This window comes from Gavialis gangeticus, unplaced genomic scaffold (genome assembly GCF_001723915.1).
Source record: "Gavialis gangeticus isolate Ggan-Ray unplaced genomic scaffold, GavGan_comp1, whole genome shotgun sequence".
Lineage (NCBI taxonomy): Eukaryota > Metazoa > Chordata > Crocodylia > Gavialidae > Gavialis > Gavialis gangeticus.
Window position 1 is genome coordinate 52,473,538 of NW_017729022.1, and position 57,316 is coordinate 52,530,853.

At 44.0% G+C, this 57,316-nt stretch overlaps 1 protein-coding gene, 1 long non-coding RNA gene and 1 pseudogene across 2 annotated transcripts; all 3 read left to right on the forward strand.

The window, feature by feature from the left end:
- Window positions 1-18,137: 18,137 nt before the first annotated feature.
- On the forward strand, window positions 18,138-26,542 carry HEBP1 (heme binding protein 1). Its single transcript, XM_019514926.1, has 4 exons — window positions 18,138-18,295; window positions 19,700-19,838; window positions 21,122-21,302; window positions 24,111-26,542. The coding sequence occupies exons 1-4, from the start codon at window positions 18,218-18,220 to the stop codon at window positions 24,280-24,282; spliced, it is 570 nt and encodes a 189-aa protein (XP_019370471.1). The 5' UTR covers window positions 18,138-18,217; the 3' UTR covers window positions 24,283-26,542.
- Window positions 25,776-33,726, forward strand: LOC109296387 (annotated as a pseudogene).
- Window positions 33,727-43,875: 10,149 nt separating this feature from the next.
- Window positions 43,876-47,207, forward strand: LOC109297027. The gene is made up of 2 exons (XR_002097160.1): window positions 43,876-43,996; window positions 46,152-47,207. It is a non-coding gene; the product is annotated as an uncharacterized LOC109297027 (long non-coding RNA).
- The last annotated feature ends 10,109 nt before the right edge of the window (window positions 47,208-57,316 follow it).

Here is a 57,316-nt window from a genome sequence, read left to right on the forward strand (position 1 = left end):
AAGGATAGATTCAACATTCTGCAATTTACAGAGCAGCAGTCCCAGCTCACTACAGAAAGGCAATTAAATCAGTTTAGAATAGGAAGTAAAAAGAATACTGTAGCTAATTGGAGTAACATTAGGAACAGTGCAAATTTGACTAAGGTATTAGCACATATGGCCATAGAATAGCTAATGAGCACAGGTGGCCAGGAGTCAGTTAGTGAAGTTATATCTAGAAGACTGCACCTGCAGCAACACAGTGATGGGCTGTTAGTTTAATACTGACTCAGATCCAGAGGCAAGATCGCTGCCTACTGAGTCACCACAATCATTTATGTAGCACCTGGCATTTCTTTAGCAGTCTCTTGGTCAAATACTGACAGCGCCTGGCCCCATTTAGCTTAGCAGCCAAAGCATTTGAGAACCAAGAAAAACACTGCAGATGATCCTTTCCTCTTGTTTACTCCTACAGAAATAGATCTGGCACAATGTTTCGGGAATGAACTAATCGGCAGGGAATTAACTGGCATGTTTGTTAAAAAAAAGCAGAAACAAGTTCAGAAACAAATCCCAGGCTAAATGGCTCCAGAGCTTAAGAAGTGAGAAAGGAACTCTATGGATAGGAAGAGAGATCATGCAGATGGGCTGGAGATCAGTCAGCTGGGGTACAGATAAGAGGGTGTCCCTGAACAGGAGGTTCTACTTTAGAGGGGACTTGGTTTGCCACTGATTGATGCTTTAACTTCCATAAGGCTTCCACGTGTGCTGAGATGTTCAGCTTGAATGAGTGGGAGGGTAAGAAAGGAGTATCTGGAAGAGACTCCAAAGAAAAACTGGGGAAATGCGTGGAGCAGGGAAATGAAGGCGGACACGTCACATGTTACAAGCTGAAATCCAAAGGGGACAGTGAGAGGAGAAGGAAAAAAAAAGGAGACAAACTTGAAAGCCTTTTCACAAGAGGATTACCTCTGCAGTCCAGGTAAAGTTCATAGGCAATTCTGTGCCTTCCTTACCAGGAATATTGGGTGACTTTTTCATGAGGACAAACATCCCATTTTCTGAAAAGCCTGCTGGGTAGAGGACCTGCAAAAAAAAAAGTCAGGAAGGGGGAAAAAATTGGCCCCAAATACCTGTAGCCTTTCTTGGAATGAGTTCAGAGCTGAAGGCTGTACTCAGTCACTCAGACCTTGAGTGTTTGAATGGAAGGAAGGACAGAAAATGTGTACAAGTTCTGAAAGAGAGGTAAGGAGTGCTCATTCTGTGTGAATATTCTGAGACAGGTCATTCCAACAAGTCAGTAAATACGTTTTGAAGTGGGGAGAGCATGCATATATTCTGAAAGTGTGCAAATTCTGAAAGAGAGGCAGAAAGTGTGTGCAACTTTAGGACAGGAAAGCCCCACAATATTTTCACAGATGTTCTGTTTTGCAGCAATATCTTTATTTCTGGATGGATCAAACCTTTATGCTAATGCGCCTTGCTACCTGCAGCATCAGTTGCTTTAGCTGTCAGGGTAGAAGTTGGCCAGTAAAGTCAGTCAGAGCCATCTGATTATCAGGATGGTTCAGCTTTTGCTCTTGAGTAATGTTCTATGCAAAAAACCCTAAAAAACAGAGAAATTTAAATGATAATTACATGAAAAATCCTTACTGTCAACACAACATTTGGACAGAAATTTCAAGTTCAAATTAAAAGTTAGGACATTCCAAAAGTTAAGATTACTCTCACATACAATTTCATGTGCTCTTTTACAGATACATGAGACACATACAAAACAAATGCACAAAAAAAGATATTTAACAAAGAACTATGAAACTAAAAAAAATATTTCACAATGTGCTTTATTTTAATAGCAAGAAATCAAACTTGTGTTTCTTGGCAGCTCTTATTTGGACCATACCATAATAGCACCATTAGGTGCTTGTATTTATTTTCACCTGGGAAGCTCCTAAGCTCTTTGATTGTGTGATATGTTAAGAACTTCCTACCGGAGAAACTTTTTCTCCTGTGAAGCTTACAGTGTTTTTTAGGATCTTGGTGCTGGCAGTTTTAATGGCACTATCTTAAGCAGAGATGTTTTGTGTTCACCTTGTAAATGTTTTTGGTAGGGAGCTAATTTATCCGTAAGTTTAAAAGGTCCCTTGGCTTTGCCAGTGGAATACAGGGTCTCTAGCTTGGTGTTCATTAAAAAACAATAAAGCAAACAAACAAACAAAAAAAGATAGTAAGAATATTTACAGTGATTTTAAAAATCAAGCTTGTCTGGATATTTAAAGGCCCACTACATTTCCAGAGTCCTTTTTCTCATGTGAGCTGGTTTTGGTTCTACTGAAAATAGCATTTCTGATCCTCCTAGAAAGTGATTTTTCTTTCTCTGGAAATAACTCACGATGGTTTGCACAATATTGTTTTTTAATTATTTTTAAAATGAACTTCACATTTGGGCTGAGCTTAGCCAGAGAACATTTCATCCCAGAGGAATTTAAGACAATGATGAGCCTTTGCTGAAAAAAAATGGAAAATACATTTCAACGGGAAATGGGGATAATCCACTTTTGCCCTGTACCTTGTACAGTCAAATCATGGTGGCTTTTTTACAGTCACTCTGCTTTTACTTTATAAATTACTGGTCAGTACATTGTCTCTATGCTTCATCTACAATACTTGTAATTGCTTTAATTGCTACATCTATTCATTGAGATCCTGATCTCCGAGCAATCAGTGGGCCAGTGTCAGCCATACCTGTATGCTGCTAAGTGGAATCAGTAGCGAGTATATGCATTTTGAGGAGGTGAAAATAGGGAAAGGTCTGAATTTATCTTGTTATTAAAGTAGCAAGCAACCTCTAAAGCTTGACCCAGCATCTGATACAGTGGCAATAAGAACAGCATGTACTCAGCAGGCTTAGAAAGCACTAATTTCTCAGAAATGGAGGCTGTGTTTGGCACTGGGAAAGAATAGCCTACAAGACTGCCACATGTACTGACAGAAAACACTACTAGTTGTACATACTACTGCACTGAGTGATTGTATTTTTCTTTCACTGTGTAGAACTTGTGGCAGACACCAATAAAATCTCTCCACCTATACCTTTCTCTTCTAACATACATAGGGGTGAGAAGAACTTGGAAACAGTATCTTGGGGAATAATGTTTAAAGGAACCAGGAAAGGGTGAATTGGAGACGAACATGAAGTTGGAGACTGAAAACCTGGCAGCAGCATTTTGGGGCATGGTTTCAAGGAGCCTTGGAAAGCATAACTGTCAATCCTGGAAGTGCTGCTCTTAGCTGATTGAAATCACACAACATTTTTATTGTGAAGAAGTGGGGAAATTAGCAGGCCAAAGGAAGGGGAGAAGCTATTAATGTAATATTTAGTCTAGCATGTCAATTCTCCAGATACTGATCATGTTATTTACAGATGGAAAAGTTATCAATGGTTCACTGAACCCACCCTATTACAAGAACAGCATATGCTGTAGTTTTCTGATTGAGAACATAATAAAGAACGCACTGAATAAAAATGTCGTGTATAGACATTAAGTTTCTAGTGGGAGCATTTCCAGTCTCCTGGTAGAAACTGCAAGCATGCAGTCATTCATTAAATTTGTCTCTGAGGAAACTTGCGCTGTCTTGGAGAAGGATCTTGTAGGCTGACACCTGAAAGAACTCCCCAGCAAGAGTTTCACTTGCTAGAATGAATGCCTATATGCTTCTATAGGGGTGTACTTGGTATATGCTAGACATATATGTGACTCCACTGACTGGGAGAAGTTAAACGCAGTTTCCAGCTTCCCTTGTGCCTTCCTCAGACTGAGGGGGAGGAGGTGGAGGACCTGGAGGAGTAGAGCAACTGCTACTTCTCATGCCTTTCCCAGACTGGGATCACCCTGGTTTGTGGGAGGAGAAGGGAGCTGCAGATAGGGGGCAGCTGTAGGTGGGAATACCGGTACTGCTTCCTCTCCCAGAAAGATTTCTAGAGACTTACCAGAAATTTCCACCACTAGAAATGAACACGTTTTTAAGTTTGTCCCAACTATGTGTTGGTCCAATAAAAGAGAACACCCACAAAAATCCTTGCCTCATTTCTTAGACTATCACTGCTACATCATTCTAATCCTGCTGTAAATCCAGTGTATATTACTATAATATCTATTTATTCCACATATGTGCAGTGAGAGGCACAACCCCGCACCGCTTCCCCCACTGCCCCCACATGTGGAGGACACATTGCCAAGACAGTCATGAGCTCACAGTGGCAAGGACATCCCTGCATGGCTCTGCTGTTCCTTGCAGCACTGGACCACACATGCTGAACTGCAGGAGCCCTGGGGGAGGGCAGCAGGCTGGGAGCCTCAGCCCATAGTGGACAGCCTGCCCCCACCCCCATGGACAGATCTTGGGGGCATGGGTCCCTCCTGCCCCTTGGGAGGGCATGCAGCAGCAGGAGCCAGGCCCACCCCTGCCCCCTGAACAAGCCACCCATGGCCCCATCCCGCTCCCTGATGGGGCCCTGCAGCTGCGCATTGTGGCCCAGGGCCCCATGCACCATCCAGCAGTGCAGCAGCCCCAGCTCCAGCCCTACCCAACTTCCCCCTTCCCTCCCTATGGGGGCCTCAATTTCCCCCTACCCCCAGCAGCTTACCTGCAGGAGCTGCTCCCCAGGCTGCCTGAGGACATGTATATGCATATATACATGGTGCCCCCCGCCTGACTGCCCTCCTCCCACTCCCTCCCAGCCCCTTGCAGGCTGGAACTCTGCCAGCCTGCAGAGAGCTTATTGCAAAACTGCAACATCCATGGGTTTCCCTGCTAAAATGAGAAATCCACATTTTACTCCAGTAAGGGAGAAAATCCATGTTTTACTCCATTTTTCTGTGGGAAACAGAAAACTCAGATTCCTGCTGATCACACAAGCTCTTATATGAATAATCCTAATTAATGAATATGTCTATCAAGTTCTATAAGGCTAGTGAAGGCTTGCATTAGAGGTTTAAGTTGTGGGGCATCCAATTAGTGATAACATGCTTATAATTCTGATAAATAAGAATTGTCTCTCAAGAATTCAAGGAACCAAGGAAGAGAGGAACCAGTCGATGGGGTGCCATAAATATAACATCTGGCTCTAGTGGTTTCATTTGACTGTTTGATGTTAAAGAGCCTGAGATCAAGTAGGTTGGATTTTCAATACCAGATGTGAAGAGAATTTATTGCCACTTTCTAGTTCTTAAATGGAGAGAGATCAAAGAAGCCCAGGGCCATGGAAATGAACCAGGTGAGAAAGGGTAATGTTGGATAATTAATTTAAACACATCTCAGCAAGAGTTGAAAGTCAGCTAAGTTGCTTGATCTTGGCTACATTTTAGGACAGTTTACAGTTGAAGCACTGGGGTTTCATGGGGTAAGACATTTACATGATATAGAGAACAAACATTATGCAGACAACAAGCAAAGCAAAAAAGCTGAAACTATTTGTTTGGAAAAATATAGAACATGAGCCATAGTATTGAATAGTACAGACGGAAGGTCGGTAAAAGTATTTTACCTAAGGTTCTTAGTGACATCTACTAGCATAATCACGTTTTTAAAAAAGACCTGGTTTTGGTAGGCTTTTAGTCAGATTAGTTGTGTGTGTATGCTAAGGGAAGACAATCTACTCCCCTCCCCCAATTAAAAAAATATTGTTAATTAAAGGGATAAATAGTGAGTACAAAATATATCCCAGTACAGCGTATTTTTGCAATCATGTGACTCTTCTAGGAGGACTGTGCTTGTATTGCTAATTTGGATATATGCAAAAAATTAGTAAATTTAATTTAAAAATGAATATTTTATTAAATATAATAAAATACATGGGATAAAATGGTGCCCTTATGCCCCTCTCCCTTTATGTGGGACAATATCTAATATGCATTGAGAATACTAAGTGATTGGGCTGGAACTCCTCCCAGGCTATTAGGAGATGAAGGTCATATGCCTTCGGAAAGGTAATTTAATTTCCTCACAGTTTCAGTAATGCCTTGGATTTGACGTATGGCCTGAATACCACAATAGTTTGGGCATTCTTAATGAGCCTATTTCTCAAATGAACCCCTCCATCACTATGACTAATAACTACACTATTTATCACATAAATCATTGCTAATACCAATGAATAGTAAGCTAAAGTTGCCAATGGATTATTCTACCAATGAAGCAAAATTCGAATGTGTAAAATTTGTGTTTCCAGCCAATTTCTAGTAGAACGGTTTTTCATGCCGCACAATCCACCAGCTTCTTCCAGCTGAGACAACTTTTACTGGAGGTCTCAACAATGGGGTAAAATGAATAAATCCTGGAAATTGATTTGTCCTCTTATATTTAAAAGCAATTCTTATGCTATAAGGGCTATAGAACAGGAATGAGTTTTATATTACTCAGGGAATGTTCGTGGACTGCAAAGTGAGTCTCTCTTACTGTTGCTCTCGGTGCACTATATTTTGGTGATAAACTGAGATCTTAGTTTCTTGAGGGTTGCCATCCCAATACCTTTCACTATGACCAAATTACTTTTTCCATGAGTAGAGAGAGAGGTAGTTAGTCATGTCTGTCAGAAAATGATTTAGATATGCACCTTTGTACACTAACTAAACAGGATGATGTATATACATTCACAAAAACTTGTGCTATAAATTAGATATAATAATGTAGTTATGTAATTTATAGCACAAGCTTTCATGAACCCAAGTTCACTTCATCAGATGCTGTGAAATGACAGCATAAAGCACAGTATAGAGTGAGTGGTTAGAACAGGGGTGGGTAATATACGTCCTGTGGGCCAGATCTGTCCCACCACATGATTCAGTCTGGCTTGTGACTGCTCTTCTGAAAGAAATTTGTATCCATCCTGCGGCTGCTCTGGCTTTTGGTGCCTCTCACCCCTCTCCCTTCCCATAGCTGGCTGCAGCAACAGCAGCAGCTCCAACTCAGGTGGCCAGGGAGCCACTCCTCTCCAGCCCAGATTACTCTGCCCTAACCCCGAGACAGGGGCCACTAAGCTCCTGGCCAGGCGTCTGCCCAGTGAGGCTGTCTGCACGCAGCTCTGATCCTACAGCTGTTGGTAGATCAGATAGCCCGGCCTCCAGTGGGCTGAAGCTCAGATATGGCTTTCCCTGCTGGCAGGGGAGGTAGTGTAGGAGGAAGAGTGCCAGGAGCTGTGGGTTGTCCAGGCTCTGCCAGGCCAGTCTGGTGCCTGGTAGGGGCACAGTCGCCACTAACTCAGTGCTGTGCTAAGTTTCCACACATTGCTTCAGGCTGTGACATGCAGGAGCAGCTGGTGCAGATGGCATAGCTCCTACTCAACCCTAGCATGGCACTGGCCCGTCTGGGCCCAGATAACCCACAGCTCCCGGCCCCTTTCTTTTTGCACCTCTCCCCTGCCCAAGTCCTTGGTATGTGGCCAAGCCCAGCTGGTGCTACGCTGTGTTCCTGTGTACCACTTTGGCCCATATGGACACAGCTGATAGGCTCCTGCCTGACCCAGCCATGTGCAGGGGACTCAAGGAAGGGGTTCAGGGAGAAATGCAGGAAGCTTGTGTGTGCCTGCATGTGCATGTGTATGCGCAGCCCTCAACAGTGTGTGGCCCTCAACAGCTCACTAAAACTCATTAAGGCATCATTAAGCAGACTTCTGGCCCAAATAATTGCCTACTCTGCATTAGAATACAATAGGTGGGGCAGGAGGAAGGGGAAGTGGGGAAGGGGAGTGGTGTGAGAGGCAAACAAGCAAAGAAGCCATAGCAAAAAAAGGGTCACAAAAGCTAATCAAGGTAATTATAAGAATCTGTAGTCTCTGGTTAAACCAGACTTAACACAACACAGTCCCATTTGTGGATGGTTTCTTGTTCCACAATTTCCTGTTCAAACTGGTGGACTCAACTGCTGACTTCAGACTAACACAGTTAACCACCTCTGTGCTAATGCATGGAGCCACGATCAGCTGAATGAAATGAACTGTAATCAGTTTACACAAGAAATTGTTCAGGCATGCCTAGACATCGTCTTTCTGACTAAATGCAATCAAAAAAATATCATACCCAAGGGACTCCAAGGGACTAATCCATTCTGTTCTACATGCCATACTGCCTATTTTGACAAGCTATCCTTCACTTTCTTCCAGAAATTGAGGAACCACTTCTTCAGTTCTGTACAGCAAACAGGAACAGATCAACACCAGACTTGCAGAACTAGCAAACAGAAGAGAGAATCACACAGACATAATAGCCATTTACCAAAAAGGAGATCTCTGTATCCAGCCATGAAGCCTATCATATATAGCTTCCCTCCTTAAAGAAAGAAGTAAAACTTTCTAAACTTACATGCTCCTGGAGAAGGCAGGGTAGCTGTGCATGCTATGATATCTAAATCATAGCTTCTGTGAGCTGGAGCTTGTGTCATCAGATACTGTAAAAGTATGTGCACAAGCAGTGTATAAAAGAGAGTGCTTTGAACACACGAGGTAGAAAGGGAGCTGACTCTTTTTCCCCGCTTCCCTTCCCTCACCAGTGCCTGTGCCCCTGTGGTGCCTGCACCCTCTGGCACCTGGGCCCACCACAATGCCTACATACCCTGGATCTACACCCCATTGGCCCTTTCTGCTGTTCTCACCCCCACTGCCATGCTTACCCTCAGTTGAGGCTCTGGCTCTGGCCTAAGGCATAGAGGACAGCCTGGTTCTAGTCCCCACCTGGCCAGGAATAAGAGGTTGCAGTGGTGGTAGCTCTGGGCAGCAGCAGTAACTCTGGGTTGTCCCAGCCCTGGCCCTGGCCCTGGTTCAGAGCTGAAGCTGGGGCTCAGGCCAGATCTGCTGTCACCACCACAGCTACTGCTGTGCCGGGCAGGGGTTTGTGGCACCATCACGTGCTCTGGGCTAGAGCTGCAACTGAGGGTAAGTGGTGGGGGGCAGGGGGGGCTGAGGCCACAGCTCTGACTCCAACTCTTACCCAGAGCCTGGGTCAGGATTGGAGCTGGAGCTGCAGCAACTGCCAGCCTCCCTGCCTTGTATCTGAATCCAAGAAATGAGGCTTCCCCCCACCCCCCTGGGTTAAATGGGAGGAAAAGCCTCATCTTGGATTTGAAGAGCTATGGTAACATTTCCTTACCCTGTGGAGGTCAGGTAAGACTTCCCTATCATTGTTAAATCATTCTGAGGTGCTTGGCTGGACGATGTTATCAAAGTGGAAAGTATTATGAAAAAATGCTGTGTACTCCGCTCCATATTTATCTGGGTTGCCTTTGTATGTCTTGACAGTTTGGAAAAGAAACCAGGGGAAGCTTGTACTGATAGAAAGAGGTCCTATTGCTTATCTGGAAATTGAATTGAGGTCCACCATCTATCAAATGGATACACCATCAGAAAGAGAGAGAAAGATGAATTGAAGAAATTGAATTATACTATTTGTCTCTCTGTGGGAGTAAGAAGATGAAGGCCCTGCTACCTGCTGTCACTGGTGCTGTCACGCTTCTCTTCTTCTTTCTTCTCCTGCCCAGCAGTAGCTGTCAGAAGGACTTTCAGAACCAACGTCAGAGGTGGAACTACAGGGAAGGAGGTAAGAGAAACTGACCGTGTGAATCCAATAGAAGGTATGAAGATGCTTGTCAGGTGTGGTGACATTTTGAGGGTAGCTCTTATTTTATCCTTAGTAAGACCGGCAATCTTCCATTACGAATGCTTTTGTCATAACAGCAGAAGGTGAGAAGCTGAGAAGGGGTTACCTCTCCTTGGTTTAGCAAAAGGGGAGATAGGGTCAGGATAAAAATCTAAACTGATGTGATCCTTTACTTAAAACTCAATCTGACACACCATGTCCCTATGTCCAGCACAACCATCATGTGGTCATCTCTTCCTGTTTCTCAATGCTTTGACAGTTGGCTATATAACCAGAATAATAGGAATTTCTCGGTCACACCCCTGTTCCCTCAGGAACTTCAGTTACATGTACTCTAGGATACATAAATTCCAAGTCTGACTGGCATCTCCTTTATATAACGGGAGCTTGCCAGCGATGGCTGTTTTGTCAGATTCTTTAAACTGTCAAAGCTGCCATAAAGGAGCTATGAGGCAATCGTAACCTTTATACACTTTAGTTAGAATAATAGGCCAGCTTGCTACAGGGGTTTTGAGAGAGACAATCAGAACATTACCCAGTCTTCAAGTGGATAATGCTTAGGACTTATGGCTGGGAAAAGAGTCCATTGCTTACTGCTTTTGAGGTCACCAGGAAGGTTCCTATGTCAAGGTGATGAGTTAGGGTCACAATACAGGTCTGGGAGGCAGGATCCCATTCACTTTGGTCAATGACTGTACAACAAGCACCAAGAGAGTTCTGGCCATTGGGAGTCAGGGTGAGGTGCTTTATTGGGAAGGGGTTGCTAGTTGGGATGTTTATGGAGGAATGATTGTAAGGTATGTTAACTAGTGTGGAGTGACAGTAGGAGGGTCTGGGAGCTGGAAGTAGAAGAGGGTATCTGGCATAACTAGTATCTTAAGAGGTGCAATTAGTATGCCAGAACAGTTTACCATTAATGATTGTATGGTACTTGTTCATGGTACCCTCATGGTTAAGGCAAAAAAATAAGAAGGAGCCTATTATCGAATCAGAAAAATGACTCACGATTTTTTGTTTCCTCAAATTTCCTCTCTTCTCTTCCATGGAAATACTGCTGATTATAGTGGACAAAGTCAACATCCAAGGCATTAAAAGTCTCACTCGTACCCTAGAAAAATGGGGGAACAGCATCTTCTGGCAAATGAAACACTCCTTGCTGAATAATCCTAATGCTCTGCTGCCTGAGTTCTCCAGGTAACTGGCTTCCGATGAGGATTAAATGGTTTACTGCAGTTTCCTCCCTTTATGTTGCATCATTCCCATGTCACCAGCTCTGTCCTCAACCTCCCTATCCCTCGAAACCAGGAGAATGCCCACTTACTACAGCACTCTCTCTTTTGGCTAGCTGAATATTCTCAGGTTAAATCTTTAAGTATTCCCTAATAGATGTTATTAGTCTGTGGAAAATATATATTAAAGGAAATAGAGCATTTATGTAAATGCAGACTAGAAAAGGTACATGTGTTGCAAATACACTGTAGGGCTTAATCCAGAATTAGTATGGGCAGAGAGTTGGGAGGAAGGGAAGTGGTGAGGAGACACGCTTACCTGGAATATGTTTGAGTTTAGTTTTTTCAAGCTACAGAAAGCTGCTCTGTATCCATCAGTTCACATTTCACAAGGTTATGGTTCAGAAATTATAAGCTATTCTGAGGCTACACATCCCCAGAAGTTGTCACAGCCCTGTGCTATTAGAAAGATAGTTAAGTACAAGGCTAGCCAGCGGAAAAGAGAAAGTGAATAGAGTGATGTCTCATATGGCTAGTATCACTCAGACTGATTTACTATTAAAATCTTTCTATGAAGAGTAAGTGATTCCCATAAATCAGGTTTTTCTCTAAAGAAAAACAGCTGTCCTGAAATGCTTGGAGCACTGGTTGAAATAAGGTATTTTTGGGGGAGAGGGGAAGGGAGCTTTAGCACAAAAAAAGATTTTTCCCTCCCCAAAAGTCATAAAAATCTTTCTAAATAGTTTAGTTTCAAATCAGTTCTAGCTGTGTGGGCAAAATTAACTTATGAAGAAGGGTTGTACAAAATCTGTTCAAATAACGGTATAAGTGGGTTTTGTTACTGGATAAGTAATTTATGTGGCCTTTTTACAGAGATGAATTTCTCCCCAAACACACAATGGATACCAGGGTCCCCACTGGATAACCAGTATAAACAGAAATTCCTTAGTGTAAGAACTGAATCTTATATTTGGGAAAAATCTAGTACATTGTTACTGTTACTGGATTGATGATGATCTTAGAAACTAACCATCCAGACTTTAAGGCTGTCAGACCTAGCCAATTAAGCAAGGCTGACACTGGTAGGGAGGCTTAGTTGGAAAAACTACCAGAGGAAGTGTTGGTGACTGTCGTAGGGCACTTCAGTGCTCTGCTCCTATAAAGAGGTACAGGTGCCAGTTGCTGGTGCAACCGCAGTTGGTCAGCTGACCGGAAGAGGGCCAGGCCTGACCTATATATATATTATCCAGGCTGAGGCCAGGGGAGCATTTCTCCGCTAGCAGCCAAGGAAGAGGGAGCTCTGCTGGAGTAAGCAGAGTAGAGAAGCCTGATGGCCTGAGCAACTTCTGTTGGAGGATATCGGGTGGAGAAAGCCCTGGTAGGGATTTGAATGATGGTTAGCCAGATGGCTTAGATTTTACGTTATAGCCCAGGAGCTTGAGTTTTCTGTTTGTAGTTTTATAAAACCAGAGAACCGGGTGAGGCTGTTAGGGGTTGGAGGAGGCCCCAGTGCCAGAGAGGGCACAACATTCAGGGGTGCGCTGACTCCAGCCCTGAGAAGGGGCGCAGTGGATTGGGGGGCCAGGTAAGGCCGAGGTCGCCTGAGCCCCACAGGAAATCTAAGATCTGGGGAGGGGATTTGGGGGCCAGGCACGGCTACAGCCACCTGAGTCCCAGTTGCGAGAAGCCCCAGAGCGGGCACGGGCGAGAAGCCCTAGAGCAGGCACTTGCTTTAAGACTCGAGGAGGGCATTTGGGGGCCAGGCACGGTTACGGCCTCCTGAGCCCCAATTTGCAAGAAGCGCCAGTGAGGGGCGCAGGCTGCGTGACAAGCCAGGGAGCGCCAGTGCGGGCGTGGTAAGGAAATCGACCAAACAACATCCGGGACATCTGCAAGGCTTGAGGCGTGGTACAGGGGTGGTTGGAGCCACACATAGCCCATAAGGCTGGGGTGCACCAAGTCAATCAATACAGAACAGAGGCCAGGATAAACCAGAGCACCGTGTCCAAGGGGACAAAAGGCAGCCTCCCTTATAACATACCTAACATCAAAGACGTGGTGGGCGGGAACAAGGGTGCTTTATCTCGAACTTGGCACGGTAGGGGGCATTAGGAGAGATCACAGCCACTCCTAGGACCCCGCGCCGTGACAGTGACTCATTGTAGGTCTTCTCCCTCTAAATCCTTAACGCATCCAGGGGTCCTGCATATTCCACTAAGGAGTTTGCTGTCATAAAACTATGGTCCTGGATGCTTGTCCAGATCTTTTGTGGGTGCACTCTTAGTAGAACAGAGATAATTGGGGTATCTGGGCCAGATTAAGTTTACATGGACAGAACTAAACTGACCAGTTTCAGCATATAGTTCCAACTTCCTGTTTGAAATGTTGCAAGTGTTCTGTGTGCTGTTAATGCAGCTGACACATTCCATATCCAGCTGGCTACACTTCAGTGCATATGCCTCTATGCTTGGTCAAACACACAGTGTTTTTCTGGAGCCTAAAACTTGAGAAACCTTAAAAGGAGCCTGATGTTCAGAATATGCTAAATAAATGCATTTTTGAAAACCAGGCCCATTTCAGGTATCTGAAGTTGGGTTTCTAAAAACTGATGGACTTGAAATCACTGGTCACTACTGAAACGTCTATGCTTCTTGGGAAATGTCCATCATGAAAGACACTGCAGAAATATAGAATTGGTAGTTCAGTGTGTGCTAAGTAATCATTCCAGACAGGGCTGGATTAACAAATAGGCAAACTAAGCACATGCCTAGGGCCCTAAGTGAAGAAGGATTCCAGTTGTGCTTATTTTATCTGTTATAATTATTGAATGGAAAAAAGTAATACAAATATACGGCATTAAGTAGGGCCCACGAGTTCATTTGCCTAGGGCCCACTAAAGGGTTAAGTTGGCCCTGGTTCCAGACATGTCTATTCTAACTCTGGTGCTCTTGTCTGCAGCCTCCGTCCTGTCTCCGCAGCGGTAGATGACCTCCTGAGGGAAGTCCGTTCAATTACAAAGAGGCTGGCTGAACTGAATGAACGACTCAGGATAATAAGCAAGACCATCTCTCCAACCCGATACAATGCCCTGAGGAGTCAGAGGCTGAGCAGTGTTCAGCTACAGAGACTCCCGTTTCATCAGAGGAGGAGGATATATATCCGCCGGAGGCCTCAGAGGAATTAGCTGTCTTCCAGAAAAAAATAAACAAACATTTCTATCTTTTCTTGTCCTCAACGCTTTATCAGTGAGAGACTGTTATCCTGATCAAGTAAAACATATATGACTGAGTATCTGGATTATTGACAAGACTTGCTTAGGAGTTCTGGTTTATAGAATGCCTTTTGAATCTAAGTTGTTGGGCCAAATCCAGCAGAATTTGTTGGTGATGACTGTTTTTATGATCCATGCTAAATGATTAGGTAATCTAAATTCAGTTAGGTCTATTTGTCCTACACCCTCCCATGTTTTCCAGATGGTTGAGAGTGATATTTGTAATCATTGGATTCACTTGTTTCTCTTCCCTACTTCACAGAACACTATGAGTTAAAGGACAAAGGGATAATGCACACATATGGTCTCAGGCCAGTATTTTCAGATGTAAGTTACTTCACACGTAGGGACCCATACAGAAATGATTTGTTTTTTCAGATGTGCTGAGCCTCCCACAGCTACCAGTGGCATCAGTAGGAACAGGAATGTATTAGCTCCTTTGAAAAATCAGAGCTGGGATCTACAGGGGAGCAGTTATGTTTTAAAATGCTAGCCTTGCCTAATAACCATTCCTATAAAGCATGTTCTGTTGAGGAGAAGTTAAAATGAAAAGCGTGTTAGGGATAAGAAACACCACAAGGCCTTGTGGGCCTAAGTCTTCACACATTACTAGTGGTTTGGAGTGCGTTGGTACTATATTTAATGTTGAAATTGAGATACGCTTTAAGGACGAGATTTTTAGAAAGTGCTGAACTGGCTGGGGACTCCAAAGTTCATGAAAAGGTCTGGTGGAATCAAATTAAAGAACTAATTAGATCTAGATTGCTACTAGGAATAACGGCCACAAATATTAGAGAGAAGGTTAGGGAGACATTATTTTACAGTCAAAGCTGCCAGGCTCTGGAATGGGCTCCCAAGTGTGGTGGTGCTCTCTCCTACCTTGGGGGTCTTCAAGAGGAAGCTGAACAGATATTTGGTTGGGGTGATATGACCATGGCACCTGTTCCTGCCCGGAGCATGGGGTTGGACCTGATGATCTATTTAGGTCCCTTCCGACCCTAAGCACTATGAAACTATGAAACTTGTAGCCATTCCACCAACCTACCAACTATTTACAAACATTCTATAGATGTAAATGCTAAGGAGGAAGACTAGCTATTTAAAAGGCTTTCCAAAGGTTGACTGTAAGGGGTAAAGGATTTGTTACATTAAAATAATCTCAAAAGGGAACTGGGAGAAACACTTTTCATGTGGATTATTTTAAACTGAGCTATATAAAATAACATAGGAGGACTGTCAAAGTTGCTATTAGGTCTAATAAACAGAATGTCATCGATAGGGATCAAGTTTGAGACTGGTAGTGAGGTAGTGGCAGTGTTGGGAGTGAACAAAATTAACTAATAGATATTTTCCATGCACAAATTCTCTGAGGCTATGCTTTTAGAAAACAACAAATCCTGTACTTGGGGTCTCTTGCTAGCTTTACTTGGGGATTGCTAAAACTTAGTTTAATGAATAATAGTTTTAGAAACAAATAATCTTGCAACTCTGCAAGGGTTGGACTAAATGACCCTGAAGTCTTTCCAACCCTATAATTCTATGAAAAGGCTAATAGGAACATGCCATTGCTTCTCCGAACAAATGAGTTCTATTCTACCTTTCCTGTTAAATGATGAAGACAATTTTATAGTCCAAATCATTTATGTAAATATATTTCATCATATCTCTGTTGCTTTATATAATGTTATTACATTGTATCATCAACTGTGTGTCTGCCTAGAACTCCCATTCTTTGTAATGGGAATACTTTGCACATAATAGCTTCAAGATTAGCATTATGGTTGTAAAGGCTTTTGACCACTTGGTAATATCTAGATATAAGACACCATGTAAATGTCAAGTTTTTATATTTAGTTGTAATATGGGCATGGAGATCCTATTGTTAGACATCCTAAACTAGTACAGATTGAATGCTTTGGTCAGGTGGGTAACAACTTCCCAGCCCTATAAAGTTAATTCAGAAGATACAATAGTGAATAAATGCAAAGTGACTTAAATCTGTCTCTGTTATTATTGATTTATGGTTCCTTTTGCTTCTGTTAAAGTCCATGTCTGAGTCCATTATCATTTCCAGATGTAAACACAGCATGATATGAAATTCTCCATCTATTTCAGGCAGTAAACTCCCAATGATATAATAGAAATTGTGTTTCAATAATTACCTTATCCGGTTACTTATCTTTGCATTGATGTGTCTGCTTTATTATCAGACTAGTTTAGCATTTTTTTCTCCTGAAGAGCTGAGGAATGTTATGTACCAAAAGCAATTTCCACACCACAAAAATTCTATTTTAGGGGCTTCATAGATAGTCAGCTATGTGCTCATGCAGAACTATGCCAACACAACCATGGACAGGTTGGCCAGGTAGCTAATGCTCTCAGCTGGCCTTAGCAGACCTAGGTTCAGGCCCTGTCTCAGTCATAGACTTCAGACATGACCTTGGGTAAATTACTTAACCTACTCCTGTGCCTCAAATCTCTAGCTGTAAAACAGGTCACAACTTCATTACGTAACAGGAATGTTGTGAAGTTAATATTCATTGATGATTGTGAAGCTCTAAGGAAATACAAGGAGAAAGCTAAGCAGATAATCTGTATTGATAATGGTTATAACCCTTTCCTCCTCTCCCCAAGTATTTAATTCCATGCACTTTTGTAGAGGATATTGGGTGAGAGTTTTAAATGAAATTAAGGGACTTATGCACACAACTTGTATAGAAATCATTGGGAGATGGACACTGAAGTTCCAGCTGAATCTTTTAAAAAACTACCCTACTATCCAAATATTTGAAAAAAAAAATTTGTATAATTGTCTTGAGCTAACATTTATTAATTTGAAAGAAAGAAGCTGTATTTCTCAGCATTTCCTTTTGGCTCATTTTATTAAAAAAAATAAGTGTAGTATTGATGATGTTGCAACCTTCAGGAGTTTTTTCAGCCCATATACTACCAATTTATTACCATAGTACCCATATATTACCATAACTTTTTCCTCTATTTCATATTTTATTTTTTCAGATGAATACCATCTGGTCCTGTGTTTTATTATACTTAAGTTTCTCAGTTTTTTCCATTACTTCATCCTGAGAGACTTCAACGTTTTCCAGTTCCACACTCTGCACTAATTATATAGCAGGATCACTCCCCAGAACGCCACCGGATCCATCTCAACTGTTACAGCCTTGTGCAATCCACTACTCCACATAGGTACAGCCCTTTCTACCATGGCTTCTCAAAATATAAACCGTATGCTCACAGAGGAAGCAGGTAAGTATCAATCCAGTGCTGCAGGAGGAAGCAAAATGGGCAGAGAGAGTTTAAACAACTAGCCCAAGGTCATACAGGCACCCCTGTGCCCGAACTAGAAATAGGTCTCCTTACATCCAGCAGGCCAATGTGGAGTGGCAAACCTGGGATCTGAAAAAAAGGATTTCCAGGATGATGGGCACAGCTAACTGAAAGGGGCTAAACTAGAGAGGGATTGAGGCTCGGCAGTAGCATCTCCAAGCACTTGCTGAGCTTAGGAGCACATACTTTTCAGGGCCAGATGTTGCGTGCAAACATCAGTGGTAAACACCAGCTGTGAATCAAAGGCTTGGAAGGGAGGGTCATCTAGTAAGTCCAACCTCCAGGCCCAGATGTGGGATCCTGTCCCAAAAATCATTCAAGCCAGAAGGCCACCCAGACTCCTCTTTAAAGCCTCCCTGGGTGGTGCACTCCATGGCCTGGCCCGGCCCGGCCCGGCCCGGCCCTACCTGCAGTTCTCTCTGCCATCCGATTTTACACTGCTGGAAGTGTGTAATTTCTAAACCTCTCTCCTGTGGCCGGCGGGTGAGGTGGGGAATAGGGCTTCTCCATCTCCCTGCCCGCAGGCACTAGGGGCAGTGGATCAGGACGTTCCCCTGAGGCGACCTCCGGGGTGGAAGTGGGGGTGGGGGAGGTCCCTTTGGGCAACCTGGCCCCCTCCTACATCGCAGCATGAGACGCCGCTGGGTGTCTCCCCGCCAACTGGGCAGGGAGTGCCTCCGGCGCTGCTGGGCGGGCCGCGCCGCGCCGATCTCCTCCCCCGCCAGCGGCCGGGCGGCACCATGCTGGGCCTCATCCGCAACTCCCTGTTCGGGACGGTGGAAACGTGGCCCTGGCGCGTCCTGGGCACGGGGCAGACGGTAGGCCGGCGGGGTCCGGGGCCTGGCGGCGGGGAGCGCGCCCCCCCTCTCCCCGGGGAGCCCGGAGCCCTGCCCTTGCTTGCCCGCAGCCGTTCACTCCCCAGCGCGTCCCTGCCCCTGCCCGCGCTGCGGCCTCGTCCCTGCCGCGCTGCTGCCCCGGCCCGCCGCGCGCAGACCTGGCGCCCCAGGCTTCCCGCCCCCGCCCCCCCGGAGAAACGCGCTCTTGAGAGGAAGCAAGTGAAGCCTTTTAGTGGGTGGGGAAGTGAACTTCCCCGCGGGTCACACTCCAGGAATAGTTTGGGCTGAAGGGAGGAAGAACAGGTCGAGCCTTTGGTTGCGGAGTGAAGGGTTTGGGTCTGAAGGGAGAGTCACTTCGCTGGTCTGAAGGCAGGCGGACACCTCAGGGCAGTGCATAGGCGACGCGTAGGAGGGGCATGTGCCGCCCCCTGAAATTGGCCCTCCCCGGCTGGGGAGTGGAAATTGCCCAGCTGGCGGGGAGACACCCGACGGAGTCTCATGCTGCGATGTAGGAGGGGGCCAGGTTGCCCAAATTATTTCCAGGTTTCCAGTTTCAAGATTTGGGGGGCAATAATGTGGTAGTAACTATGGCCTGCTCAGACTTCTCCCGAGTCAGAAGCTAAGTTTACTCTTTGCACCAAAATAAAAGTGTTGTCATATTAGGGTGGCCATCATAGAAGACAGTCTGGTTGTCCCCTACTGATACAAAACCAGACGTGTTTATGTCCTAAATGCATTGGGTTTCATATCAATAGAGGACAGAGTAGCAGAAAACCAGAATGCCCTCTATGATGGCCACCCTTTGTTATATTATGGGATTTTCTTCTCTGTAATTGATTATTTGGTCTACTCTAATCTCATTTAGATCATGTAGCTGTTCTCTAGAGACACAAAGTTGATAGAAGAACATTTACATATCTCAGCAGGGCTTGTCCAAATGAAGCAGAATGACCTAAGTGGCCTAATTTATCCATGATTTCAGTATAGGTCATAATTATTCTGTATTCTGTCTCTCTTGTCTCTGTCTCCCTCTGTTTCCCCTTGTTGCCAGTATCTGTGGTTCTGCAAACGTGACTGACTCTAAACTGGAAGTTCTCCTGCAGAACTTCCTCTTCTGCCTGGGGACATCATAACTGTCCATAGCAGGCTGCTAACATGGAAGATAGGAGGGTGGATAGTGTCTCTCTTATGGGGAGCAGCACTGAAAGTCCCAGCTGAGTCAGCATTGTTGGCTGTCTCCCTCTAACAACCAAACTGATGGTCTTCATACAACAGCTGCAGTGGTTCTTGCTAGATTCTGACTTTCCCAGGGAAATACTTCCCTTGTTGTGAGGCATGTTGCATCTCTCAGGACAGTTGTATTTCCTGACTCTGCTCTCTCTTCAGGAAGAGGTAACATATGAAGAAAGGGCGTGTGAAGGTGGAAAGTTTGCTGTGGTGGAGGTAACTGGGAAACAATTTGACGAGGCCTCCAAGGAAGCTGTGCTCAAGCTCCTGAAGTATGTTGGAGGAACCAATGACAAGGGTGAGAAAACCTGACAGCTCTTCTTGGCTCAGAGACTGGTACCACCTTGTGTCAAGAGGGACCTGCAGTTGCATTAATTATTTTCTGAAGATCATGGATTCATGGATACTATATAGTAGTTTCTTAGGGGAATTCCTGTCATCTGTGTTCATGGCATGTGATTTCTGCACCTTAACTTGCTGTGTATGTAGACAGGAAATCAATCCCTGTATTCAGTAATGGGAGAGATTACTTCTGTCACTTTTATCTTAGCACAACTGTTCAGACTCTTCTAATTCATGAAACAAATATATTGTTTGTTATACTTTGTCTAAGTATGCAAATATTATTTTTCAGTTCTTACTGAGCAAAGCTAGACACATAGTTTAAAACAGCAGGGTAGCATTTCAGAGTATGTATACATCACCTAAACACTGCCCTTGTACCTCTCCCAAGTATGTGATGTGTTGAAGGGAGATTGATAGACTTCCTCACACGACTTGCCAAGTGGGAATAAGTGGAAATAAATGGAAGAGGGAAGAGACTACAGTTTGAGAGAGAACAGAAATGTCTGCTGCACAGGGTCTGTAAAAGTGGTGATCTGTGTGACTGGACAAAAGGAGGCACCTCTATCCTTAATCCATGGCACTGGGAAGAGAAGTGCTGTACCTAACTACAAATTAGTGAGAGAGCATTTTGGGGATTTCATCTCTATCTCCCTCTACTGTTGCATTGACAGTGAGATTTTACTGTGCCTGGAGAGAAGGAAAAAAATCTATTCCTTCCAGTCGCATCTTGGCACATCTAAGAAAGTTATTTGCTGTACATACCTTCAGAGAGGAGCTGGCCACTTTAGGGTGGGTAAGACTGCAGGCAATGTAAGCAGAAGTGAAAAGAGCTCAGAGTTAAGTTACTGGAACCTGCAAAGAGGGTATTTAAACCTCAGTGAGGCAACGCAAATATACTTTCATATGCTTTGGACCTAAAACAATTATTGGAGAGGATCAGGAAGAAACTTCTGATAGTAAAGCACCTTGTGAGATTTTAAATTGGTCTTGAATCTGGCATTGGCTTCTGTAGGAAGTGGGATGCTGGCCTACATGGAAAATTGGTTTGTCCCAGTATCTTAATTCCTGCACTATTAAAGCTTGAATTTTTTCTTCAGCAGTGATGAGCACTTGCAATGCCTGTTGACTTCAGTCAGAGCTGTGGCTATTCAATCACACCAAAAATCAGAACTTTAGTATGTAGTTTCTCAAGGACTTGGACCATGTGTGTAATATGTCTGTTTGTGTCCCTCTTAGGGGTAGGAATGGGCATGACTGCACCAGTTTCCATCACTGCCTTTCCTGCTGAGGATGGCTCTTTACAGCAGAAAGTGAAAGTCTTGCTCCGGATTCCAAGCCAATATCAGGCCAACCCTCCTCATCCTAGTGATGAAAGCATTACGATTGAAGAGAGGGAAGAAATGACCATCTACTCCACGTAAGAATCAGATCTCAGCATTGCCAGAAGGTGTGGAGGCCTGGGTTCTAGTTTTGCCAGCTTACTTACTGGTCACAATGTGCATGCAACAGTAGGAAATCAAAGGCTCCTACCATAGTGAACAAAGAAGCTTTTCTCTTAACTGTGTTCATGTTTCAGCACAAAGAAAATGGAATTCTTACTCGTTAAATATAAATGCAGTGTCTATGAAAGATGCCAGCTTACCAGTCCTGTAAACCAAAACAGTCTGTACATAACATGCTCTCTAATAATACACCTCTTGTTGTCACACCTGAGATGGAGGGATGGAATCAAGAACAAAATGACTAATTAGTGCCCTAATGATAATGATTTGTGTGTATATGAAGAGACTAGATGCTGGCTTACTAGGAATTGGACTGAGACCATCAACCTCAGGCAGATATCAGACAGTAGGGCTGTGTGAAACACTATCATTTCGTTTTGACATCCATTTCACCGTTTCGAAAGGACAGTGTTTTGTTTTGTCATTTTCTTTCATTTGGAAGCGTTATCCCATTTCGTTTTGTTAAAACTGATTTGCTGTTTCGACACGTTTTGATGTTTCGCCCATAGGCTATAATGGGGAATCATGAAAATGCCTAAAACTGTGTCATTTCTTGCCTGATTTGGATGAAAATTGCAGGGATGGTAGCCCCTTCCGAGGGCATGAAGCCTGCTGCTAAGTTTCAAGGAGATAGGTGCAGAGGTTTCTGGGAAACTGCAACTTAAACTCTTCAAAACCCACCTGCTGACACTTGCTGGCAGTGGCAGCCTCCTCTCATCCGGTGGACAGATCCAGGGACTCAGACCCCTGGGAGGGCTGTGCCAGAGCACCAGAGAAGATTGCTGCAGCAACCCAGCAGCCCTCCTAGGGGTGCAAGTCCCTGGATCAGCACCCTGGATGAAAGGAGGCTGGCTCTGCCACCTGGGACTCGTGCTGTGCATGGGCTGCACCCAGCACTGGAGAAGATTGCTACTGTCACCTGTCCCAGGCGGCAGCAGCAGTCTCCTCTCATCCAGGGGGAAGATCCAGGGGCTTGTACCCCTGGGAGGGCTGCTGGGCTGTGCTGGACTCCTCACGGGGGTGCAAGCCACTGGATCTGTGCGCTGAATGAGAGGAGGCTGCCTCTGCTACCTGGGTCCAGCGCTGGGCGCAGCCCGTGCCCAGTGCCAGGGAAGATTGCTGCTGCCACTGGTCCCAGGTGCCACATGTTTCCCAGCTCAAAACACATCGAAACAGCTTTGAAATGAAACACCTGGCAAAATTTCATACAGCCCTATCAGACAGCTCTCTGATGAGAACAATTTTCAGGCACTATCTAGATCATGCCATGGTGCTAATCCTTTTGCTAACAAAAATCTGAAATGAAGTACATCAGCACCCCAATATGGCAGCTCCTGTTAACTGAAGAGAGAGAACTCGAATGAATTCCACCTGCCACTTTTGATTGAAAAATTGGGTTATGAATTCCTGATAGCCTAACAGGCCAGTGGGCTACTATGGAGATAATTGTTTAATTCCCAGTTGCTAGAATCAAGCTGGTTTTTAAGGCTGGTCATTCAGACTGCACTTCCTTTTGGGAAGGAGGAGGGGCTGGAAATCATCTGGGGTACAACAGATTAAATCCAGTGTAAAAGTAAATACTTTACTTATGACAACACAAATGCTTCTCTTTAGGTGGTTGTAGGTCTCCCCAGCTCCACCCCTGCCCCGACAAATTCTCCTTCTGGTTCTTAACATAAAACGAGTAAAACATTCCTCTGTCTCTTACCAGCTCAAAGTTCATTTTAAAATTTCTCCTTAAATGTCCAGCATTGCTAATATTGGCCACGTATGTAAGTTGTAGGCCAGGAAACAACAAGATGATAACAAGCCAGCTGTTTGCCTTATCCAGGGATCAATTATTGCCTAATGGTCATGTAGTCACTTGACTTTAGAAACTAAATTCAAGCCACAAGTTGCCACTTAGGATACTGAACAGCCATAGGATATTTTCTCTTGATTGCTGCTGGTTTGTGCTGGATTCAGGCCAACACACTAACAGTGAAAGACTTTGCCTTCTATTATTAACCCTCTAAGTGGTCCATTGGATAGGAATCTCTTAGTAAGAGGGCAGTCTTTTCCTTTCTAGTTAGCTGGTTCTTGTCATGTGTCTGAATGCTGCTGATTCAGCTTTTGGCTATTAGTTGTTTCTATGGTGAAAGACTGTACTGTCACAAACATTGAGCAATGAGGTGCAGGATGATCTGCAGACAGCTTCCAATGATCAAGAAACTGATATGACAACATTCAGTTCAAGACCTCCCCTTTCACATATTGATGTGAGCTGTATGCTGTTGGCTGTTCTGCTGCAATCAGTAACATCCTTTTTTGCCTCATCTTTGAGAGCTAGAATTTTGCTTCCCATCTCAGTCCAGATTTAAGCAGACAGCTGTTCACACTATGATTAACACTGTGTTGACAGTCGTAGCAGAAAGACTAAGAAATGCATTAGCTGTGGAGAGAAGTATCCCTTTGTGACAGGAAGTTGTTCCTCCAGCTTAAGATTGATACACAGGGGAGAGTAGCTCTGGGGAGCTGGTACAAGAGATACCATTCGTATAGATTCAATAGGTGACTAAAGCTTTGCAGTCTCTGGGATTGTCAAGGCAGTGCTTTTATCTACCTCCACCAGGTTAATCAGGAATAGCTACACGAGGCTATTTTTGTGTCTTGTTCTCCCATGCTCTCTTTGTGCTGTTCCAAGATTGCCCCACTCAGTCTTTCTATGTTTGTTTCCTTTGTAGGCAGTTTGGTGGTTATGCCAAGGAAGCGGATTATGTGAATTTTGCTGCCAAGTTGAAGTCTGCTTTGGGGAGTGAGGCTACCTATTGCAAAGCCTTCTACTTCTGTAATGGCTACGACCCACCAATGAAACCTTATGGGCGGCGGAATGAGGTCTGGTTTCTGAAAGAATGAATGGCTGGCTCACTGAAGTGCAGGCATGTGCCAGTGTCATCTTCTGCTCAAGTCCCTGTCCTGTTCCAAACAAACCTACAGAACAAAAGGGAGCAGGGGTTGGGGAAGGGGAAATGTCACACCTCTTGGGGTCTCAATCACTGTAAAAAAGTTGTTTCTAAAATAATACATTGTGAAATGCCTTACCAAGCCTTCTACGTAGGCTTAGTTGTTCCTTCCTTCCAGACCTGTCTCAGATACTTGTGCTCTATCCTTTTTGGAAGGGTTTCTTCCTTCTCACTTATACTCACTGGAGTGATGATACAGCTGCACCAAAATCCTTATAATGTAATGGCTGTTACATCCTGTCCTGGTGCAGGGACATCTATATGCTATTTTTGAGTGAATTTTTCTATCTGTTCTATTCTGCGGAGTCAAAAGGGACCAAATTGCTGCTACTGAGACACTGGACATTGAAGATAGCTATCATTTCTTTTTTGCTGGTGGTGCACAGGAGCACAACATGTCTATAATCTGATTCAGAAACTTTCTTTGGTGGAAAATCCAGGCTTATTTTTACAGCTGTTTTTCTACCTGAGAAAGAGAGCATTTCACTGCAAGATACTCAACCACTGTATTTAGCCACCTGATAATGTGTGGTCTAACCTTGTGATTAATTGTTTATTCTCTTGCTTGTTTACAATATGCTGTCTCTAAAAAGTTGGCCATAACAGTGAAATGTGCATTAGCTCAAATGTGTAATCAACTCTAACTGACTTCAGTGGCAGCTGTTGTGCATGTAGGCCTTTTGAAAATCCAGCCTCCAATTATTTGTCTGATAGTCAAAAGAGATGCATGCAGCAGTTCCCAAGAGCTTCTTGGTGCTTGGCTTTATTGAAAATATAGATTTAGGTTTCTAATTTTAGGGATCCACTTTTAAAACTCTTGAAATTTGTTTGTAAGGGAGTAACCAGTTGTGTGAATGCTATATTTTTTTTTAACTGATAAGTATTAGCTGTCAGCAGTCCTGCCAAAGTTGGAAGGTTGGAAAGTGTGTCAGACTGACACATGCATGTGCTTACCTGGGTGTTTCTAAGGTTTTGCTAACTCGAAGAGATACATTCTTAAAATATCATAATGCCTGTATGTTCAACAATTCTTGCCAAAAGGAATGGCTTCTTCCTTTAAAGTCAGAGGAGAAGCAGGGTAGATGGAAGTCATTCTTTGCCCATGAAGCATCTTGTGGGGGTGGTTGTGGTAGGGTCAAGTGATCTCTTTTTGAGATGAAAGCTTTCAGCAGAAAAGCAAAAAGGCCTGAAGTTCTGGTCTTTCTCCCACTGAAGTCTAAAAAGATCTGTGTCACAGACTTCAGTGAGGGGAAGGGTCATCTTAGAGGAAGATCAGTTGGCTCTGCTAGGTAAAAAAAAAAGTATATCTAAATAATGTGGAAAGAAGAAAAGCTAGAGATGGACTGATAGCTTTAGTAATAGTAAAGTACCATTGCTGAAGGGGAGATGGACCACAGTGAAATTGAAGAGGTGGATAAAGAAGTAGTATAATTCAAAAGGAGCAGAGGTCCTTTAAGCAACAGGTGATACCTGTGAGAGAATTCTTCATTGCTGGTGCATACATACATCAAGGGTTAGGATAGGAAGGTTTGGGTACATCATGTTTTCTGAATTCCAGGATTTTATTTTGGGACTCTGGCTATAGGGCATGAGTGTACTACAGTAATGTCAAGCCACACCTGATGAATTCTAGAACATTAGAGGCTAATAATAAATATGATGTAACTAAATCAAGTTCTGGGTTTCAGCAACACACCCGAGATTGAAGGGTACACAGCCCTGATAAGCAACCTTTTAACATTAAAAAGTCATAGGTATGGAGTCCACAAGCATTGCCTCTGTGATCTTACTAAGGGTCAGATTTCAATGCCCTTTGGTGCAACAAATAAGACTTTATTCCATAGATAATACCAATGACTTCAAAGAGTTTTGAGTTGAATAGCACCCTGCTGTTTGAACAAGCATACCTAAACTCTACTTTTTTGTATGAAACAGCATTGAAACCTGACTTTTTAAAACTGTAAATTGCAATTTCCTGGCTTGATCAAAGGATGTGTGAGCTCAATGGGAGCTGTTGACTGCTTTTTCCTTTTGAAAATGGGGTTGTTGATTTAAAAACTTTGCCTCTGTTTTTTGTTTGGGATATAGATCATGCCATGATAGCTTTATTTAGCCACAGTCTTTTTTCTAAATAAAGAGTTGTTTGGCATATCCATGTTTGGCCTTTCATTATCTAATTGTATATGTGGCTAGTAAGGGTTGATGTGATTCTATTGTAACTTTTCATTTCATAGGCCACAATCCCCTAAACACTTAAACTCTTGCCTCATTTTACTAAGTGAGTATCCTTACTGAATGCTATGGGACTAACTCACCTGAATAAAGCAACACACACACAAACAAACACAGACACAGGACTAGGGCCAGAATGTCAGACTAGTGTGTAACAATGCTATTACTAAGTCCCTAATTGACTGAAAAGTGTTTCATGTTCTCTGCACCTCTAAAATTGTATCCTTGTTGGACAATAGTACAATTCATTACACAAAAATCACATATAATCCTTATCTGTGTCTCAAATGAACACTGAAACTGAGACACTTTTGTCTCTTTTCAAAACTGAGTGATAAATGCGTAACAATTATTAACAATTTTAAGAATAGTATTTGAAATAAAAATGTAAAGAGGGTTTGTTTCTTCTGGCTGATGTGAAATCAGCCCCACTTACATCTGCCTTGCTTTCCATTTTTCTAGTACAGGGCTGTTCAACCGGTGGCCCAGGAGCTGCATGTGACCTGTAACAGGTTAAGTTGCAGCCCTTGGGCTCCTGCCCAGATGCCACTCCCCACATTGCTCCAGCTGCAAAAGCAGCTGGCATCTCGAGGCTCCTCCTCCCTTTGGCTTTTGCTGCCAGCCTCTGCCCCAGGAGGTAGCGTGACATGGCCTGGCTGCCTGGGGGGACTGTGGTTGTGCCTGGGGCTATGTGCATGGTGCAACAGGAGGATAGGGAGGAACATGTGCATGATGCTGGGGACGGTGGGGAAGGGGAGAGGGCAGAGGGCATGAGCATGCCATGCAGCAGTAGGAAGGGGAGTGTGGGTACATGGTGAAGTGAGTGAGGCATTTCTGCACAGTACAGTGTAGGGGGTGATCGCCTGAGGGGCCTATGCCTTGCCCTAGTGCAGGTATGCAGCCTCTGCTGGTTCAGCCGGTGCGGTGCGTGGCTCCCAGCTGCTCAGAAGTTGGACAGCTCTGTTCTAGTACATCATGTGTGAATGACAAGCATTGTTTATGTACCATTTTGAGCTCTTTAGGCATTCCAGTTTTCAGTTCTCTCTCCCTGATCCAACTGTAAAGAGTGAATGTATTGAAAGCTAGCTTTCTTATATATGGGATCTGGCTGGGCAGCCAAAAACATTTAGAAGCTGGCCTAGAAATATCTTCACATAATTATCAGAACTCATGGTAGAGGTGATATCTTTTATTAGACCAACTAGATTTTTGCAAAAAACCTTTTTTTTCCATATAATTTTGCTGTTGCAGAAAGAAATTTAAGTTTCTTACTTTCTAACTTTTATTCTCTTCAAGACTGCCAACAAAGTCCACTTTGCAGAAGCCAATACTGCTACTGCTACTGCTACTACTACTACTATTAGTTTCTCAAGATAAATGAATCTGGCAAATGTTTTAGCCAAGTGATGCAAGTTCTGAGCTGTTGATAAGCCAGATGGCTAAACAGATTGATTGTCATCTCACTGGCTAACAGCTGTTAGTGTCATAGCCAAAAAGACGAAAGGCCAAATTCAAAACTGTTTAATAGATAGGAAACACTTCCCAGTCCTGTCACGTTGGCTTGGCTACACTGGATTGAGCCTAGAGCTGGATCACTAGTCTAGTCTTGCAAATGTATGTTAGTAACCCTAACTGACAAGAGTATTCCTGCTGGCTGCTATAGTAAGGAAGCAATTTCTTTTGAAAGCATGACTAAATCTATCCAATAGTGGGTTAATAAGAGAATGGCTGGAGTGGATAAACCTTACATAAGTCTGGATAGCCTTACATAATTCTATTTGCTTTGAGGTGATAGGTGATTTTTATTTGAGCAGGCAAGCAGCATGCTATTACTTGTTTCTTTTTTTACCTTATCAATCATTGTAGTAAGGGGCAAGCAAGCAGACACGCTTAGAGTAGCACATTTTCATGGCAGCTTTGTAAGGCTGTCCCAAGGCTAGGGAGGGGGGAAAAGTGAGTTCTAGCATGTAACCTTGCTGCAATTACAGTTACAGTAATTCCTCTTTTGTAATAATAGAATTATTATCTGTAACATCTTGCTCTTCAATAAGAGTATGTTTCAAGTACATTTATCTAAAAACACATTACTTAACTGGACTGAAAGTAGCCGTAGATGTATAACACCTCCATAAAACTGTTCATCAACCTGATTTATTGTAGTGGGATCATTGGTAATAGCACCACCCTTGACAGTAATAGATGAAACGCTGCAAGCATTGCTACTATGTCTGCTGAAAACCCAAAGCCAGCAGCTTACTATTTTGGTCAGCCCATTCATAATCTTTCTGCTTAGCTCTAAATAAAATAAATTGCATAGAATCAGGCTAAATTATTGTTTTTTAGTGCCCAGCTGCCCTAAGAGATCACTCTGTGCAAATAATTATTTGAGGGGGTTTTTCTGCCTAGGAGGTAGAATTTTAGGGAGAGATGTTTGAGAATGGCACAATCGACTGTGCCTTTGCTGATTGCTATAAGAACTAAATCCCACATATACTTCAAATTAACTTGCTGTTCTATTCCAGGATTGGTAATGCCACTATTATTATTTTGAAACTCATTCCTGATTTGATTGTGAGCAAATCATTGAAACATCATTTGACAACAGAAGAAAGTCAGATTGGTTTTTTTTTCCATTTTTTTATTAAATGCCAGGTCAGCAAAAGTAATTTAGTTAGTAAAAGCAGAGAAAAGACTTGAAATAAAATGTATCTAAAACTCTAACATAAATTACGAAGCCACAAAAACATCAGTACTTTACTTAAGACAGTGGGTTGGAAAGTCACATGCTTCCTCAGAAATGTAGCCCATACTATGTACTGAACTGGGTCCTGTGTCCATCATATTGCCCCTTGAGGCCCACCTTGCCGGGACTCCCCTGCCCTCTAGAGTGATAAATTTTGTAAGTCCTTAGTGGAGCTTAACGTTTCTAGTCTGCCCTTTCTCCAAGTTGCTGCCCAGTCCCTCACACCAGCAGCCTCCTCATACTCACCTCTAACCTTTTGGGTGTACCATGTCCTTTAACCTTGTATATTCTCATTTAAGAGTTTTAAACTGACTAGAAAGCAATGGCAAAACTAGAGTGGGGCAAACAGGGCAAGCGCCCAAGGCACCGACTTGAGCGGGAAGGTGAAAAAAAATAACGGCTGCTGGTAGCCATGTGATTGCAATTGGACAGGAACCAGAAGTCACTGCTACCTGTGTGCCTCAGGCTCCCAGTTGTGTCCCTACATGGCTACTAGAAACCCTTTCAATTTGTCCTTCTTTGTCTATATGTTGCAACCTGATGCAAGCATTTAGAACGTGCCATTCTAAAGAGCTGAACTCTGCCTTTAAGAATGTTTGCAATGAGGCTTTTGCAGAGGGGCTGTGGATCCCACACTCTTACTGAGATTAATATTAAGCGACTAAGGCAGCAGGAGCCACATTTTGTGGCAGGAGTGCCAGGAGGCTTTCTTTCCACTTTTTCTGGATACCACTCCAATCCCCTTCCCCTCCTTGATCCACTTCTGTGCTATATCTGTCAATGTGTTTCCTGGTCTCTCCCTGATCTGCCATGTGCCACACACAGACACTGCCTATGCCACTTGTGGCAGGTGTGCCATCGGCTGGCTCCTTCTGGACTAAGGAACGCTCAGACTTGAGGGATGGCTTGAGCCTTAAGTATATTTTAAAAAATGAAAGCTGGCTTTCTGAAACTCTGTCCCTTGGAAAACTATTGTTCAGTTTGAGCTTTATCCCAGCCAGGACACTCAATTAAGCATGTACTTTTCAGAGAGCTTTGAAAAGTTGTCCTTTAAGTAGTGTCTCTCAATCTCTATGATAGCAGAGTGGGTTCTCTGCTACCATTATCTTCATTTTACAAGTGGGAAATCAACTCACAGAAACACACATGATTTTGCCCAATGCTACACAGAAAGTCCAAGGCAGCTCCTGGAATTAAATCCAAATCTCTTGCATCTCAGTCTAACACCTCAACCACTCGACAGTATTTCTCCAATCATTCAACTGAAGACGGTTTTTTGCAAAGGTGAATTAACAACATGAGGCAGTAGCTTATCTGTTTGCACTAAGCTAGCACTACCTTGGCAACAGAAATGGAGAGAGAGAGACCTAAGCTCTTTTCATGTGTGTGTGTATATATATACACATGTATATATTTTTACAGTTGTACACATATATATATATTGGTGTGTGAAAGCCTGGAATTTGCTGAATTCAGCAAAAACTGCAAAATGCCACCCCCCCCCCCCACACACACACAGAAATCATGCAGTTTGCTACGCCCAGGTTTCCTGCCCAGATTTCTCCGGTTCTTGTAGAGTTGGAAAGGGGTTGCTTTGTGTATCTCAAGCATGTCCATGCTTACTGTTAGGGGTGGAGTTTGGTTACCCTCAAGCCTAAACTTGCTGATCATCCATACTATAAATGCTTTTCCTCAGTCCCCACTGATGCTTCCACCCAACTCTGGAAGCTTTGCTGAACTTTAGTGCCTAAATTCAGGTCCACCATTCTCCACTAAATGTGGAAAATACCCATGTACCACATGCTTTGAGCACAGGAAGTCCACCAATCCTACAATTCCTTGCTCTCATTTTTTGGCCCTTCCACCTCATCTTTCTGCTGTCTACTTCGGGAAGCAAGATTGTGCCATTTAAGCCCTAATTTGCTGGCCAACCCCTCATTTTGTAGAAGACTTGACCCTTCACTGTTTATGAAAGGGAAAGTCTTAAGAACAAAAATTCACATGATTTATGCTGACTGTCCCTGGGGATATCTGTGTTCAGAAAAACTTTATTTTAAAACAGCAAAGTATTTTAGAGAGATGGATGCATTTCTTCCCATGTCTTTATAAAGAAAAATGCTTCTAACCTATCTAGGTATTTATAGTGCACTCTCAAGTAGGGTTATTATTATGATTCCACATCCTTCAATAATTACTGTAGAGATTACAAGGGCGTTTCTCTGAGTATGCTGAAGCCAAAATAAGCAAAAAAGTTACCCTGGTCCTCTCACTCATGTTCTTCATTGTCATATGCAAGCTCAAAGATGGCAACAAAAAGAAACTTGTCCCCATCCATTTCCTTTTCCTTCTGGGTGTCCTAGGAGTCTTTATCCTCACTCTTCCTCATCTAGCTCAACAAGAGCACTGGCCCCACCCACTTCTTCCTCTTTGGGTCCCGTTTGCTCTCTACTTCTCCCGTCTTCTGACCCACGTGCATGACATCTTCAAGCTAGAGAGGGGAAAGACCCCAATTTCAGACCTAGGAATGCTGCTTTGTACTGCTGGCCTCATGTTGGTACAGGTTATCATAGCTATATGGTCATCACTGTATATAGAGATGGCATTGACTTTGCTAAAATGGAAGCAATACAACTTAATAAGGACTTTGTCATGCTTTTGATATATGTTCTTTTCCTAATGGCCTTTGCCTTCATAATCTCAGTGTTCACCTTCTGTGGTCCATACCGAGGCTGGAAAAGGCACAGGATATACATCTGTATAACTGTCCTCTTTTCCATAGTCATCTGGGCTATGTGGATCAGACTCCTCATGAGTGGTAACTTGAACTGGGGCAATCATCAGTGCTGCTTTGGTAGCCAATGGGTGGGTCTTCCTGATAATGTATTTGCTTTCTGAGATAAACCGTCTCACAATCCCATGCAACAGTGAGGACTACCCTACACAAAAGAATCTATATCAACTCAAAATTACGAAGCAGAAGAACAGGATGGGGAGAGAGCACACAAGGTATGAGTCATATGACACCACGCTGAAGTAAGACATTACCTAGGTTTAGCGTTTGCAGAGGTTTAGAATAAATTTCACAGGTAGATGACTGTACACAGCATCACGAGCAGAGTGAACAGAATAGGCTTAAAGCAAGATTGAGTGGCTCCGAAAGAAGAAGTGAAACAGACTTCTAGAGGGAAGGACAAGTCCAGAGCATGATGCCCTATGTCTCATAGGAAAAGAAGTGATTCAGAATGGCAAGGGATAGCATCCTGCTGTGCCCACGGAGAGTATGCAGCACAATGCTACCTAGCAACATGGGAATGAGATTCTACTGCTTCCAGTTCTGGAGGTTTACACAGACAACTTCCTGAACTGGCAATAGTACTGCCTCATTCATATGGTGCTGTGTCCAGGCTAATTAGCTCTGCCTCTTAGCACTGTGTGACATGGCTGTATGAATTAGCCGGATAAAGCAGCAGTGTAATTAGCCTACATACAATAATACACTATGCCAGTTAAAATAAGCAGAATTGAAAGTAGTGTGAGCTACCTCTGGTTCCAGAGATCTGTGGGATGTATGGAACTGTTTCCTGGATTCTCCTCCCTGAAAGTTTGCATGTGGTCCTGCTCTGTGATTGGTGTGTTAACTACAGCTTCCAAGAAAAATGGGAAGTCTGTTATCTATAGAACTATGATGAAAAGCCATTTCTGATGAGTGGGCTGACGGAAGTTATCTCATAATCTCCCTGGAGGTCGAATGAGCATATGTGTTATCATAGTAGGCTCTGCTGGTCCCTTGTATCATAACGGGGGTACAGTATCCGTGTAATCAGCTCTATACAGGGAAGGAACTTTGTGTTTATGAATTAATCCACTAGCACACATCAGAAATTGATTTTCTATCCTAGAAAAAACTGTCAAGATTTCAAACATTTTGTTTCAGGGGGCATTTTGTGAAAGATTGTTCTATTTTTCATTTCAGTCCCAAAATGTTTCATTTCAAGTCAACAGACTTGTTTAACTAGGTTTTCATTTTTTCCCAGCAGAATGTCCTCAAAAGTGAGTCACCGTATTTATTTGAACCCAAGACCACCCTGAGTGTAAGATGACCCCCCCCATAATTAGATTCTCTATATGGAAAATTGATAAACGTGTTATCATTTTCCATGTATAGAATCTAATTATTGGAGAGTTGTCTTTAAATCATCTCCACCCACAGCTGCCGGAGGACAGGCAGTGGGGGAGTGGGGAGGGGCAGGCAGGTGGGGAGGTCAAGTAGCTTTCCCCCTCCTTATGCCTGCTCCCTGTCACCTGCCTGCCCCCCTTGCCCCCCCCCCAGCCTCAGGCCACTTTCTGCCTCTGCTCCCCCTTCCTGCTCCCCAGCCTCTGCTTTCTTTTTTCTTCCTCCTCCTCCAGTCTCTGCTCTCCACTTTCCCATCCCTCCAGCCTCTCCACTCCCCTTATCCTTGCACCTCACTGGAAGGCTTCATCCCCATTCTAGCCTGAAGCATTGAGAATGGCCCCCATCCCAGTCCCCATAGCAAACCAGCAAGCTGCAGGCTGCACACTGCTGCTATGGGCTAAGTTGGGGCTATGCTCAGTACCCCAGGCTGCAGCGTGGATGGAGCCTGCCAGCATGGAGCAATGGTAAAGGGGCAGGGAGAGAGGCAGGCAGGAAAGCAGAGGCTGCCGGGGGGGGGGCAGTTAGGGGAAGAGACTACAGGAGGAGATGGTAGGGTGCAGAGGCGATGGAGGTGTGTGCAAGCAGCAGCTGAGGCTATGGCCCCAACCCTGGTAGGGGCTTCAGCTAGAGCCAGAGCCGGAGCCACAACAGCCACCTGCCCCCACCACTGCTCCTGTATGTGAGTCTAAGACCAAGGGCTTTCCCCCCTGTGTTAGACAGAGGAAAAATCTTAGAATCAAGTAAATATGGTATTGATTTTTTCTAAAAAAATAATCTCAGTTTTGTTGAAATGTTGTCACCTAACAGAAAATGTCTGGTGTCCACATGCACATTCACTGAGGGGCAGGAACTACGCCAGACGAACTGGGAGACTAAAAAGAATGCCAGGGCTATGGTTTTTCAGCTTTGTGCCATTTGGGGCAATAGGCAGTATCACTGATTTAGTTGCAGACACATGACACATTAACATCAGTGCAACTTACATAATTTTTCTATACCTGTGTAATCAACTGGTATCCCAAGTGAACAAAGGACCAGCTCTCCAGATCTGTTACAGCACCTCCCCTTCAGGGGGAGGGGAAGCTGCTGATAGCCTATTTGCATTGAGAAAAGGGTTAACCTGGGATAAAACTGATGACAGCTGCAGACCTATGGCTCCTATCCCTATGTAATTTATGTCAGTGGATACAGTTACTACTGACTTTCTGAAGAGTAACTTTACCCTGGAGTACAGTGACTTAAAGACTTACATCAGTGTATATTGTGAGTATGTTTCACATTTATATTGGTGTAGATTACACCAGTGTAAATATGCCATGGGCAGGTAAAAAGTGGGTAAAATTGTTACGGAGTTCATTCCCTCCTGGGAAACAGATTGTGATTTCTCATGGTGCACTTGGTCCCCTTGAAAGCCTGACATGGTATTTTCATGGCAAATGGAAATAACACTCCATACAGTGCTTACTAACTCTGATGTCCCTTTTTTGCCCTTTATTTTAATCCCAGACAGTGATAGAACAGAGGAAAATATTTTGTTCCCACCCTTTAATAGCCACTTTTGGCAGAAGGCAGATTTACCCTTTTCCTTCATTTCATGATAAAGTAGACAGGTGTGATGTGTTTACACTATTAAGAAGAATTCATTAGCAATCATTTGTAAAGAACTGTGATAGGAAGCTCACAGCTAAAATTGTAGTGGATTCTCAAGTACCCTATTATTCTATACAGTTCTGCTGGATGCAGACTAATCAGTTTATTCATCCTGGCTTCACTGTATGTTTCCTTTCCTTTGATTCAGTTATATCCTTAAACCAGATTTGCTCAGCAAGCTGCTCATACACTTATCTAGTCCCCCTCCTCCTTCCCTACCCCCTGGGGTTTTAATGCTTTCAGTGTCTGCAAAATGTTTCAGATCAACAAGGATGTATTGCACTGAATTCTCTTACATCCTTCTTGGGAGGACATCTCTGAGAAGATTTAGGGGCTTTCATGAGGATGCAGGGTTCAAGGCATTACCAGTTACGCAGGGGTCTGAATGGACCAAAGTCTTCCACTGCTTGGAACCAAGACAGGGAAAGAGGAGTGGGGGTGATGGGGGCGGGGGGAGGGGTTATAAAGAGGGGAATAATCTAAAATGAGGCAAAATCTGTTCAGCATCCATGAAACCATAAAAAATGTGATGAAATTTATCCTACTTTCCAGGCAGAGGTGGAAAGTTTTTCCTGCTCATCTGTTCCTGTTGCTGTTTCTCTCTTCCAGGGTTTGACTGCACTCTCACCTCCTTTTCAACATCTTGCATTCAAGCAGGGCCTCTCCACTGCACAGCCAGCATTCCAGCATGTAGTCAAGTACGAAGTTACGGTGTGCTGGGAAGCAGAGACTTGCAAGAGCATGTGTAGAGAAGTGCTTCAGCAATCTATCTGCAAGGAGTCACCACCATCAGAGGGAGGTTGCTATGGCTGCCATATATGGAGCCACCCTGTCTCTCCACATGTAGCATGCTGGCCTTCCTCACAAGATACTTTGACGGGCTAGCTGGTAGTGATTTAGCCCAGGGGTTTTGAAAGGGTAAAAGATGATGGGAGGGCTTGGAATTCCCTTTCCTCACCAATCAGGCCTCAGAGACTCACCCTCCATGTCACCTGATTGGCCCCTTGGATAACCTGGAGGGGGATAAAAGGGGCAGCGCAGATGACTCAGGAGAGACCAGTGAGGGACCACAAGGAAGGAGTTTCAAAGAGCTGCGCCAGTGGGGTGGGAGCAGTTGCCCCAGAACAACCTGAAGGAGTGGGACCTGCAGGCAGCAGTTGGACCTCAGCAGCACAGCGTGCAGCCGGCAGGAGAGACTCCCTGCTGGGCTCCAGGATTGCCTATGAGAGGCTGTGGCTAGCAGGAGAGGCTCCCCAGCTCCAGCAAGGATCTGAGCAGCGACCTGAGACGTTCCCTCATCAGTGTCGCATAGAGAGGGAGGATCACCTCCTTGCAAATAAAAAGATTTTTTTGCAACTATCTACTTGGTCTAATAAAAGATATCGCCTCTACCACAAGAGTTTTGACTGAAGATGGTTTAAATCACATTGGATTTTCTTTGACTGCTTCAGAGAGACAGGACAATCCAGTCTGATTGCATTCCATGGCCTGGGTCCAGGCCAGAGAGCTGAGTTCTTACATGCTTTATGTTTGTGCATAGGCTGAAATAGTTGCAGGCCCAAGATCTTGAACCATTTACTCTGCACAATAAATTTGGAATGCAATAGTTATCCTGAGGGGAATGAAAGAGAAGGAGCCAATTAATCAGTACTTTTGATTATTATACCAGGGCAGACAACCCATTTGCAGGTCAAAACTAGCACATCTAACTCTGTTAGTTTCCACTGGAGTTACTGAATAAGAAGTTAATAAACCACTGACTAGGCCACACAGTAAGTCTGCTTCCCTGTGAGTAAGTGTGTATTTGCAAAAGCCAGTGTGTCTTGCTTCCATGTTCACCTGGGGGCATAAGAGAACAGAAGGGTGACTTTTCATATAGTGTGGGGATTTTATCCATCCATTATTGATATCAGTGAAAGAGGGAGGATGATTCAGTGCCTAGCACACTGGCCTAGAAGTCAAGAAACATGGGTCTAATTCTCTGTAGTGTCACAAACTGCCTTCAAAAGTCACATAAAATTCATGAGATTCTAACTGTCTAAGAGGACAGTAGAGGACTAAGAATATGGGCCTAACTCATAGGGAATCATGAGGATTATGAAATGCTCGAACACTGTAGTACAAGAGGCCATATCAGCACAGAAGACAGATTAAACTAGTGAGAGCTAAAGTTCATAATGCCAGAATTAACTGTCCAGACAACTTCAATTGAATTCAGTTGCCTTATGCATATGTAGTATGTTGCCTTTAGATACACAAACATACTCAATACTATCCTCCTACCAACTACTTCAGTCAGTCAGTTAGCCAGTCAGTGGGTGTGCAATTGCTGAGCCATGCAATAGCATCCTCAGTGGCCATGTGCACATGGAACTGCACGTGGCCAACTACATAAAAAATGGTCAAAAGTCTACCCAAGCTTATCTGACCCATTGGATTAATGTGAATGAGGCACAGCAGTTTCTGTAGCCAATAGCGCACAGAGAAAGTGATGTGGCTAACATGATGGCCCGCTAATTTTTCATTCCTTAGCCTGAATCACCAGCTACCTGTTTCCAGTTGGGCCACCTGGTGGGTAGCCTTCATCATGCATTTGAAGTAAGGCTTGAACTTACACCTCTGGATCTATAGTGAGATGCCCAAAGTGGCCAAATGTATACTCAGCAGTTACTGTGCCATCAAGTTAGGCTAAGATCATGCATCTCTAAGCATCTTTCACAAATCTTAACAAAAAGGGTAATGCTTTTATTTCTATGGAAGTTACTAAGAATGTCAAGTATTATTAAATATTTAGAAATGTTTTAAAAGATGAATACAGAGACACATATAATGCAAGACATGAAACCAAGGGGACTTTTGCCACTGCAAACTTCTTTGGCAAAAACCTGACTTTTACCCCACTTCTTAAACCTAAAAAAACTTCATTCTGTTCCTACTAACTTCAATGTGAGAATCACATAGAGAGCTGAAGGCAATATTTAATTTTACTTTTTCAGGCATATTCTAAGTGTGTATTCTGAATGAGAAATTAGGAGAGAAATCATGGATTGTTGCAACTCTTTTAGATCTTTAAAGGAACACCCACCTGCTTTCAACATCTGTTCTCTTCTTCAATACAGCAGTCACTTTCAGTATCAAGGACTAGCACCAAAAACAGTGATAACATATTCAACCTTAAAGACAGTTAAGACACATAAGCAGCTTATGTTGTATTAGAGAAATAATAATAATTTAAAAAAAATCTTTTATATTTGGAAAAAATGACCTATATCCAGCACAATACAGTCGAGCTTTGTTTCCAGTTTCACTTTTTTATTAGGCAAAATAGCGTATTGTAGTTTATTGACTATAGACCTCCCTTTAGGAAAGGGTGCAGGGAGAGCAGGAAAAAAGGAAATACCTAACAAGGAGGCTTTATGGGTCCTGTGCTGCCCAGGGCTTGAACAGGGGCCAAGAGAAGCCCAATTTAGCAACACATTAGACCATACTAAGGACACCTAAAATGCAAAGGTCTTCATGTTAAAGCTCATTAATTTGCTCTAAGTGCACTCTGAACTCTCAAAGTTACACCACTTCATGTGAGAGTTAACTCTGGGGTAACTTCAGTCTGTGTTCCATGGAGATAAAATGAACAATTTGCAGTCCTCCAGCATGTCAGGCTGCACTACTTCCAGCCTCCTCTCCTTTCTGAGCAGGGATAAAACTCAGGTATCCTGGCTCCTAGCCACACCCCTGCTTGCCAGCCTTTACAAGTCAGAGCTGTGCAGGCAATAAACTATTAACCCTTAATGTGTGACTGCTTACAGCACATTCTAACTTTAACACCACTTAACACTGCACAGATGTTAGTATGGTCTAAGTGTAATATGTAACTTCAGCTTTATAGTAGCCCCTGACAGCCTCAACTAAGATGAATTCTATATAGAACCATTCCAGTCTCTGAAGAGCTTCTAATCTAAGGGTACATCTACCCTATGGTTATCATAGCTTGTGTAGACATACCTGCTGGTGGTACTGCTAGTGGTATTAGTTATGGCAACATGGAGCTTGAGGACTGCAAAAGTCATTAAAAAAAATCTGCAATGAGGCCTGTACTACTATAGCCACACTGTACTACAACTGGCTACACCAGTTAGGACCTGAGCTAACTGATTTAATGTTTGGCTGGCTAGGCTGTAACTGAATTGCACCGTAGACATGCCTTTAGGACACAAAACAAAGGAAGTACCAGCCCCATTTTAAAGGTCAGATATGAACACAGAGAGTAGTTATGCAACTTGGCCAAAGTCAGACAGGGAGTTTGTAGCAGATCCAGAAACTGGACTCCAAACTTGCATATGTTAGTCTGCCAGAGGGCCAGACTTCTAAGTCTGAGCCTCTAGACTCTAGGTACTGCTTAAATGCAAATAGTCAGAAAATTGGATTGGGAGAGATCTTGCAGATCTTCTAGACTACGGACAGACATTACACATAAACCAGCTGAAGTGATCAGAAACTGGTTTAAACCTGTAACAGAACAGATGCTCAGTACAAACAAACCAGTCTGAAAATGGCTGAAACCAGTTTGAGATAAACCTGGTTGAATGTAGTATCAGACTTAACTGATTTGGGTCAAACCAGTTTATGCAATATCTGTCCCAGACACTTTGCTGGTTTAAGCTAAACCAGACACCCCCAACATCCCGGCATGCTCCCTGGGCCTGGTGGAGCTCTCTGCTCCACAGCAGGGCTGGCCCCTCCCCTTTGCTCCCTGGCTGGAGCTCCAGCAGAGCCTTGCAGGCACAGCAGGGTCTGCTGGCTTCCCCATGCCTCCGTCCCTCACCACTCACTGCTTAAGCCAAGATCCCTTCCTCCTCTCTCCCACAGCACAGACTGTAGCCAGCATGTGCTATGCTAGCTAATGCTGTGTAAAGCAAATAAGACAGTGTCTGCTTAGGGCTTTTTGGAGTTAATCAACAGCTCAGCTGGTAGTGTCCCTGCATTCCTTCCTTTGGAAAAGGCTGACAGGGTTTTTTGGGTAAATCTGATATCTTTTATTAGACCAACTAAATACAGTAAAAACTGTGTTAACCGGCATTTAAGTAACCAGAACACTCTATTAACCGGAATTTCTAGATGTGGGAGGGAGGAGGAAGCTCACACGTAGCAGGGAAAGCTCATCGCTAACGCCACCCACCACCCTGCACTGTCACTGCTCTGCGTGCCCCCACATGGCCACTGCAACCCAACCCCCTCCTGATAAATGCTAGGTGGGGACCTCTCCCTAATCACCAGGGATCCTGGTTTTCCCTGATAAAAAATCACAAATACTCTGATAAAAAATTGCAAATTCTCTGATAAAAAATCCAATCTGTGATAAAAATTAAAGCCTCCCTGACCCTGTGTACCCCTCACTCCTCCCCACAGCCTCCCCAGTCAAGCTCATGCCCCTTACTCACCCCACAACAGCCCCCCAGCCCCACACACTCAGGCACAGGCACAGACACACAGACAAGCACATACACACAGACATAACACCCCCCCCAGCAAGTAGGTGTGTGGGGGGGATGGGGGAAAATGAAGGGGTTGTGGGGGCAGATTGAGAATGGGGGAGGAGTGCATCTCTGTGCCTGCTCCCAGGAGGGGGAGTGGGGGAGGGCACTGGTGCCCATCTGTGGGCCACACACCGCTGCCCGGCCGGGGAGAGGGGAAGCTTACACACTGCGGCCACCACCCCACCACCACTGCTGGGGGGAAGCTGGCTGGGGGCAGAGGGAGTGAGGATGTGCTGGAAGAAGACGTGGAGTGCCTGCCAGCTGGCAGGCACTCCTGATGGGGCTTTCCCCAACACTTTCCCCTCCCTCAGCCTGGGCATGCGGGAGGGGAACTGAGTGTGCCCCAGGGTGCAGTGGTGGAGCGGTGAGGGGCACTGCCAGCCCCCCCACTTCAACTCACTCCATGCCCGCTCCCAGAAGCAGGACTGGGGGAGCAAGGGCAGCAGTGCTTCTCTGTAGGCCACACGTGCTGCTCAGCCAGGGGAGAGAGGAAGCTCACATGCGGCAGCCACCGCCGCTACTGAACTGCCACCACTGCACCTCGTGCCACAACCACTGCAACCACCATGCTACTGTACCTTGCTTCCCATGAGGCTTTCCCACCGCTGGCCACAGGCAAGCGGCGCAAAGTGTGGCAGCAGCAATGGCTTCCGTGTGCGAGCTCCCCCTCCCCCCCAGCTGGGCAGCACACTTGTGGCCTGCAAAGGGGCACTGCTGCCCTCACCCCTGGCCCTGCTCCTGAAAGCGGGCACAGAGTGAGCTGAGGTTGGGGGCTGGCAGTGCCCCTCACCCCTCCACTACCATGCCCTGGGTGTGTTCTGTTCCCCCCCTTCTCACTACCTGCCCACCCACCTACCCAGGCTGACGGAGGGGAAGTGTTGGAGAAAGCCCCACCAGGCGTCTCAGTGCCTTCCCCCAAAACATCCTCACTCCCTCAGCCCCCAGCCAGCTTCCCCTCCAAGTCCTGCCCTGCAAATCCAAAGCCCCACTTACATCCAGCAACAAAGAAGACTGATCCTCTTCCTGCGGCAGTCTCCGGTCATCGGGTCCCGCCCTTTCCCCCTCTCCCTTCCCCTCCAGGCAGGGATGGAGCTTCCCATTCCTTTTGCAAACAGCACTTGCAAGCTGGAACTCTGCAAAAGGGGGAAACCTGAGGGTTTCCCTGCTAAAAGAGAAAATCCACATTTTCTCCAATTAAAATGGGAAATCCATGGTTTTCTCCATTTTTCCGTGGGAAATGGAAAACCCAGATCCCTGCTAATCACAGTGTCCTGCTGGGGCCTGGCCATGCCCTCCTAAGCTCAGCCCTATGCAAGGGAAGGGGGAGGGGAGGGCTGCTCTAGCACCCCCCGGCTTCTAGCCTGAGCCACTGCAGGCACATGCCTGCATTTCTGGGATCTCTGTCTGGTTACAAAACTGATTTAGCTTAGCCAGATTAGACTAACCTGCAAAGATTGAATCAGTTCAGGCTCAGGCTTTTTGAATGTCTGTCCCTTGCCCTAGTCCAACTATCTGTCCAGCTCCAGAATTCATTATTCCTAACACATTCCAGACAGATGCCCAACCAGCATCTTCTTAAAAACTTCCAGTGAAGCAGAGTCTATATATTCCCTGGGCAGCTTGTTCCTACTATTCTTATGGTCAGGGAACTTTTCCACAGATTCCTCTAAATCTGGAGTTTAAAAAAAAGACCCCAAACCTATGTGGATATGTACCATGGGCTACTTCATCTGCAACCACCTGCTACACCACTGAGCACAATATTCTTACAGTCTTGTAAGATGTGATATGGGCTCTTTAAGGACTGCATGTAGCTCTAGTTTTATGTATCAACCCAAAAATGAATCAGTACATTCTAGCCAGCTGAAGTGGAGTTCAGCTGAGATTCAGGCATATGGGGTTGCATGGCACTGAAGCACCCTTGTGCCCCACCCAGTTGAATCACTGTCTACAGGTGCAATGCTGAGCACGAAAAAACTCCGTAGCAGGGTAGTACTTGTATTTACAAGTACAAATCTGATGTGGAGTTAATTAGGTTTGGGCACCCTAACAGGGACCCATGTAGATGCCAAGATATTTACTGCAGAGCTAATTAGACAACTTCAATAAGCATCTCATGTAGACTTCTCATCCCTTATGTAAGGACCTGGGATACAATAGTGGTGGTATCATGTATGCTAATATAGATAATTTCCATAATGTGTGGAAGGAAATGGGTGGGCTGAAAGACTAAAAATGACCCCCTAAACAGAATAAAAACAAGACAAAAGCAGTGTATGATGTAAGCAAGGTACAGGAAGATGTAGATTGTTTTGCTGCCCCGCTTCAAAATCTTCAGCTAGCTCATTTGGTCTATGTCCCAGCATAGTCTTCCCAAGATCTGTGGCATTAGAACACTTTATTGCAGCCCATATTGTTACAGGTTCTGGGACAGAACAGAGATCACTTGATACCTATTACATTGATCTGCCACATCAGTTAAGCTTGTAGAAGTAAAGGAAATGAAGGTGGCTAATCAGGGGGTGGCTAGCACATGTATATGGTCACCTGTACAAACAAGGAAAAACAATATCATTATCGGGCATATGCCAATAGTTGAAGAGAGGAAGGAAGAATGAATTAGCAATGGGAATGCTGAAACAGGATTACGCTTATCCTCAGTAATTTGCACTGAAAAGCCAAAGGTTATATTCATCGCTCCCAGAAACCCTCCAACAACATTGCTGAAAGTACAGGTCCCACTTAGACTCTGAGCTATCTTGATGGTTTGTCATTCACTCTCTCTACTGCCTTGTTTTCTCACAGATCCATCCTACCTCTCAGTGGTGGTTCCCCTGCCTTTTTTTTTTAGCATTTGCTCTTGACAGTCAGTCCTCCACTTCCCTAGCAGGTCAGAAAGTGGCAGCTGGGAGTTTCTGACAGCAAGCTGGACAGTCATGTTAAACCTAGACCAGGCTCACCTTCCAGTAATAAGCCTCACCCCTTGATATACTTCCAGATACCGTGAGTTGGCAACCTACCATCTGGAACTCCCCAGTGTTTCACGACTAATGTTCCCAGGAAACAAACTTCTCACTAAGTAGAAGCTGTCTTCAGGCCAAACTCCTCCTCATCTAAAGTCAAAATAGGCTTCTGTTCATGACAAAGCTCAGGGATGTGATGGCACAAGATTAGACAATGTAGTTAATGAGCTGGAGGCTTGGATGGAAATACATTTTTTCATAATCACCAGTGATGATACATAGGAAGCTGAAGGGAGGCAAAATAATTCAGAGTAAGTCTGAATACAGGAGACTTTTTCTAAGTTATCTCATGTGGTGGCAGTGAGTCTTTTCTAGTCATTCCAGTGTATTATGCCTGAGACTGATCTCTGCTATGGTGCTGTCAGCTCCCTGTTCCCAAATTCAGAAAATTAAAGAGAGAAAATGGATTGGACTTTATTTGTTTCCTGATTTTGAGCCTTTGGGGTTCATGTTTTAAGGCTTTTACATAAACATGAAGGCTATAAACTAAGAGCTTGACAACAGGTGAATGTTGTGCTGATAGCATTTAAAGGTGTTTGTGTTAGACATAATTAATAAGGTTAGCTCAATGCAAAAAAGCATTTGGGAAGTAATTTCTGTCAGAGGTAGTTATTTCAGTGGAGTTCCAACAGCTCAGAAGCAAGTTTAATTAAAATATGTCAGTCTTATCCCAAAATTATTGTCTCCAATTGATCCTTTTGCATTGTCTTATAAACAGATTTAAAGACAGACTGGTGCATCTTTATTTTATAGACAAAACTGGAACTATTAAGAAAAAATCCAGTTTTTGAATTGGTCAATGAAACAGCCATTTTACTTCAGGGCAACAAATTTGTTAAATCTGTTTAGAAGCTATTGAGCCATGCTTTCATGTTCAATATAAACATCCAAAATGATTTAAAAATTGGTTTGGGAGAAGTTTGAACTTTTTTGTTCCAATATGAGACACAGAAAACTTTTAAAATATCAGAATTCCTCATGGAGCAGAAATTCCAAGATGTCAATATCTTTTGACAAAAGAAAAGAAAAGAAAAGGTACACAGTTAAGAAGTTGAGATCGCAGGTAGTTGCAGGACTCCAGGAACTGGAGCTTTAAGAAATACCCCATCTGAAAACAAAGACAATAACACAACCACCCAAATACTGTGAAATTCATAAAACTGTTCAAGTTGGTGATTGTGTTGCTGCCTCATTCTCAATATGGTAACTTCAGACTCATTGAGAATAAGAGAATTAGTTCAGGACAGTAATTCTCAATCCTTGGGTGCTGTGGGATCCTATGAAAGGTGCCACAAGGTCTGAGGAGATAAGCAGGTTAAGTGCAGCCTCAGGCTTGCCCCTGCTTGGCTGACTCTCCCTGCTCCCCACTGCATGACACCTCTGTCAGGAGGTAAGCACTGTAATATATAAATTAGTTTTTGAAATTGGGTGCCACTCAATTCACAAAAGTTATGCAAGTGTGCCTTGAGTTCACTGAGGGGTGCCTAGAGGCCAAAAAGGTTGAGAACCACTGGTTTAGGATTTAGTGGGACTGAAAGTATATTTTAAGGCAATATGAAGGCTAGGCTTTCACATAGACCAGGGGCTTTCAACCTTTTAAAATAAGTATACCCATGGCAGCCCCCTTTTCAGTAAGTATACCTCCCTGCCTGGGGAAGTGGGAGGGTGACAAGCGGCTGGACACAGTGTGGGGGCATGGTATGCGGTGGCAGCGCAGCATTGGTGCAGCCCTGCTCTTGCCCTGACCCTGCCCTGCTCCTGTGAGGCAGTGGCACGGGGTGGCAGCACTCCTGCCCCTGCATACCCCCTGGGACCTTTCAAAGTACCCCAGGGGTATGCCTACCCCCAGTTGACAACCCCTGACATAGACAATGAAGAAGAGGATATCAGCAAGTGGGCTGTATGTGACTAATGAAGCGGATTTCCTACTCCCTGGTCTCCTGAAAGTTCTCCCCTCTAGGAATCAGTGTTTCAGAGACACCTTGTACACAGCTTCCTGGGGGAGAAAAAGAGTTGGGTTTCCTTGATACAAGAGTGCCACCCAGAGGAAAATTACAAAATGACACAAAAGAGCAATAAGCATAAGGACACCTCCCATTAGCATTCACACTGTCTACAGGCAGCTGAGATTTTATTCCAGTGTCACCTGTGCCATTAATAAAGTTGGCACTTGTGGCAAGGCACCTATTTACAAATACGTATACTGTTTTCACTTGAGTTATAAACAAAATTGATGCTTTTAATACTTAATTACTGAGACAATGACTAATACCTACTGGCAGGTATTAATTGGAAAAACTGAAAAAAGCCAGACCTATTTCAATACACTAATGAATTTGCATTACTGTTTCTTTCTTTAAAATATTGAAATACACCCAAAAACTAAATCTCAGTATTCTTTGCCAGGGTATCGGTGGGGTCTGATCCAGTGAGGTATTCAGCTCTTCCCCTGACGCACCAACTACAGCAGTGGTAACAGATGAGTGCAGACATCTTAGCTGGATGAAGTCCTGTGTGTCTCAGATTTGACCCCTCTGCCCAACCTGGCATACACATACAGTGACAGAATGAAGACAATCACTCATAGAAGGGATTGGATTTCTTCCAACGTGGAATGAGACTTATTAGAAAGAGGAAGGCCATACTGGGATGGTATAGCAGAATAAGGATGTTCTTGGAGCATCATGGATTCAAGTATTTTATATTCCCATGATGGGATTTAAAGGGAAAAAAATGTGTGGGAGGTATCTGGTAATCCCAAGCTACAGGGCTTCTGGTGATCACCTGGAGGTCGGAAGGATTCCTTCCTTTACTCATCTCTCAATACTGCTTTCTTTGGTGTCTACAGTTTTTTCTCTTTATCTCTGAAACACTGGACATTAACCACAGCAAGAGGTGGGACTCTGGCTGTGGTGCATTGGTCCCCAAACAGTACATAGAAACTTCTCCGGTATCTTGACTGAGAGTCTTGCTATAGACCCAGAGCAAACTGATGACTTGATCTGGGATCAGTAATGAATTCTCGCCCCCCACCCCCCAGGTCAGACTGGCATGAACTGCTGGGGTATCTTGTCTGCCTGATACATAGCCTAGCAGCACCTGCGCCTTTCTTAATCCAACAAATTCCATGACACTGCAGTAGAAAGTCACTTAGTGGAGACTTGGTATTCCCTACCCTTTATGTGTGGTATGCTGGAGGTTTCTCTTTGGCCCCTCCAGTCCCAGAGGCTGTGGTGTCAGAGAGCAATGGGAGCCCAAAATTTTGTGAAGCCTTTGGGAAACTGGCTGTCTGCAAATGCAGGGGATTGGATTTGATAACCCAGGAGGCTCCTCTGAATCATCTGTTCTTGTGTTGTACCCTGGTCTCTGTTTCATTCCCAGACCCGGTGATAAGAATAGTTTCCAACATTCTGCTTGCTTAGATTTCTGCTACAGTTTTCATAACCAGTGCCCATAGCCTCAGAGAATAGTGCCCATCCGTTGGAGACTTAGTTCAAAATACAGGACAGTGATAATGTGATATTAGAACACACAGTATTTTCACAGCAGCAGTCCATTACAGGATGTCATATTGTAAATCACAGCTTCCATTCCCTCTCTAAAATATTCCCATTTAATCATGGCATGATAAGATGAAATCCCCTGCCAGGAAGAGCCCAGGAGGAAACAGTATCCTCAGATGCACCATCTGATATCAGCACATGTTCAGCACCTCTCAGGATTCCTTCCCTCATGTTTCTGCCCCATCAAAGTGAGGGAAATTTGCTTTCATTCAGAAAAAAGTTTGTATATTATTAGCCAGTGAGGCACAATCAAATGCAAATAGGAGAGTGCTACTCATGACATAAGATACAGTTATAGCCAGTCATCATAATGAAAGAAAACCAAACACCTGTTTCCTTAGAAACATCTAGTCATGGCATAATGGTATGTTGACTTTAAGGGAGGGGGTTTTAGTCATAAGCACATAATAAAGAGGAAGAATGGACTGGTGGAAGGAGCTGGGAAAGCCAAGGGGAGGGGTGTGTCACAGGAAGGGGAAAAAGGAGTGGATTGTTGACAGATCTTTGGACTTAGAAGAAAGGAAGGGGGTCCAGAGAACCTGGCCTGAAAGAGAAGGGAGAAAGGCAGGGAAGAGCATTGATATAAAGGCCAGAAGGGACTGGCAGACAGGGGTGAATCTAGGTGGGTACAGTGGTGCAGTGGCACCCCCCTGATTCCTACCTGACCAAAACTTGAAAATCAACTGCCTAGGAGGAACAGAGGTACTTCTATTCAGGCAGTGCCGAGAAAGTCAGTTGGCTTCACGGCTCATTATCATTACCTGGATTCCTACTAATCTCTCTTCACTCCACAGATGCTAATGACCCTCTCTTCTTTGTAATGGTCTTGATGTTTCACTATTCAAACCTTTCTTCTACAATGCTGCTGTCTGTTAGCCATTCCTGGTAATGTCTCTCTTTATTTCACAGCCCTACAGACTCTTTTTTAACTCTAGCTAAAACCCTTAACTCAGGTATGGTAATACTAACTCAGGTGTAGAAATGACTGACAATGAAGTAGTGGAGGCACTGTCAAGATGCTCAAAAAGCTAGATTTTGTTTTGGAAAGCTGAATAAGAGACATACATTTAACTATAATAACTATAGAACTACTGACACCATTTTTTACTATTTTTTGTCAAGCTGGCTGTGTTTTTTAAAACATATATAATCTAGCAAATTAATGCCCATTTTCAAAGTTATATTTGTTTTTGCTTTGATTTTAAACTGAATAATATAGTGCTAGCTCCCCAGTATTTTAATAAAGCATCTAGTTTTTCTTTAACTGGAAAAAAATATGTCATATGTGATGATATACCACACCATCTGCATCCTCCTTCTCCAAATCCTATATCCACCCATGTTGTTAGATCATGTAGTCTGGCCTGAAGAGGTAACCCTGGGTCTCAAGAGTAGGTGACAGGCATTGGAGAGGACACATGGGTCATGTCTACACTACTAAAGTGAAGTAAGGCAATGACGCACTGCTCCATGTGTATCTCATTTTGAACCAGATTCAATATAGCTACCTAAGTCATGCCATGCGTGGGCCACTAAGCTCATTTTCTCGGGCATGGTTACTGGCATGTACCTCATACTGCTCCAAGGCAGTTACATTGCTTGTCTTGTGTTTAGGACATCCAAGATGTCATGTTGTGCTTCCCTGTATGACTAACATGGCCCAGAGGTGATGCAGATATGCTGTCAGGGTTGCTCAGGATGTGGTAGCCCTGTTTAAGTCACTCCCTGCTGCAGTGGAGACTTACTAAGGTGGAAAGTCTGGACTCTCCCTCACTATCTTAGACAGGGTACAAGTCAATGAAGCACAGGTGACCAAGACCTGACTAGCTGCCACCTCACCTCCATCCCAAGCCCAACCCTACTGTGGGGGCACAGGAGAGAGTTTTCCTGTTGCCCTGCTGTTCAATTTTACTACTAAGGGTACATGTGACTCCACCAGGTTCTCAAACTCTCTGAGAATGCAGATCAGCTGGGAGAGACGGCCTGCCAATCAGGTCTGCCAAGGCTACCTCTCCTATTTGTAGCCAAATGGTATACCAGGATCAGAGCATAATTAATTCAGTAATTGATTCCAGGGAAAAGTACTATTAGGAATGCATTAAGAGTCACAGCAAAAGTGGCTGGGAATGAGGAGCATTATTAGCATATTGTAACCAGCCACCTCCATGTAGAAATGTAGGAGCTAAAGAATGCTCTGTAAAGGGTCAAGTAACAAATATTACCAAATACAACCCAGGGTGTCTGCTGTTAGGGCTACGTTTTGCTAGTAACGCACAGCACAGCTGTATGATCCTATAGGAGCTGAGAAATGGATTTCATCTCAGGAGAAAACACTGGACACTGTTGTGCAGGGATAAGCCTGGGGTGAGTGTACCTCATGATTTAGGAGCATAACATTGCTCCCCTAAGTGCACAGGGGCTACAGTACTGTTTCTACCCTGTCCCTCCCCACCCTAGGCACCCTTGAGTGCAGTCTGCAAACTGGTCTGTGATTGATCCTGGCCTTTCCTCAGGGCATGGGTATGTGGGACAGTGGTGGAGAGGAAGGACTCTTTGCATCCTTTCTGTTGTTTGTGTAAGGAGTTTCTTCTGGGTTTTACAGTGTTGAGGACATTGTTTCATTGATATTTTTGTTCTAGTGCCTTTTTTTGAATCAGTTCAGTTGAAAAAAGGTAGAGAAAGGTTTGTGTTTTAGAAGAAAAACCCTGGCTGTAAATTGATTCACAAGTGGGGCTATGAAGGATAGATTTACATTCAGCTCAACCTAAGCTTTTCCCACAAGGTTTTCACAGACAATTTGGACACCACCCAAGAATCTCTTCCTTTCTGACCATGGCATCAGGGAGAAATTGTGCAACAATCCTCCTTTCCTTGAGGCTCACAAGGCAGCTCAGGTTCTTGCTTAATTACCTCCCATCACCCTAGGGAACTGGTGCTCACCGTCTTGGTTGAAGGCAGCCAGCCACTGTGTGGGAACTCACCTTCTCTGGACCAAGCCCAAATTGTAGTTGAACTGTCTTAGTTAACCAAGTTTGAAAGGATACTTCTGGGATTCTCACTCCTGGTCTCCAGGGTCCAGAGTGACTTTGATGTCACCCCTAGGATTCTGCAGCTCAAGGGTGACTGACTGTATACAGGTAGAAGAAGGGATGATGATGACTGGCTTGTTGCCTCCCAGTTCCTACAGGACCTTTCTCTGAGGAGTCCCCCATGGGAGAAAAGAGCAGGATTTTTTTCTGAAGAAGCCTGCTGCCTTTGTAGAAGAAGCAGCCCTGCTATGACAGAAACAAGAGCGGTTGGAAGTAGAAGGCAAATCAGTAATACTTGTGGAGGAGGAAGGGTTGGCTATAAGCCTCTGCAGACTTTAATTATCAGCAGTTACAGTATAATTACTGCTAACCGCAGCTGGCCCTTCCCAATGGGGGATGTGGTTGTATGCCCCCACCCCATGATGGTTTCCAGTATTACCTGATTACAGAACTTCTGTTAGGCTGATATCTACAATGTTGCAAAAGGGTTGCTTACCGTTTTGGCATGATCAGTTGGCCCAGCACACTGATTTCCTTCTTTCATGTCTCTGTCAAGGCCATCATCTTTCTTATAAACTTCCTGCTCACTTCATCTTTTCTCCCCTGGATGCAGAACTTGCATGCTCCAAAGATCTTCCTCAAGATCCATCCAACAGATACATTCACATCAGTCCCCTCCAGGGGTGACCTTTCCCAGATGCTTGATACTTCACACATTTTGCCAATGCCCGTTACCCAGTCTTGAGACCGAGGGCTACCTCTTCAGGCCCAGAGTCAGTCAGAAAAAAATAGCTTGCTTTTAGACCAGTAGCTTTCCCAACAGTCCTTGTTTTCATGGCCTCTCACTACGATTGTCCCTGGACTACAAGTCCCAGAATTATTTTGACCAAGAGGGAAACAGGCACAGGGGAGTTGAATCGTCTTTAGGGCCCAGCTTTGTCTGTGTCCCTGATACAGGCCTGCTGGCCAATCAGCAGACAAGCCAGGATAGAATATTATTTAAAAAGTGGTTGGAAAAAATGTATTTTGCAAAGTTAGATAAGTCAAATGTATATTTCAGGGGTATTTCTGCCTACCCCATATATGGTCCTTTGATACATGCAGCTTAGAGAGGCAGATGTTTGCCAGAGCCCCGACTGTCAAACTAGGACAGAATGCTCTCACGGAGGGCTCCCAGGAGGCAGCCATGATTGCAGGATTTCTAACCTGTGAAGTCTGCTCTGAGCAAGCTGTTCAACTGAACATCCTGGGAGAAGTCTCCAAAGAGCTGCTCAGCAGTGAAATTGTGGCTGTCCTGGGAGAAACAAGATATGGAGGAACTAGAAGCTGAATACAGTGCGTACAGGCTGCCAGGCTTGTTGTATTGAGGTGCTGAGTTGAATTTCTGGGAACATGACTTAACTAACACTCATAGAGTATTGGCTTTCCTGGGTGTGATTGGTTTCAGTTAAGGATGGATGTCACATAAGAAGTGTACACAGTAGCTTGCTTTCTACATCTCTCCCCAACATTTGGTGCCTTGTTCATTTCAGGATGGTTGCTAAAGAAGAAAAAGATGTAAATGTGCTAGCCACCTGAGCTCAAGGTTTCAGTGTTGCCCTACCTGTTCTGACCATGATTATATGGTCACATGCCTCTCGGGAGTTGTTTCATAAGTTCGGTGATTGTTTTTACTAATATGCTGTTCTGGTTTGTAGAGGTATGCTGTACAACTACCACTGTTTAATAAAAGTCATAAGCCTGCTGTTGTGATTCACCCATAGCTATAAAGTTCCTTCAGTGAACAACACTAGTCAGTGTTCAGTCACCAGAAGTCAGTCCTGTCTTTTCATGTCTTCTTCAAAGAATTCTGGCTTATGGGAAGGGTCTCTACTGTGGATTCAGTTTGCGTGGAGATAAATCACTGTATCTCTCCATGGCAAAACAGAAACTGTTCTGTTTCCATCTACCTTCTTCTTGTGGCAAAGCAAGAGTGTGAGGAGGAGCACGGCTGATCTGCAGCTATCAGTTGAATGCTGCTAGCTTCAGCACTGTGGCATTGTTCCTCCAGATCTTCCTCCTCTCCTGGGAGATGAAAACAAAACAAAACAAAAAAACTGCAAGCATCATGAGGCAGGAATTTTAATAGACCACTTAGATTAGCTGATAGAAAAAAATTGCTGTTCTGCTCCTGCAACCTACAAGACTCATCCCTTCACTTATGTGTCTTGCTTTTACCACACACTGAAAAAACTCCTCTGTAAAGATTAAACGATTCCCTTCATTAGCCTAGAATGCTACTTCTCTTTTTTCCATTTCCGTTTAGGGATCAACAAATATTTATGTTCTCATTGCAGTGCTCCACCTGAAAAAAGGCCTAGAATGTAGGTTGGTAACCCCTGGATAGTGCCGTAGCAATGAAGTTTGGTGCCTGGGGCAAAGCCCACAGCGGTAGCCTGCCCTCACCCCCTGCACAGATCCGGGAGGCACATGCCCCCCCAGGCTTGCCCAGGAATGCATGCAGCAGCAGAAGCTGCCCTTCCCCCTTCCTGAGCCCCCACCCCCCAAATGAGCTGCTCACAGCTCCGTCCTGTGACCTGTCCTGGCCTGTTGGCGCCCCTTTGCTTCGGTGCCTGGAGCAGCTACCCTGCTCACCCCTGCTTGCTACGGCACTGCCCATGGACAGGCAATTGGATGTCCATTTAAATTAGTGAACATTTAAATAGATATATAAATGTGTTCGTGTGTATGTGTGTGCACGTTCATATGTATACACACACACACACATATTTATACACCTATTTAAATGTTCATTAATTTAAATGGATATCCACTATGCATTGTATATGAAGCATACATTATATATAATATATAGAAACATTATATATATATAGAGAGAGAGAGAGGGAGAGAGAGATAATATATACACACACACATACATATGCATATACTTCTCTTTCTCTCTGTCTCTCATCTATCTATCTATCTATCTAGATAGACGAGAGACAGAGAAAGAGAAGGAAAATGGAAAAAAGATCAACTTGTTATGATATGATCACTTGTTTTCTTGCTAAATTTTCATGTGAAAAACTAGACAGCCAGGCTTGCAAAAGGATGTGACATAAAACACAAGAAAAAGTTGCAAACTGGGGCCTGTCACAATTTTGAAGACAGGTCCATCTTCCATCTGGTGGGCAGTCATCCTCCCTCCCACTCTTCCCACCCCCAAAGCCTGAACACTAGGATGTTGCTGGAGAAGAAAAAAGAAAGTTTACAATGTAGGACAGCGTCCTGCAGATACAACAGAGAGGTGCTGAATCCAAGGTGTTATGGCTGTCACTTAAGGAATGGGAGCAAAGGGAATTTGAGAAATTAGTGGGAAGAGAGACTATAGAAAAAGAGCATGACCGGAAATTTGTAGGATATCTATTCTGAATGGTACTGAGCTGATCTGAGCATCCACATGTCTCTATGCAAGCCTGCAACTCTGTGCAGGCTTCTGAGCAGGCCCCTGAGCTATGTGCTATTTGGGCCTATGAACCATCAACAGTCCCTATAAATGGGAAGGTCCCTGTTCAGTGTCCTGTCCATGGCCCAGTACCAGTTATGAACCCGGTACAATGTCCTGTCATGGCACCAGCTGCCATACAAGACTCTTACTACACACACCCCTCTCCAAGTGTTTAATGAAGCCCAAGGAACTCCTTCAGCCCCTGCTTCATCGCTTTGAGTTTCCACTGTGCCACCAATGCCTGCAAACTGTTTAAGAGGTATAATTTTCAACAGTCCCTAGGGATTCAAATTCCTCTAGCAATACCAGGAAGGAGGAGGTCTGCTTCACTTGACACTGTGTACAGCACAAGACCATCCATTGTGGGAGAGGAAAGAAAGGTAGGAGAGGTAGGAGAGGAAATAAACATAGGAGGAAGATAGACAGCACATGTCTTTGCTATTGAATCTGCATTTTTCAGTATAGTTTAAGTTTGCACTTTGCTTTTTGAGAATTGATGATATTAAACCAACAAACAAAAAAAAGCAACAGAAAAAACACTTCTACTTTTCATTAGTAGTCAGCAATCCGATTATATTGTCCTGAAATCTCCTCCTTGTATGTATGATATAATGAAGCCCTATGTTTGTTCAAGCAGTTGCTATCCACTCAGTTGTAAGGAAATAGAAAGCTGCAGCTATGTCAAAGGGCTTTATTGAAGTACAAAAAGTCAGAAACTATATATCTATACAAGTCAATAAAATGACAGTCCATGTGCCCAAATTAACAAGCACAGAGAGTTACATTTAAATTGATATTTAACTTGGCAAATAAATAAACCCTTATCCAATTCAAGCCTTATAATTAATCAGGCACAAAATAACCCTGTGCAGATTAGCAGTCCCTTCACTGCAGAAGTTTTTAAAAATAAGCACAGCAGGCACTTTAAATTCCTGGTACATATCAGTACGGCATGTTCCATGGTATTTCATTATTGACAAAGCAGCGCATGCATTAGTAATCAGTTACTCATAAAAATCACCATGTGTGGCATAGATGTGAATGCATATGGCATCTTTAATTTCTATTGCTTCTGTTGACCTTGGGCTCATAGTGTTTATGAGGGCTCTTTCTGGTTGTGCAAATTGGTTGGGAACTTCATTGACATTCATGGTTCCTACCATATAAAACTGTCTGCCTCTCATTTTTGCGGATGTGTGGGAAGCAGCAAGCTATAGTCATGCATGTGACTTTTGGCACGTTGGCATTCAAATGATTTTGGAGGCAGCACCATCTTGCCCTCAGCTCTCCAAATGTGAATTACCTCACCATTCTGCAACTGGTAAGAAAGGGGCTGAGTTCCATTTCTGGCTGTGCCTTCATTAGCCATGTCAGGAAAGCATGGACAAAGTCTTCCAGAATTTCAGTGGGCATGAGCCCCCTGTTCATGGTCCTATCCTTGGGAAGGATTAAGATCCTGGCATGTTCCAGCACATAAATGTCAAATTGCCTTAGAACCTGGTGGTCTGCACCTTGTCAGTACTTTTCATAATGTCATTCATCAGTTTGTTCCTGTAGTGCCCTTTGCAGTTAGTATATTCATGAACTCATTTAGGAGGGCAAACTGTGGACACATGCACTCCATCAGTGTCTCCAGGCCACTTTGGAAACCCCATTCACTGAAAGCCAACTATTAGTTTAAGTAAAACCCTGAGGCCCATAGCCTACGGGTAAGTCACCTTCATAACAGAAATGCAAATCTTCACCATCATCTTCACCACCATGAGGTCAACAGTTGACAGACAACATCCAGATGGTTAGTTGTGGACCTGTAACGTTCTGTGGTAGCCAATGTCTAGAGAACAATAGCAACCCACTTCTGTTCATAGGGCTCTCTCAAACGTGTTGTATAGTGTGGATGGTTGGGGCACAGAGTCATAAAGGTTTGCTTCCTCATGTAGTAGTTCTGGAGTGAGTACTGGTAATCTTAGACTTGTAAAATGATGTGATCTCACTACACTAGTGTAGATGTGGGGATAATTTGACAATTGCAACATTAATTGTGCTTTCCAAATCTGTCTCGTATATGCCTACATTTGTCATGCCCAGCATTCTTGTCTTTTCTAATTCTGAAAGGCCTTCCAGTATTTTCACATCATAAGCAGTTTGCCTGAAGCCAGGAAGAGCTAATCCAATGGATCCATGGTTCTGAGTGCTGCTACAAATGCACTGAACTAAGCAGCATGTTGGGATAGGTAAACATAAATTTCCACCTTTAGCTGTATTAAGGGAAGACAGGTGGTCTCACATTGTGCTGAATATAACTTCCTAGATGACCTCTTCTCTGTACAGTGCTTGGGAACATGGGATGCATGCCTATTAATCTCAGCAGTATACACAAGTGCCTGTAGTCACAGTGTGGATGCAGGTAATGACAGGTTGGTGCATTTTAGGCAAAACAATTTGGGTGGGAGAAAAGTAACTTGCAGATCATGCACCAGAGCATGCAGATACCTAGCAATGCACTACATGTATACTACAAGGCCTGTCTGTCCTTTGGAGTATGAGTAGGGTGGAGGTGAGAAGGTACATGGGAGTGAATAGAGAAATATATTTTGCTGGGGGGGATGCAGGAGGTCTCTGAAAACTGGAGTATCATATCCCAGTTGTGATCTGTAGGTTACCTTTTTTTTAAAAAAATAAAGATTGGACAAGTATCAAAGCAGTAGGCTGGTATATTCTATAGCTGGAATACATAGACATATGACAATAATATTAATAATTATTTAAGTGCCAACAATGTGCTCAATGTTGAGCAAGAGAGAGACAAATAAATACTGTATTAAGACCCAAGCACCCGCAGACACGCGCAAAGCTGAAATAGTCACATCCTTCCACATATATGTTTTGTATGTCCCACTTCTAGAGTTCTTCTTTTGTTGGACAATGCTAAATTTCAGCCACCTTTTTCCTCTGAAAGGGTAGTGTGGAGACGTTTCAATATTTCAGTGGAAAATAATGACCAGCATTTTTTTTCTCCATGAAAAGTTATCCCCATTGTCCAGCCACCTTGATTGTTGATTAGGAATTGGTCAAAAACCTGTATGGGTGGAATGAAAAAAAGTGGACATCCTTGTAATTCTTTCTCTCTCTTCCTCCTAGCTCTGGCTGTGAGTCACTTCTGTGGAACTGGAGCTGGGAGGGGCTGCAGTGCTTGACCGGATCAGTGCCATACAAGTCAGGTACATTCTCTGGTAGAGGAAGTGGCTCCTAGATGGGTGGTCAGAAGGTTATTGCTGAAAGTTGCTCTCTCTTCCACCTGGCTGTAGGGCACAACACAACCAGTGTCCGCTGATCAGAATTTAGAAGCCCGGCTGAACGGTTTTGGGGTCCAGCTGATGACCTGTCTGATTACCAGGACCAGCACCAAGGAGCTCTGGTGCACTAGAAGATATGATCTTCACACATGTAGTAGTTGTGTGATGGCTGTTGAGCTAAGCCACATGGTTG

Bases quoted from the DNA above. Each gene is read 5' to 3' on its own strand.
- HEBP1 (XM_019514926.1), top strand. From the start codon at position 18,218: ATGCTGGGCCTCATCCGCAACTCCCTGTTCGGGACGGTGGAAACGTGG. The intron at 18,296-19,699 runs GTAGGCCGGCGG...CTCTCTCTTCAG, and splicing joins TCCTGGGCACGGGGCAGACG to GAAGAGGTAACATATGAAGA. The intron at 19,839-21,121 runs GTGAGAAAACCT...TGTCCCTCTTAG, and splicing joins TGGAGGAACCAATGACAAGG to GGGTAGGAATGGGCATGACT.